General features: G+C 34.0%; 1 long non-coding RNA gene across 1 annotated transcript; it reads right to left on the bottom strand.

Moving 5' to 3' along the window:
- Positions 1–59,172: 59,172 nt before the first annotated feature.
- LOC149769956 (uncharacterized) lies at positions 59,173–68,750 on the bottom strand. The gene is made up of 2 exons (XR_016418997.1): positions 62,736–68,750; positions 59,173–61,773 (listed from the first exon to the last, which is right to left on the bottom strand). It is a non-coding gene; the product is annotated as an uncharacterized LOC149769956 (long non-coding RNA).
- Between the last annotated feature and the right edge of the window lie 3,339 nt (positions 68,751–72,089).

Genomic DNA, 72,089 nt, shown 5'->3' with positions numbered 1-72,089 from the left:
CTGTACACGATTTCTAGACTGTTTGTTGCATATGCCATTTAGGTGTGCAAAATATGAAAGGGATATCACAGTGAAGTAATTTCTTTTAGCCTTTCAACTGTGGACAAGATTAAATGTTGTAACAATTTGACATTTCAAAGTGCTTGTCTTGTACTATACTATAGAGCCTATCTCAGAGTTCTAGGTTAGATTCATGTAAAATATTGTTTTTAAATCATTTTCATTTATGCCCTATAATGGTTCCGTATCATAATTTTAAAAAAAGAAAGGTTATTCACCTTTTAAAAATCACTAAAAAGTGTGTTTCCAGGGATCATGTATTAGTAGAAAAGGTGTCAGGTACTGTATCCAGGTGTCTTGCATCACTATAATGGGTGTTAGATACTTTATCTAGGCATCATACATCACCAGAATGGGTGTCAAATACTGTATCCTGACTAGTCTTGTATCACTACAGAAGGGTGTGTCAGATACTGTATGGAGGTGTCATGCATCATTAGTAAAGGTGTGTTATAGTATCCAGCTGTATTGTGTCACTAGAAATGGGTATATTCGATAAAGTCTCCAGTGGTCAGGTATCACTAGAAAAGGGTGTGTTTCTTACTGTCTCCATATATCAGGTATCACCTGGAATGGCACAGAAGCTGCATTCCAGGTTTGAAGCATCATTAGAAAGGGTGTGTCAGATACTGTATTCAGGTGTCATGCATCAAGGTCAAGGTCATTGATAGACAAATTATTATGTGGAGGAGTAATCATAATCAGCATAAATAATAAATACAAGGTGTGATAGTTTAATTTGATTGAAATTAATTGCATCTGATAAGATGCTCTCCATAATCAAGTACAATTATAATATCAAATATACTTGCGTTTACTTGTATAGAGTTCAGCTGCCAAGTACACAGCTCCAGATCTGATATTGTACCAGCATATTAGGGTTTCTGCACTTTGTTAGCAGTAATCAGTAGAACAAGCAACATACACCCTGGTTTGCTGGTGCATTATTTAATGGCAGACCTGGATCTTTGTTGTTTGCAGTTGGAGTATGTATGACATATGTATGCATTCATAAAAGATGGATGTCTTCTATGACATTCATTATATTTATTGAATTGTTTAAATCTCCCACAAACAAAAGTGCAAAATAATGAACTTCTAAATGAGGAAATTTTAACAAATGCAGTTAAGAAAACAAATGTCTTAAATTTTGTCTGTGGTGTGAAAGCTTATATTTGTTAGTTTTAGTTTAAAAAAATGTTTAATTTCATGTACAATACAACAGTAACCCTCAATGCCCTTGTCTAAAAATGTGTTAATACATACGGTTCAAATTGTAGTGGTCAGTTCCACTTAATTGAAGCTATTTCTGAGTTTGTTCTGGCTTAAGGCTTCTGGATCACAGTATTCTTATAAATAACAAGCTACCAATGAGGGAAACCTTGTATGGAGTGTCATCAAGTGCAAGAAGCCTGATTTGTACATTGTAGTAATTTATACAAGCCAGCCTTCATTCCCACAGCTATTCTGTGCTATATTTTCCAGCAATGAATGCCTTTCACATTTGTCCAAAAACAGCTATTAAAAGCCATTTTAAATCGTCAAGATCAATGTAGAAAAGAATTACCACTATTTTAAAACATATATTGCAAATCTTTTTTTAAAATCTAGTGTCCTTCAAATTCAGCATGATTTTGACATCTATACAGTACATGGTGTTGTGTGCCAAAAGTGGACCTTTAAGTGTGCCACATGTGGACTTTAAGTACTGAGTGGTAGAAGTAGACTTTAAGTACTGAGTGGCACAAGTGGACTTTAAGTACTGAGTGGCACAAGTGGACTTTAAGGACTGAGTGGCACAAGTGGACTTTAAGTACTGAGTGGCACAAGTGGACTTTAAGTGCTGTTTGGCAAAAGTGAACCTTTAAGTGTTTTCATGAAACTACTGAAGTACAGCTTGCCTGGATGCTATCCCATGTTCAATCCAAACATGTACATTTGTGTATTATTGAAGATGAACTTGGAAAAAACACTATGATGGATGTTAATAATATTTATATTTAAGGATTAAATATTTTTTAAGTATTTTTATTGCAATCTTATGATTCTGAAAACAAGTAAAGCAAGTAATCTTATTGGTCAGTCAAATACCAAACTGATAATTTGATTGGTCTGAGCTGCAGGCAAATACTATACTAGTAATCTAATTGGTTAGTCAAATACTGTACTAGTTCTATGATTAGTCTTATACTTTTGTGTTGTTCTGATTAATGTCCTCTCTCCAGGAAATACAGAGTGGAGTGTTAGATTTGCACAATGCCATGTTGATAATGATCCCAATTTATCATGGATGGCAGCATTATTAAGCTAGTGGTTTGCCTTTTGTGAAAAAGAAAACTGTAGCAAATGTTCTGAGTGGATTGATTAAAACTCTTGATTTTTGTTTGATTGTCTTAAGTCGGGTGTATTACATGTTTTGGCATTGTCTGTCCATTAACTTTTGCTTGATTGGCCGCCCATAACTTTGTAATGGTCAGAGAGATTATCATGAAATTTTGCACAAGTATATGTAGATGTCATGAATTTCCTATAATTATTCAACTTTTATTTTGTCTGCAGTTTAAATGTCAAACCTAAGAAGATATTATAAAGAAACTTTAGCCAGTTATAAATAATATACTGACAGTGTTTTGCATACCATAACTAGGCCTCAGCTAAAAGGCTTGTCAAGAGAAAAGTGTATTTTGTGTCCTATTCAAAGTATAACTTCTGAAGGACTGAAGATATTTTAATAAAGGTCTAACCATTTATATGTAATGACTAGACAGTGTGTAACATACTATAGGAGGGCCCCCGAGTAGCCAAGTAGTCTACAACGCTCACCATTATGGATCACTGCCATCTCACCTCTGTCTGCGTGGGTTTGAGTCTCAGGCTTGGCCAATGATGGTACGTGAGAATGTTTACCAGTAGCTTCTTGAGGGTCAGTTCTTTCTTGTGTTGTCGCTGGTTCTTCCTCCTCCATTTATAATGTCTGCCATGTATAGCCTATATTGTACTGAAAAATGGAATTAAACCCTATAACAACAACAACAACATGCTATAGGTATGCCCTCACCTCAAGATCAAGGTTATAATAAAGGAAAATATAAATCAGTGACCTCTATCCATTTTGGGTGTAACTTTTGAACCAGTTAATTTTAATTTCAATTTTTTTAGCCTGTTTTTTATGTGTGTATGTGTGTGTATGTACGCATGTGTGTGTGTCTATATATATATATATATATATATATATATATATATATATATATATATATATATATATATATATATAGACACGCACACACACAACAGTTTCTTACTTATTTGCAATCATATCTCTGTAGGTCAGTGTCACCCGTGGGATAATTAAAATATATGTCCAGTTTCCTTCTTCATTTGTTTTAATCCATACATATATTTTGATTAAACTTTACCTACATCCACACCTCATCATGCAGTAAAAGAACCACTCTTGAAAAAGTCTTTGTCATTGGTGTGGAAAGTTTTAAGGACAGTTGCCAAAGACCATACTTGCTATTTTCTTTTTAATGTGGAAGAGGCATATGTTGTTTGTCAGTTAAGTTTTGCATTTAGGTTAGGGGCAGTGAAGGTTTGCTTGACACTGTTCTAAATACAATGATTTACAGGTAAACCAAAAAAAAAATATTAGAGCAAAATAGATTTAAGCAAAATAGGGCAACATATTTAAATCATATGCATGCCTATAAGTTGGTTGCAACTACAAACTGTATGGACCCAGATCTGCCTATGCATAATGATCGAGCAGATTCGGGTCCATGCAGTTCATTAAGAGTAATGCATTGAACAAACAACATAGAGCTTGATTGCTAGAACATTATGATATAGCTGTTCAGGTCTATGTTTTTAGCTGAACCCAACTTACTAGCAAGTGAAAGTAATAGTTGTTGTAATATATTATAATATATATGTTATAGATGATGTGTGAAATAACCTTCTGACAACTTTTTACATGGTATGTCCACAATGTTTTAATTCTGAAGGTATCTTATTGCTTGCATGTAATTTATTGTATCGTTTATTTTACAGGCTGGTAGAAGAGTTATAGATTTGTATGAAGATATTCGAGATGGGCACAATCTGTTGTCTCTTCTGGAAGTACTGTGACATGAACAATTGGTAAAACAATTTCATTAACATTTTCTATTGTATATTTTCTATGATAAACTAGTGTTCAGTCTGATAAAATGTTGATAAATTAGTGAGTTGCTGTGGAGGATATTATTAGTAAATAGTTTTAAAAATTTGTAGAAGTATTGGGTGGACTTGTCATCAAGCATGGACTTATGGACTTGTCATCAAGCATGGACTATGGACTTGTCATCAAGCATGGACTTATCATCAGGTAAAAAAGTGTTCTCTATATTTAAATTCATAATATTTTCTGGTCATTAAATTCAAAGAATTTGATAAATCCATAATATAAATACATTTTGTATGTCTTATTGATGAGCAATTTTTATACTATAAATACTGTGTCGACACAAAATGTCACATGAATTCATTTTTACTATTTTCATTTATTGTATGAGATGTCCTAATGACCAAATTTAGTGTCCTCACTAGATTCACTTTGATTTCATTCACACTTAATCATAGTGATTTATAGTATTTTAAGTAGTACAAATCATAGTAATATGTCAAATTTTCATATAAAAATTGAGCAGATAATTTTTTACCTTTTTAACATACAATCTGTACAACTGGTAGACCAGAAATATTTACAACAAACCCTACTATTTAATATAAAAGAATATATGTTTAAAATTCTTTCTTCAATTTAATTTTCCTTTATATTTGTTACAGCTATTTGCATACCATCTATATTTACTTAAAAGTTGAGTCTAGATGTAAACAATATTGACCTTGATCTGCCATTGCATAGAGTGTGGACAGATAAGGACATATGTTGTTTGTTCTACTGATTATTCCTAGCATAATGTACAGACCCAGATCTGCTTGCATATTTTGCAATGGTAGATCTGGATTAGTGCAGTTTGCAGTTTTACCAAAATTACGAATGAGTATATATGGTAATATTTTAACAAAATTATATTATCTTCACAAACTATGCTTGATATTTCTGAGTCACTGTTTATTGGCAAATAAAATACTATCTATACTCACTTATAAGATGAATCCAACTACAAACTGCACAGACACAGATCCCATTGCATAATGTGCCAGAAGATCTGGGTCTCGGCAGTTTGTTAGGAGTAGTCAATATAATAAACAATGTAGACTCTGATCTGCAGGTGCATTATACTAGGACAGATCAGTATCTTTATTATTAGCAGTTTGACTGGACTTGTAAGTGAGTGGTAAGGTTATACCTTTAGGTATCATCCCTGCGTATGGTTCATTTGCTACATTATTTATCTGTGTTGTAAGAAAGAACGATACATGAGGCCTTGAATTATGCAGAAAACCTTTTCAAGAAAGTTCCAAACAATACATGAAGTTTCAGTTTCAGTTTAGTTTCCAATTATAGCATTCCAGTCTGGCATGCGTGCATGCAGGGACCACATATACTCTTTATGATATGCAGTTTATATAAATTCAGAATTTGTAGCCATTTCAGACTTGGCATTTCACTCAAATGAATCTGTAAACTTGAATTACAAATTCAAAGCAGCTGTGAAAAATCCCAATTGCAGTTTGTTTGCAGAGTTGAATGATACATAGTGTATAACATGCACAAAGCAGGTGCAGGACAAAAATGAAGGAATTGCAACTTTTTAAAGGGAAACAAAACAGTGATTTACAGTTATTGAGGCAGAAAGTATAACCATCCTTTAATCACACAATTTGATATATTGTTTTAAAAACAAAAAATATTTTGTCATGCTCTTACTGTCTTTGATAGATCAAGGGAAGTAAGACCCAGATACTTACTGTATATTCTTTACTTTAGTTGTCTCCGTTTAATTAACTTGATTGTTTGGGCCATAGGAATAAACATCATCTTCTCTTGCAGCCTCGTGAGAGAGGACGCATACGATTCCACCATATACAGAATGTACAGATAGCCCTTGAGTTTCTCAAAAGGAAAGTGGTAAGACTTTGGCTAATGGTAATCTTTATCATTATTGTTCCAATATTGAAACTTTAGCAATTTTCACATCTCTGGAACAGTTGTAGGGTATTCACTTCTTTCACATGCATAAACAGTTGAAAATATTAAAGACTTACAAAAAATATTGATGAAACCTGTACATATCCCAGAGAGTTAAAACAAATTGTTTGTGTTTATATGAGGTCCCTCTGTGAGCTGCAGATCAAACTTTTTTGAAAGACATTATAAAAATTTTAATTTTTTGTTATATTTGAATTAGAGATATTAAGCCAAATTACATTACAATAAACCAGGTGTAGCTGCATATAAATGTTATAAGAAAATGACCCTATAGTGAAATGGAGTTTATGTTTTGAGTTTCCTCATTAGCCATTGATAAGAAATAACCTTTTTGAAACATGTTTAAGAGGTGAATTTTGATGACATCACCAAATTTGAATATTCCTTGAATATTTGATGATTTGTACATCAATCTTGTACATAAATTACAAAATTAGCTATTCCATGACAATTTGTAAGAAATTTCCAAAGCCCTTGTTAATGTGAATTGAGCAAGTTAGATTATTATCTATGAATTATACCAAGAATTTTTTCATAGTAGGTCATATTATGGCTCACATTGTCAAATTAGAATTTGGATTTTGTCGCTATTTAGCCCTGCTCATTTTTGTTTTGTTGTAACTAGTAGGGCTTTTGTTATATCTGTATTTATGATCATATTGTTTTCCTTGCACCATTCTATAAGTCTGTTAATGGGTTACTTATCGTTTCGGATAAAGTGTTTTAGAAGCAGTTGAGAATGTTAAATATACAACAATTAGTGATAGCTTGGGACAGAATGGTCAAGCTTGGTGATTTTTGGTTTAATTATGTTATATGAAATTCTGTAATAAACAATTGTTCATTTTTTAAAAATAGACTTGTATCTCCAGCAATCATTACAAATACTTTCTGCCAGCTTTAAAGTTCAGCATATTAGTTAATGATGTTAGCCATCTGTGTTTATTTTTTTATGAGTTTTGTTTCCACATGACTGCTCCAATGGCCCAAGTGGTTAGAGCATCTGCCTCTGATGTAGGAGGTCACGGGATTGAACCCACCGAGTCATACCAAAGAGTTATGAAAATGGTACTGGCAGCTGCCTCTTGAGGCTCTCAGAATTAAGAGTTTAGTGTTAGGACTGGTTGGTCTGGTGGATAACGTGATTGGGTGGAAAATGATGCTACAAGTCTGCAGCATGATGCCCCAATGATAGACATCATTATAAAGTGCCACACTGTGGACATCAGCAATATGACTGATTTTTTTTTTAAAGCTGTGTCCAATTCACACACACACACACACTCTCTGACAGTATCTGATTTATGATACAGAAATCCCTTGGTAATCAAGCATGATTAAAGGTTGGTACTTGTTCTATAAAAGACATTCTTTAATCCAATACTACATAATTAACTGTTGATCAGTGATCATTGGTGATTCAGTGGATGGTATAAATTAACAATCTATTAGCAAAGGGGTGATATTGATGTAAACCATGAGATGCAGGAGAGGAAAAATAACTGGCTGACTTTGTTGAGTGCCTCGACACAACCTCCACAGCAAACGGTATGGAGATTAGCACCAAGAAAGAAAACAAAATGATGACAAACAACACCAATGGCATCAGTACAGAAATAAGGGTCAGTGGATGGAAGCTGGAAAGAATCACAAGATTCAAGTACTTGGGATCAATTATCACAGAGGAGGGCTCCAAACCAGAATTTCTTTGCAGGATTGCCCAGACAACTGCAGCAGTAACAAGGTTGAGACCAATATGGAAAGATACCAACATTGCTCTTGGTTCCAAAATAAGGCTGATGCGCTTGGTTGTCAAATTGATCTTTCTGTATGCTTGTGAAACATGGATGCTCACATTAGATCTAAAAGAAGGATTCAAACCATCAAATGGAGGTACTACCGCACGATCTTGGGCATCTCATATATTGACCATGTAACTAATGAAGGAGTCCACAACATGATAAAATAAGCCATCGAACCCTATGAAGACCTCTTGACTACTGTAAAAATGTACAAACTGAAGTGGTATGGTCATGTCTCAAGATGATCTGGACTGGCAAAAAAAAATTTGCAAGGCACATCGCAATGGTGCAGAAGAAGAGTCAGACAGAAAAAGAGGTGGAAGAAAACATTAAAGATTGGATGGGCATGGGATTTGGAGATTCCCAAAGGGCAGTAGAGAACAGGGAAAGATGGAGAGAATTAGTTGTAAAGTCAACTGTGGTGCCCCAATGACCTCTTGGGTTAAGGGATTGATGGTGATGATGATGAGTAAAGGGGTGGATAGAATCCATATCAGCCGAGGTTGCCTTGATCAAAGATTTGTGACACATGTGTTAACAAGAACTTGTCTAAAATATGAACATCTGAAAAACTTGAATTTTATTTAAATACTGGTACATAAGCAGTCCATTGTATTGTTATTATTATTATTATTTTTATTATTATTTTTTTACCGCTCCGGTGGCCTAGTGGTTAGAGCATCCGCCTCGGATGCGGGAGGTCGTGGGTTCGATCCCCGGCCGAGTCATACCAGAGACTTAAAAAATGGTACTAACAGCTGCCTCGCTTGGCATTCAGCATTAAGAGGTTAGTGTTAGGACTGGTCGGCCTGGTGTCAGGATAATGTGACTGGGTGGGACATCATGCTACATGTCTGCGGCATGATGCCCCAGTGCTAGACATCACTATAAACTGCCACACTGCAGACATCGTAGCGATATGACTGAAAAATTGTTAAAGCTACATTAAAAATAAAAAATCACATCACATTATTATTTTTATTGTTATTATTATTATAATGCCCATTTGATACAGATACAGCCATTCACAGTTCCACTTTTTGACAAAACATTGATTTTACTTAATGACCAGTTATTTAGTTAAAACCTTTACTTCAATAGGTCCATAGACTTTTACACTTGATCTTAACATTTAGTGGTGTTTGGATATCTGTGCAGTTATTTTTTATTACAGTTTTCAGTTTAAAAAAAATTACAGTCAGAACTGTTGATTACAAATTGCAGTGGTTCCCAGTATTTTTCTCTGAGTTCTCATGACCCAGCTTCCTCACTTTGATAAGTTGTGCCATCCTAAAAATATCTTGGGGACCCTCCAGAATGTCCTGGCAACCCTAATTTGGGTCATGACCAAGAGGTTGGGAACCACTGACATTGTGTATTATCATATCAGGTCATATTGGATAATAGTTCCTGTTTAATTAAGGCATTAATTTGATACATGTACCTTGAAAGTGATTGGAACAAGTCCTAAAAAACCCATTTCTGTATTGACCAATTTAATGTGCTTATATAACATTTCCAATTTGAATGCCTTCTCTCAAATTCCACTGATTTCTCATCAGAATTGTCTCTACTTTGTTGCTAAGATCACCTTACCACTTTTATTTGCTATGACATTCTGCCAGTTACCTTATTTTGAAGTGAAACAGTCAAACTTTTTTATTCTGAAAAATTGGGAAAATTCTTGTCTTGATAGAGTACAGTCAATAAATAATTTGAGATCTTGACACCTAATGGTATTTGGTGAGATAACATGAAGCTAGCTTGTATGTACAGAATAGAAAATCAATCATGCTTGACAAATTGGATAATTTAAAACTAACTGCATGGAGCATAATCAAACTGCATATGCATTATGTTCAAATTATTCAGTTTTGTGGTTTAAAAGACTTAACCTTCCACTGACTGAAATTTTCTGGTGTTACTTAATTGTAGTACCATCCATAATGATGGTGGGGTGGAATCTTTATTGCAGAAAAATTTGACAATAAATTAGGAAGAGAATCATTGGATGTGGTAGTCATGTGATATGATTCTCTTATCATTTATACCCACCCATTTCAGGTTGGGAACATTTTCATGGTTGGTTGCTCATGTTGCTCATGTCTCAGCTATTGGAAGTAGTAGGTAATTTGTATAATTAAATGCAGGTTGTCAATTACAATGACATAATGACACTTTTCCTTGTCAGAGTTGAACTATCTAACCATTACTATTATGTAGTTATGCAGAGTATAGCCAAACTATATTTAAATTCTTGTCACTTTGCTTACTTTTTCTTGGAGTATATTTTCTTTGTCTTGTCAGCACTTTTTAATTTCTTGTGTAGTCAAAAATTGTATATATATATATATATATATATATATATATATATATATATAAACACACACAGACACATACACACACATACACATACACACACATAACACATATAGTTTGAAAATATCACATATCCATTACAGAGAAAGGCTTATTTGTGACGTGTTAAGGTGAAGGATTAGGATTTTGAATGCAAATTAGGCAATGCATTTATAAATGAAGTATACTTAAGCGAAATGTGAGTCTTTTACTTACTGCACTAGTAGGTCACTTGTAAGTGACATATAGGTGATTTAGGCATTTCACTTATAAGTGGCATATTGGTGAATTAGGCATTTTACCTATAAGTGGCATACAGGTGAATTAGACATTTCACTTATAAGTGACATGTAAGTGAATTAGGCTTTTCACTTATAAGTGACATGTAGGTGAATTAGGCATTTCACTTATAGGTGACATGTAGGTGAATTAGGCATTTCACTTTCTAGTGACATATGCTTTAATTATGAGTGAAATGCAGATCAGTCACTTACTATACTTGTATGTAAGATAGCAACAAATTCCCACTAAATTAACTGAATTTGGCTTTTAAAAAGTTGCCCCCACCTTTGTACAGGAAATTGTGTCCATATATAAAATAGATGTTATCAGTTTGGTATAATGTATATATGTGAATGACTACCTATCAGTGTTGACCAGATAAAAATCTCGTAAATTTCCATTGAAATGACAATTTGTATAATGATTCATAACACATTACCCTGCTGCTTTGAATTTGAAACAACTTGCTCATTATCAAGTTCCTAACTGAAATGAAACATAAGCAATGACCCTGAACATAATTTATCCAAGTAATAAATAAAAACTTTCTTTCATAGATTCTGGTCAGAATCTGTCATCATCAGGTTGGCCCCTACTACCAAATTTACCGCTCCGGTGGCTTAGTGGTTAGAGCGTCCGCCTCGGATGTGGTAGGTCGTGGGTTCGATTCCCGGCGGAGTCATACCAAAGACTTACAGAAATGGTACTGACAGCTCCCTCGCTTGGCGATCAGTATTAAGAGGTTAGTGTTAGGACTGGTCGGCCCAGTGTCAGGATAATGTGACTGGGTGGGACATCATGCTACATGTCTGCAGCATGATGCCCCAGTGCTAGACATCACTATAAACTGCCACCTTGCAGACATCTTAGCGATATGACTGAAAAATTGTTAAAGCTACGTTAAAAATCCAGATCACATCACATCACATCACACTACCAAATTTTGAAAGCAGGCTTTAACTCACCATTGGTGCAGTTGTGTGGTTTTCTTTTTAGCCTCTAATGGCCATTTTACTTAAGCTTGTAAGTGAATTCTGTCCGAAGTATAATTTTCAGCAAATGAACCTTAGGATATTTGTGTATAGCACATGATGCTAGAAAGGTTAAAGAGCAAACAAAACAAAACCACATTGAGAACAAGTCAGCAGACCACAGTGTTTTAAATTATGGAAATGAAGTGTGGCCAAGTCTTAATTATTATGATAGTATTTGCTTCAGAAATCTTTCAGTTTCAGGCTGTATATATTTGCCGTTGAAACATCTGTCAATGTCAAATAATTTTTCAGTGTCTAGCAATAAATTTATTTTATGTGACACAAATGTATGTTTTTTGCCAAATAATATTGTTTTCAATGTAATCATGGAACATAATTTACTGTTGGTTGCTGAGTTATGCCAAAGAAATGGTACTAATAGCTGCCTCACTTGGTGCTCAGCATTATGTGGTTAGTGTTAGGACTGGTCAGCCTGGTATCAGGATAATGTGACTGGGTGGGACATCATGCTACATGTATGTGGCATGATGCCCCAGTGCTAGATGTCACTATAAACTGCCACACTGCAGACATTGTTGCAAAATTACTGAAAATTTATTAAAAATCCAAAACAAAGCTGTGAAGCTGAACCATAGCAGCTGTAGAGCTGAATAAACAGTGTTGCTGGTCGAGTAGCAGGTGATCAGGCATTGCTGACCGAGATTGATGGGCACTGATTGCTTGACTGACCAACTTGGAATACTGACAGCTTGACTGGCCAGTGTGACTGGTAACCGAGTGTGCTGGTGACAGACTGTGTAACTCCATAAAGGAAACCTTTTTGCCGTGTGCTAATTTTGGGGGTTTGTAAAACTCAGTGTGGTTTTGGGACTGTAAAGATAATTTGTATATCTGTCCCTCTTGCTTACATAATTTCACTATTTGAGTGAGTACATTTTACAATATGAGTAAAATATTACATTTTGTTTTACTATTTGAGAAAAATACATCAATCTTTTCATTGTGAAATCATTATGAATCATTCACCCCTTGTCCTTGTACTGTGTAAGGTCATTTATTTGTATTTTCATTATTAAGTCTGTGCGTTTTATGTCAATTGATCTAATATTTAGATCATATACATGCACATATTAATCATAATTAATTGCTCATTTAAGTCGTTCATTATTTAACATTGTATTTGTATCACCATCAAAAGTGTTCTGTTGTAAATCCGAAATCCCACCCAGTTATCTTTTGAAACAACTCACTTAAAAAAGCAAGCAAAAGTGAAATTGAACTTTGTGAATTTCCTGAAAGAAATGACGAAAAGTGTGGGCCTAATTCTTTCGGTTCAGAAAAAGGGCAATCATACAGCAAATAAAGACAATCTAAACCACACAAAAGAGATTTTGTAAGTTGTGCAAAAGAGAATACATATTCAATGCTTAGTAAAAGATGTATACACAAACTCAAACTAAACCACTTTTGTTTTTTTTATGATCTTTTCTTCGTGAGTCATGCTATATATATATATATATATATATATATATATATTATTACTGACCAATAAAGTATTTTAATTTGACCATTTATACATATTTTTATGAATTAAATTACTGGATTAGCTTGCATAATTTACAAATCAAGTGTATTTATGGACAAATACAATTTTTCACTGTCAATCTCCAAAATAATCAATGGTGATTAAAATTTGCAATTAATTTCAATCTAGTGATGGAGATATTAAAGCCATGTTCAGATGTTTGGAATGTTTTATCATTATTAACCGATAACCTTGCAGATATACAGAATTTAACATTAAATCCTATTTGCAAAGAAACACAGTTCGGAGAAAGACTTGCACTCTCTTTAAGTACTTCCAGTTCTGGTGACAAAGCTATCCTAAAGTCAGCATTATGAAGATTTACTCTTTTCAAAAGAATTAAAAGTATAGTTGCCAAGAAAGATAAATAATGGAAAGAGGAAAGAAGATTATATATATATATATATATATATATATATATATATATATATATATATATATATATATATATGCACACAAAATGAAAATGAAGGCAATTCTAGTATTACATTTCTTGATAGACACAAACATCATGTACAAAATGTTGACCAGTCTTTGATGACATCTATTTATAATGACTAAATGTATAGAATTAGTTCTATGATTTGCTGCATTTACTTAAATGCTAAAATTTTGAGTAAATCCCTTGCATGTGTAAATACTGCTGTTGATCATTATTATTATTGTCTAAACATAAATACTTAACGTTACTGAATGAAACTGAAAATTGAAGTGTATAATTTCTCCTTGTATATCATGCCAGTTACTATAATAAATTATATAAATATAAACCAGTCAGAAAAAAATGAAATAATTACTTCAAATAATATGCATCCTATGATAGCATGAGGTTGTGTAGAATGTCCAATGTACATATTATAACAAGGAATATAAAACAATAACTTTAAAGTATATGCATCCCATAATAGACTATAATAGTGTCAGCTTGTGTAGAATGTCCCATGTACATATTATAACAAGGAATATAAAACAATAACTTTAAAGTATATGCATCCCATAATAGACTATAATAGTGTCAGCTTGTGTAGAATGTTCCATGTACATATTATAACGAATATAAAACAATCACTCTATAGTATATGCATCCCATAATAGACTATAATAGTGTGAGGTTGTGTAGAATGTCTCATGTACATATTATAACGAATATAAAACAATTACTCTAACGTATATGCATCCCATAATATACTATAGTAGTGTCACTTTTGTAGAATGTCCCATGTACATACTACTAACAAGGAGCATAATGCCATGAAGCAAATTTTTTTTTATAAAATATCCAGCATTTTAAATAATAGCAAATCCAGAAATAAAATATCATGTATTCATTGGGTTTTTTTTGTATGCGTCTTGATTTTGTGTCTCACAAGCCTTAATCTGTTCATCACACTGTGTCTCACTGTCTGTCTCTCTATCTCTCCCCATCTAATTTTCTAATTTTGTTAGTACAATATCAAAAAGAGCAAAGCAGGCACCAGACGCATTTAGTAGCATTGCAGTTGATGTATGATGTGACACTTTCAAGTATGGCACTCCTGACATAAATATTTTATGTAATTAACTATATGTATGATGTAACACTGTCATAGAAACTGTATATGGCACTCATGACATAAATATTTTATGTAATGAACAAGATGTATGATGTGACACTTTCATGTATGGCACTCATGACAAATATTTTATGTAATGAACTAGATGTATGATGTGACACTTTCATGTATGGCACTCATGACAAATATTTTATGTAATGAACTAGATGTATGATGTGAAACTTTCATGTATGGCACTCATGACAAATATTTTTTGTAATTAACTACATGTATGATGTAACACTTTTATATATGGCACTCATAACACAAATATTTCATGTAATTAACTACATGTATGATGTAACACTTTCATACGAACTGTATATGGCACTCATAACACAAATATTTCATGTAATTAACTACATGTATGATGTAACAGTTTCATACGAAGTGTATATGGCACTCATAACACAAATATTTCATGTAATTAACTACATGTATGATGTAACACTTTCATACGAAGTGTATATGGCACTCATGACACAAATATTTCATGTAATTAACTACATGTATGATGTAACACTTTCATACGAACTGTATATGGCACTCATAACACAAATATTTCATGTAATTAGCTACATGTACTTATAGCTTAAAGTTTATACACAAATTGTTAAAAAACATTCCATCAGTGTTTGCATATGTACTTAGGTATGTATTTACGAATGTGTAGGGTTTACCAGCATGTTAGCACAGGCCTTACCATACTGTACAAATTACAGTTTGAATTTGAAAACTTTTACAAGTATAATGGCATGATATAATGGCTAATCTCATAAAGTTACAGTATGGATGGATGGATGGATATATGAATAGATGGATGTATGGATGGATGGATATATGAATAGATGTATGTATGGATGGATGAATATATGTATGGATGTATACAATTTTAATGCACACACACAAGCACATATATACACATGGAAAATAATTGGAGGAAACAGTAGAGGAGATGTTTTTGATAACAGTTTAAGTAACATTTTCATCTATGCTACAGATCTACAACTTAAATCTCACATCAATGGAGTTTGTGTAATCAATAAAGGCTACTGGATAGTCTCTGACTTTACACATAATCTTTAAAACACACCCACCCACACACACACACACACACACACACACAAGCATACATACACAAAAAGATGATAATAGGAGGAAACTGTGGAGGAGGCACACGCTATGTCTGATATCTAGCAGAAAATCTTTGAAAAACAAGCTACACAATTTTAGGTCAACAAAACAATGCTAGTTACACTCAACAGAATATCCATCATTTTATTTGTAAAAAAAATCCACATATACCAATATTATACATAACACACACTCACACACACAAACACAAACACCCCATACAGTCACTCAGAATGCACAAATAGAATTGGGTCACAATTAGTACTTCCAGTTCAGTACCCACAAATGTAGTTCTAGTCTACTTAGAATTTCCTCTTTCATTTTGGTGGTGACAGAAGAGCTAGATTCATGCATTTTAGGTAGGGATTTAAAGGTGATTGTTTATTCTTGAGAATATGAACTCAGGGTGTGGTTGGCCTTGTATATTTTGGCAACAGTGCACAGTGAGTAATCAGGCCTTGGTTATGATCCAGAAGTGAAATCTGTGTTCTTTGTACATTCTGCTCTGTTTACAGTCCAGCATCTCAAAAAAATGCAGGTCAACCTTTGACAAGAACTTCACCGTGAAGTCATCTTTGAAGGCATTTTAGATTAACATATGATTTGTATTGATAGTCACACAATGGAAAAGTCAGTACTGAGAAACAAATGTCGAGAACATATAATAAAATTAATTGTGTTATATGTCCAAATATATATACAGAAATAAAATTATTTAAAACAACATATGATAATAGATTTATATGGGAATTTTATAATCATATTACCTCTTAAATAAAAATAAATAATATAAAATATTTAATATTTTTATTTGCATATTATGTTAGCAGAGCTATGAATTTTAATAGAATGATTTCCTTTGGAACTGAACCTCTTACTCAAGACTATTAATTTTGAAATTGAACAATTACATGTTTTCTAAAGTAGTTACGTCCCTTGGTTGAACAATAAAGTTTGTATGATGCTGTTAAATTTATTGTTTTCTTCCTTGATCATTCAATATAGTACCAGATATGGACTGTAATATAAAGTTTATGAGAATGAAGTCTGATGTTGACTGTAATGTAGACTTCCCTGACAATGATGTGTGATGTAATGTAGACTTCCCTGACAATGATGTCTGATGTAATGTTGACTTCCCTGACAATGATATGTGATGTAGACTGTAATGTAGACTTCCCTGACAATTATGTCTGATGTAATGTAGACTTCCCTGACAATGATGTCTGATGTAATGTAGACTTCCCTGACAATGATGTGTGATGTAGACTGTAATGTAGACTTCCCTGACAATCATGTCTCAGGTAACGTAGACGTCCCTGACAATGATGTCTGATGCAAAGTAGACTTCACTGACAATGATGTCTGATGTAATGTAGACTTCCCTGACAGTGATGTGTGGTGTAGACCACAATGTAGACTTTCCTGAAAATGTCCGATGTAGACCTAATGTAGACTTTCCCTGATAATGATGTCTGATGTAGACTGTAATGTAGAATTCCATGACAATGATGTCTGATGTAGACTGTAATGTAGACTTCCCTAACAATGATGTGTGATGTAGACTGTAATGTAGACTTCCCTGACAATGATGTCTGATGTAATGTAGACTTCCCTGACAACGATGTCTGATGTAGACTGTAATGTAGAATTCCATGACAATTATGTGTGATGTAGAATGTAATGTAGATTTCCCTGACAAAGATGTCTGATGTAATGTAGACTTCCCTGACAATGATGTGTGATGTAGACTGTAATATAGACTTCCCTGACAATGATGTGTGATGTAGACTGTAATATAGACTTCCCTGACAACGATGTCTGATGTAATATAGACTTCTCTGACAATGATGTGTGATGTAGACTGTAATATAGACTTCCCTGACAATGATGTGTGATGTAGACTGTAATATAGACTTCCCTGACAATGATTTGTGATGTAGACTGTAATATAGACTTCCCTGACAATGATGTGTGATGCTGACTGTAATATAGACTTCCCTGACAATGACGTGTGATGTAGACTGTAATGTAGATAAAAGATTGTTCTACACAGGCATAATGAGTATTCATTCAAACATTACAAGACAGTAGGTTACGGGCCTAAAAGTTCCATTATCCCAATATATATGACAGATTACTGTACATGTAGTAGGACAGGAAAAACGTCCTTGAAGGGGTATCTTTTTACATGTTCTATATTATCTCCTCATGAACAGAATACTGAAATATCCAATATATATTTGGTCAATTCAAAAATATGCTTGTTTCCCATTTTTCATATACAGCAGATGGTAATAACCAGTTAAGAGGAGATAAAAATGTTTCATAATTTCTGATTTTTTTCTTCATATGAGAAATTGAATTATGTGATTCAAGTTCACTTGTTTTTAAAGTGGCTACTCTTGGCCCCCTCCCCCCTTCTCCAGAACATGCAGGCAGTGGGTGCCTCTGGAGAGCAAGCATATCCTTCAGATGGCCTAGATATTCTTTTTGTCTCTAAAACCCATTTCACTGCACCCTGTATGATAAAAGAGAAAACAAAAGTTGTATTGCAGTTAATTAAAAGTTGCCTTATTTATTGTGATTATTCTTCATGTCATTTAAATAAAAGATACATGTACACATGATGAATATAAAACAAACAAGAGTCCCATGTTGGATCTGACATTCAACTGTTTGACAGTTAATAAGTACTATATTTATTCTGATTTTTCTGATTCTTCTTCTTGTTTTTTATTAGCAGACACTTATTCCTTAATATCAAATGAACAAGAGTCCCTAGAATGGTCTGATGCTCTACTGGCAAACAACTAATAAGTGTTCATATTCTTGTTGTCTTCTGAGTGCAGATACCTATTAATATCAAACAATCAAGAGTCCCTGAAAGTGAATTTCTCTCTTACTTATAAATACTTATACATAATTATTAATACTTAGCTAGTGAAAGAATTAATGCATTCTCCATTTGAATCTATGGTACTGGTTGACTGGCACATACTAGCTATGACCAGAGGGTAAAATAGAAAAAATAAATTTAAAGCTGAGCACATTTTGTTTTGTTTTTTATTGTTTTTTGTGAATAAATTACTTTTCTTTTATATCAAAAGCAAAATTGATTATATTAAATAATCTGTCAGATATATGAAAATCAGATTTTGTGCTGTATTTAACAAAAACATTTATGAATTTTAAATTTTAAAACTCTGGTTTCCAAGCAGTTAACAACCAATGTTAATTTAAAAACTTTATAAAGGAAATATCTTAAATAATGTCCATCAAAATTTATTAACTGTATGTGATAGACAGAATCTGACACAAAAAAAAAGTTGGATCATTCATTTACATACAGAGACCTAACATAATTTTCATAACTGATTTAAAATTTAATAATCAAATCAAAATATGACATAAAAGTACACTGATAATGATTTAAATACATTATAACTTTCTAGATCAGCTCTATATACAATGAAAAACTACATTTAAAACTAAAAAATTGAAAATAACATTTGAAAAATACAAAGTAGTGTAACATTAATACTATACACCTGCCCAATGTGTACTAATTTTCTATATTGATCACTGAAATTTCCATCCAGATATATGACCACTCCAGTAGTCTAGTGGCAATATAGACTGTCCATCTCGGATGTGGAAGGTCGCAGGTTCTAACCCTAGCTGACCTATACCAAAGACTTATAAAAAATTTACTAATAGATACCTTGCTAGGCACTCAGCATTAACAGGTTAGTGTTAGGACTGGTTGGCCTGGTGTCAGGATAATGTGACTTGGTGAGACATCATGTTACATATCTGCGGCATGATACCCCAGGGCTACACATCCCTAAAACTGCCAAACTGCAGACATCGTAGCGATATGACTAAGAATTGTTAAAGCTACATTAAAAATCCAAATCACACATTAAATTTTTTTATCCAATTATGTTTGTCACATACAGTTAATACATTTTGATACACATTATTTTGGACATTTCCTTTATATAGTTTTTAAATTAACATTGATTGTTAATTACTTGGAAACCAAAGTTTTTAAAATTTAAATGTATAAATATTTTTGTCAAATACAGCACAAAATCTGATTTTCATCTATCTTACAGATTATTTAATATTATCAAATTTTCATATGATATTAAAGAAAAGTAATTTATCCACCAAAAAACACAGTAAAAGCAAACAAAAAATGTGCTCAGCTTTAAATATAATTTATTTATTCTCACCCTATGTGCAAGCCCTTTCCAAAGCTTGAGATATAAAACTATTGTTATTCTACAGAAACAATATTTATTGCAGTCAGTGAACCTTAAACCTTTAGGCCCAAAACCTGAAAGGCTTTTTCTTTATCCCTAATGCAAGACATTTATAAAGATTGATTGAAATAATGTTAATATGCGGAAATCAGTTCTCTTCCTTCAGAGAAGTGACATTGATCTTTACCTTTTGACTCCAAAATCAATGGGTTTGTTCCTTACACCAAACAAAAGTGAGTCATAACATTTGACAAGCAATAATGGATTTTTTTAGGCTTTTAATGATGCTTTAGCATTATATTGGCCTAATGCCTGTCTGACAGTCACTCTGAGGCTGCCAAGCTGGGATGGAATGGTCAGATATCGAACTCACTACTCCTGGATTATAAGCCTGATATCCATACAAGTGAGATACCATGGCAACAACTCAACTTATTATGCAGGAAACAAGTTTCATCTACAGTTAAGGACTTTGGCCTTTGACCTTTTCATCCTCAATTTAATAATGCTTTTCCTTACCTCAAGTAAAAGCCATCCAGAAAGAGTGATAACTGTAGATTTAGGACAACTGAAACTATTAAGTAGATATCAAATTGGTGACAGATGCATATAAGGACACTATATGCTCTGCCTTTTGGCAGGTATGTAAAGATCAGAGAGATTCCAGATCAAAGTTTTGTGCCCATTCCTCTACCATATATTGTAGCTAATCATTAACTACAGGTACAATAGTTGGTTTACACATACTCATTCTGAGTGTCTACCAGATAATCTGAAAACAAAGCAAGCACTAGTTTGACTCGAGAGAGTAGCCACAATGTCAGTAGTAGAAAAAGAAACAGTCCCGGCATACACCAGTGTTATATAGACCACAAATACCTCCATATTCTCAAACAGTCCCCACACACAAATGTTACATGCATCACAAATTCTTCTCTATTCTCAAACAGTCCCCATACACCAATGTTATATACACCACAAATACTCCCCTATACTCAAACAGTCCCCATGCAATATTATATATGCACACAAATAACTCCCTATACACAAATGGTACACCAATGTTATATAGGCAAACAAATACCTCCTTATACTCAAATAGTCCACAAACACCAATGTTATGTACACACAAATACCTCTCTATACTCATGATGAATGAACAAATTTACATACACAATCACAGATGCATGTACATACACATGTATTCAAAACAACAGATGAGAATAGGTTTAAATGGAATTTTAACACTTTACTCATATAAAAGATCTATTATAAAACCTCATATTTTAATTTCCATATTAAAATAGCAGAGCTATCAATGTTCAAGAGTCCAGTTGTTTGTGGTTTTCAAGCAAAGTGCAGGAACCCTATACATTTTGTTGTTCAATCACAACTAAAATTCCAAATGATGTTGATAAGTACTTGAAGTTGTCTCCCTTGATTTGTCAATATTAGCACTCATGCTAAATATACAACACAGCAGGCAGCATGGTCACATTTCTTCATTGGATATGACAGATCATTTTAAAATGGAAAACGTGTTATAGAAAAATATCTCATTCCTCATTCTATATGGTCTTCCCATGAACTGAAGAAATAAACATGCAATATATATTTGGTCCTTTCAGTATTATGCTAGTGTTCCATTTTTTATACATAACAGATGATCCTAGTCAGGTAACTGGAGAGAAAAATGTTTCACATTTGCAGCAATATTCACGAAAAATAAACTCTTTTAATCCTGGTTATCTTACCTTTAAAGTGGCTGTTTCCACTGCATCTTTCAATGCTTCTTGAAAACAACCTCAAAAATATGCATGGCTCAGTGACTGTAGTACCTCCTAGACAGCAAACCTCATCTACAGCTGTCTTGTTTTGTTTCTTCTCTAAAAGCATTTATGTCACACCCTGTAAGAAAAAGACAAAAATGTTTTATTGTGGCTAACAATTAATAAGTGTTATATGTATTGTGATTATTCTTCTTCTTCTTGTCTTTAAATTTGCAGATGCCTATACCTTGATATCAAACAAACAAGAGTCCCTGGAAGGAATTGACACTCTACTGGTTAACAATTAATAAGTGCCATGATTAATAAGTGCCATGTTTAATGTGATTCTTTCCCTTTAATTAGCAGATTCATGTCCCTTTACATGAAAGAAAACATCATCCTCATTAAGAATGCCTGCTTTTGTAAAATCAACACCAAAATGGCCATATTGGATGTAAAACTTGCACAATACCAAAAGGGCCATATTGGATGTAAAACTGGCACAATACCATAATGGCCATATTGGATGTAAAACTGGCACAACACCATAATGGCCATATTGGATGTAAAAATGGCACAACACCATAATGGCCATATTGGATGTAAAAATGGCACAACGCCATAATGGCCATATTGGATGTAAAACTGGCAGAATGCCAAAATGGCCATATTGGATGTAAAACTGGCATAATACCAAAATGGCCATATTGGATGTAAAACTGGCACAATACCATAATGGCCATATTGGATGTAAAACTGGCACAATACCATAATGGCCATATTGGATGTAAAACTGGCACAATACCATAATGGCCATATTGGATGTAAAACTGGCACAATACCATAATGGCCATATTGGATGTAAAACTGGCACAATACCATAGTGGCCATATTGGATGTAAAACTGGCACAATACCATAATGGCCATATTGGATGTAAAACTGGCACAACGCCAAAATGGCCATATTGGATGTAAAACTGGCACAACTCCATAATGGCCATATTGGATGTGAAACTGGCACAATACCATAATGGGCATATTGGATGCAAAACTGGCACAACACCATAATGGCCATATTGGATGTAAAACTGGCACAACGCCATAATGGCCATATTGGATGTAAAACTGGCACAACTCCATAATGGCCATATTGGATGTGAAACTGGCACAACACCATAATGGCCATATTGGATGTAAAACTGGCACAACGCCATAATGGCCATATTGGATGTAACACTGGCACAATACCATAATGGCCATATTGGATGTAAAACTGGCACAATACCATAATGGCCATATTGGATGTAAAACTGGCACAATACCATAATGGCCATATTGGATGTAAAACTGGCACAATACCATAATGGCCATATTGGATGTAAAACTTGCACAATACCATAGTGGCCATATTGGATGTAAAACTGGCACAATACCATAATGGCCATATTGGATGTAAAACTGGCACAACGCCAAAATGGCCATATTGGATGTAAAACTGGCACAACTCCATAATGGCCATATTGGATGTGAAACTGGCACAATACCATAATGGGCATATTGGATGTAAAACTGGCACAACACCATAATGGCCATATTGGATGTAAAACTGGCACAATGCCATAATGGCCATATTGGATGTAAAACTGGCACAACTCCATAATGGCCATATTGGATGTGAAACTGGCACAATACCATAATGGCCATATTGGATGTAAAACTGGCACAATGCCATAATGGCCATATTGGATGTAAAACTGGCACAATACCATAATGGGCATATTGGATGTAAAACTGGCACAATACCATAATGGCCATACTGGATGTAAAACTGGCACAACACCATAATGGCCATATTGGATGTAAAAATGGCACAATGCCATAATGGCCATATTGGATGTGAAACTGGCACGACACCATGATGGCCATATTGGATGTAAAACTGGCAGAATACCATAATGGCCATATTGGATGTAAAACTCTCACAACACCATAATGGCCATATTGGATGTAAAACTGGCACAACACCATAATGGTCATATTGGATGTGAAACTGGCACAATACCATAATGGCCATATTGGATGTAAAACTGGCACAACACCATAATGGCCATATTGGATGTGAAATTGGCACAATACCATAATGGCCATATTGGATGTAAAACTGGCACAACACCATAATGGCCATATTGGATGTAAAACTGGCACAATACCATAATGGCCATATTGGATGTAAAACTCTCACAACACCATAATGGGCATATTGGATGTGAAACTGGCACAACTCCATAATGGCCATATTGGATGTGAAACTGGCACAATACCATAATGGGCATATTGGATGTAAAACTGGCACAACACCATAATGGCCATATTGGATGTAAAACTGGCACAATACCATAATGGCCATATTGGATGTAAAACTCTCACAACACCATAATGGGCATATTGGATGTAAAACTGGCACAATACCATGGTGGCCATATTGGATGTAAAACTGGCACGACACCATAATGGCCATATTGGATGTAAAACTGGCACAATACCATAATGGCCATATTGGATGTAAAACTCTCACAACACCATAATGGCCATATTGGATGTAAAACTGGCACAACACCATAATGGCCATATTGGATGTGAAACTGGCACAATACCATAATGGCCATATTGGATGTAAAACTGGCACAACGCCATAATGGCCATATTGGATGTAAAACTGGCACAACACCAAAATGGCCATATTGGATGTAAAACTGGCACAACAGCATAATGGCCATATTGGATGTAAAACTGGCACAACACCAAAATGGCCATATTGGATGTAAAACTGGCACTATACCATAATGGCCATATTGGATGTAAAACTGGCAAAATGCCATAATGGCCATATTGGATGTAAAACTGGCACAATACCATAATGGCCATATTGGATGTAAAACTGGCACAACACCATAATGGCCATATTGGATGTAAAACTGGCACAATTTTATGATCAATCAACCTGATATCATAAAATCCTGTTAGTGAACTTTTTTAATGTTTTCTTTTCAGTCTTCAGAAAAATATCAATGCAAGATCTGATAAAAGTCACTGCATTTTCTAGATCATTTTTTACTGTATTTCTTTTTTTTATGGCAGATAATTCTTTCTGTATTTGTGTAAATAGTGTTTTATTATATCCATTTTCCAGAACTGCTATGAAGTTGTAAATACATTATATTCATTTTTCTCAATAACCTTACCATCTATTAACATCTCTTTTATCTCTCTCTCTCTCTCTCTCTCTTGCTCTCTCTCTCCTACTCTGTCTCTGGAAACTAATACACATCTTGCTAAGTTATGCTGATGATGGACTTTATCATTGTCATTAAAATAAAATTATTTCATTGAATAACATAAATGATCATGAAAACATATAATCAAAATGATTTTAAAAAATTATTATCAATAACGGAATATATCAAAACCAATGTTCATGACTTGCAATCTAATAAATTGTCTTTGTATTGGTTAATGACAGTCCAAAGCATCCATCCATCAAAATCAGGTTCATGCAATCATGGTTTGGTTTGATTTTGTGTTTCATGACACCACCAGTGAGATATTTAGGGCTGATGCAACTGAAATAAAGTGCCTTGCCTATATGCATATTATGGTATCCAACACAGGCTGATCTTATGGGAGGATCTGTACTTGTACCTTTTTCATAACATATCCAGCACTCCACCTACTGAGCCATATCTATTTCTGCCTCCATTAACTGCCTTTCATGACATTCAACAGTGTGTTTTGGGCCTATTCTGCCTCCATTAACTGCCTTTCATGACATTCAACAGTGTGTTTTGGGCCTATTCTGCCTCCATTAACTGCCTTTCATGACATTCAAGAGTGTGTTTTGGGCCTATTCTTCCACCAGTCATTGCCCTCATGACATGCAAGAGGGCGCTTTGGGCTTATTCTGCCTCCATTAGCTGCCTCTCATGATATGCAAGAGGGTGGTCTGGGCCTATTCTGCCTCCATTTATTGCCCTTATGACATGCAAGAGTGTAGTTTGGGCCTATTCTGCCTCTAGTCCTTGCCACTCATCACATCCAAGAGGGAGTTTCAACCTAGTCTGCATCATTGATCATCCAATTGTCACAGGTTATTACAGGCAAGTAATCCACTGTAGTCAGTTTCTTTTGTGATTCATGGATGACATCCTGGATTATAACCTACTAATAGGTCTATTAAGATGGTGTCATTTTTAATAATCTAGCAACTCACCCTGTCGGTCTTATTCAGGTCAGTAGAAATAAATGAATTGAGTACTAACTGCATTATGTGCAACAACTGCCTGAATTTGATCAATATAGTCTCAGTCTCTCACTATAAAGTGTCTCACTATAACAGTCTCTCACTATAAAGTGTCACAGTATAACAGTCTCTCACTTTAAAGTGTCTCACTATAACAGTCTCTCACATTAAAGTGTCTCAATATAACAGTCTCTCACTATAAAGTGTCTCACTATAACAGTCTCTCACTAAAAATGTCACAGTATAACAGTCTCTCACCTCTCACTATGAATTATTAGTGCAACAGTTTCTCACCGTATATCTTTCACTACATCAGTCTCTCACTATTAAGTATCTCAGTATATGTCTCTCTCACTACAAAGTGGCTCAGTAAAACAGTCTCTCACTATAGTCTCTTTATAACAGTATCTCATTATAAAGTGTCTCAGTATAAGTCTCTCACTATAATGTTCCTCTCAGTATAAGAGTTAGACTGTCAGTATAAAGTGTGTCAGAAAAAGTCTCTCACTATAAATTGTCTCAGCATAACAGTATCTCACTTTAGAATGCAACATTATAAGTGTCTCTCACTTTAAAGTGTCTCAGCATAAAAGTCTCCCTCTATAAATTGTTACCAATATACTAAGGTCTTAAACAATATAACAGAGACAAGTGAAACCAACAATTTAAGTAAAATTAACAAACAATTTATTTCTCTAAGTTACAAAGTTAAAGTTCAAGAGGAACAATTAAATCCCAAATAATCCTAAATCTTCCTATCCCAAGTCCAAAATATAGAATTTATGAATGAATTACAATAGCCACGAATGTACTGATGTACCAGGAGTATTTAAGTCTTGAACTAAAAGTCTTGAATGCCCTGATGTACCACAATGACAATTCAGAATGTCTTTGAATGAGTTATTCCTAACTGCAAAGGAGTGTTTTCATCCAACACATCAAAAAGTACTCTGTAATTTGAATGAGTAATTTCAATAAATAATCCTTTCTGAATTATATTTGAATGCAACAGTAATTGATTCCACAGACTGAACTTTAGATAGGACTGAAGACATTGATTACAAATATCTCATTTTATATATCTTAGACAGAAAGACACAGTGATCACATGCAAGAGGGCTCTCAAAACTCACTTATTTCGACTGCAAGAACAAACTTAAAGATCTAATAATGTTTCCTGCCTGAAATATCCTCAGCATGTTTTTATTTTTTAATGTTTTTTTTCTAATTTCATGGTGTTTGTTTTTGTAACAATATTATTATGTTTTTTATCTTATAGGTGTTGTCTAATGTTATAAAGTACTTAGAGCTTCTAAAGATTATGCACTATACAAAGTCCTCATTATTATTATTATTATTATTATTATGTGGCAATAGCATTTTCTAAAACTAATGGAAAATTCCAAATTATTGCCAATAAGTTTACTTCCAGAACATATCATGTTCATAAATAAAATTAGACATTGAACTCAAGTTTTAGTAAATATCCTAAAAAAACAAGACAAAAGCCAGGTAGGCCTAACCTCTACCCTCAATCACAGACAAAGGTCAAGCACACAATATAAATATACATAATAAAAGTGTCTTACTTAAATAGTCTCTCATGATAAGGTATCTCAGTATAATAATCTCTAATTATAACATTCTCTCACTATAAAGTGTCTATGTATAACACAGCCTATCATTATAAATTGTCTCAGTATAACACAGTCTATCATTATAAATTGTCTCAGTATAACACAGTCTATCATTATAAATTGTCTCAGTATAACACAGTCTATCATTATAAATTGTCTCAGTATAACACAGTCTATCATTATAAATTGTCTCAGTATAATACAGTCTATCATTATAAATTGTCTCAGTATAATACAGTCTATCATTATAAATTGTCTCAGTATAATGCAGTCTATCATTATAAATTGTCTCAGTATAACAGTGAACTAGTAGAGTGGACTCCAAGAGTGAAAGCTTCATCTTTACCCCAAATGCAAGCCATCCACAAGGACTGGTTTATGTATATGATGTATAAATAATGTTAATGCAAAATCCAGCTTTGTTCTCAGAGTGGCATTAACTTTTGAACTTGAAATCACTTGAAAATATTTTCAAGTCATCAAATATATACAAACAAATCAATGAAATTAAATTTGGCTGCTTCATGTAGTTTTTGATTATCGATGCAAATTTTTTATCTAAAGTGGGTAGCTTCCCCTTGTCTAAAAAAAAGAAGGAAGGGTGGTAGTAGAAAAAAAGGAAAGGGGATGAAACAGCCATCATACAATATTTACCTAACACTTAAGGATACATGGTAATAATTGTATGGAAAAATGGGAACCAGTCTGGAAATGGGTGAAGATAAAAGAGTATATATGGGTTTGGCTGGTCAGGAATGGTTGATAATGAGAGATCAATTTTAGTAAAAAGTATTTTTGAGTGCTCATGCGCTAATTGTAACTGGAAAAATATAAAGACATTGTTATATTGATGGAATTTCATTCCTTTGACAGTCTTGAGTTTGAAACTCTCATTACTGAAAGGAACACCTGACTCTTTGGTGCAGAATTGAAAGCACATGTTTCAAACACATGCAAGTCTAGAAAATGCCTCAGCTCATATCCTTTTCTTTACACAGAGCTGTCATCTAGGAAACATCTATACTGATAAATATAGGTTTCATCATGGACACTCAGAAATTCAAAGTTATTGAGTTTTTAATATCATGGTGTTTACATAGGTTTAACATGGGAACTGAAGTTTGGAAACTGAATTAATACTGTGAGTCCTTCAATATTCATCTCTTTTTCTTCCTAAATAATACAAATTGTATAATGCGCATATGTTTTGATATATATGTGCAACTTAAAACTAATTTAAATTAATTTGAACTAATTTGCAGGAGCTCTCATGCAACACTGCTTTCGAAGTCTGCTAATTCATATAAATCTTGCATCAATCCTGCATTCACATTCCCTGGCAACATTTCTGATGATGCATTGAGGTCAAAAAGAATGTAGTGGTACATGGATATGAAATGGCATTTTTTCCTGATTCTACAGTCCAAGTATGACAACTATATATCCCATGGATATGAAATGGCATTTTCCTGATTCTACAGTCCAAGTATGACAACTATATATCCCATGGATATGAAATGGCATATTTTCCTAATTCTACAGTCCAAGTATGACAACTATATATCCCATGGATATGAAATGGCATATTTTCCTGATTCTACAGTCCAAGTATGACAACTATATATCCCATGGATATGGCATGGCAGACTTTCCTAATTATACAGTCCAAATATGACAGCTATATATCCCATGGATATAACATGGCAGACTTTCCTGATTCTACAGTCCAAGTATGACAACTATATATCCCATGGATATGGCATGGCAGACTTTCCTAATTATACAGTCCAAATATGACAGCTATCTATTCCTCCATGGTTTGCTACATGTTATCTTATAGAAAAATGAAAACATTAACCATGATGATGGCACCATTTGCATAAGTACCAAACTAAAGCAGGCGAGACAAAGATGAAAGAATCTTAATGTTTTGTTTTATTCTGAATATTCAACAGTGGGAGAATCACTGTGAAAAACTGTGACAAAATACTAATGTCCATTACAAAGTATGCCCTGAAGTACCTCACTGTGTATACACAAATATATGTCCTGAAGGACTTCACTGAATGCACACAAAGTATGCCTTGAAGTACCCCACTGTATTATACACAATGTATGCCCTGAAGTACCTCACTGTGTATGCACAAAGCATGCTTTGAAGTACTCATGATATGCACAAAAATTATGCCCTGAAGTTCCCCAATGTATATGCATAATGTGTGCCCTGAAGTACTTCACTGAATACACTCAAAGGATGCCTTGAAGTACACCACTGTATATACACAATGTATGCACTGAAGTACCTCACTGTGTATGCACAAAGCATGCCATGACGTACCCATGTTATCCACACAAAGTATGCCCTGAATTACCCCACTGTATTTGCATAATGTGTGCCCTGAAGTACTTCACTGAATATACTCAAAGTATGCCTTGAACTACCCCCATGTATATACACAAAGTATGCCCTGAAGTACCTCACTGTGTATATACAAATTATGCCATGAAGTACCTCACTGTATATACACAAAGTATGCCCTGAATTAGCCCACTGTATATGCATAATGTATGCCCTGAATTACTTCACTGAATATACTCAAAGTATGCCTTGAAGTACCCAACGGCATATACACAATGCATGCCCTGAAGTACCTCATTGTATATACACAATGTATGCCATAAGTTACCAACGATATGCACACAAAGTATACTCTGAAGTACCCCACTGTATATGTACAATGTATGCCCTTTAGTACCTTACTGTGTATACACAAAGTATATCATGAAGTACCGATGGTATACACACAAATTATGCCCTGAAGTACTCCACTGTATATGCATAATTTATGACCTGAAGTACCTGAAGTGTATACACAAAGCATACCATGAAGTACCCATGGTATACATACAATGTATGTCCTGAAGTACCTGTGTATACACAAAGCATGCCATGAAGTACCCATGGTATATACACAAAGTATGATGTGAAGTACCCCAATGTATACACACAAAGTGGATGGACAACACCACACTCATCCTGGTTAAGAGTGATGCTGAGTGTAGCTCAGTGATAAAAACATGTGCTGCTGAAATATGATCTGTGCTGCAATAACAATGCCTAAACTTAAGCTAGCAACTAACTGTTAATAAAATTCACATATACCACAGTGAAAGAAATTCACATATCTCACTGTTAAAGAAATTCACATATCTCACTGTTAAAGAAATTCACATATCTTACTATTAAAGAAATTAATGTCTGCATCACTGTTAAGGAAACCCACATGTATCACTGTTAAAGAAATTCACCAGTGTCATTGTTTTTCACATGCATCTCTGTTAACAAAACTCATATATATTACTGTTAAAGAAATTTACATATATTACTGTTAAAGAAATTCACATATCTCACATTTCAAGAAATTCATGTCTGTCACTGTTAAAGAAATTCACATATCTCACTGTTAAAGAAATTGACACGTTTCACTATTAAAAAACTAACAATTATTTCACTGTTATAGAACACTGTAAATCAAATTCTCATAAATAACTGGTAAAGAAATTCATAGTTCCCAATGCTGAAAGCTGGCTTCATGTGTAACACCACAGGCTTATACAAAACAAGGATTTTGTCCAATACAGTCTCTCTTCCACTTGTTAATCAAAGGTCTAAAAATCTCTAAAACTGAGCTGTCAAAAATGGCTCAGCTACCAATGGCATCATCTTCTTCACTCAATCTCAGTGGGGAAAAAACAATGACAGCAATAATTAGAGACCAACATTCAACAAATGAGTGGCCAAGTTGTCTAAAGTGCTCACCATTATGGATCATTGATATCTTACCTCTGTCTGTGGGTTTGAGTCTCAGGCTCAGTTAAATATGGGCACATGAGAAAGCTTGCCAATAACTTCCCATGGGTCGATGGTTCTTCTTGTGGTTATCCCAGGATCTTCCACCACCAGTTAAGCTGGCCACTTATCCATAGCCTATCTTGTTCTAAAAAATGGCATTAAACCCCATAACAAACTAAGCTTATTTTGGGTTCTTCTTTACTTCAGTTACAAACCATTCACAAATTTTTATAACTATACATGGCAGACAACTCAAGTCATTGTGTTAAGGCCATTTTCCTTCTTGAGTCAGTGCATTTTGATTCTTCCTGACACTAAGTGCAAAGGCCTGGTAATTTTAATACAACTCTTAGATCTTAAACTAAGTAACAAAAAAAGCAAAAACAACACATTTAGGAAACTTTTAAAAAAATTGATTTCCCTACAATACAATGTGAAACTTTAAAAGGATCTTACTGTATTGTAAATTAAATCATAAATAATCCTAAATGTTCTACTACATCTTCAAAAGTGTAGATTATTCTAAATGAATCCCAGTTGTGTTCGAAATGATTTCTCATCTTGAAAGTGAAGATAAAAAACCCTGAAATAGTGTTGATTTTCTAATAGTCTTGATGAATCACAATGATATAGTCCAAAACATCTCTAAATGAACTCATAATAATCATAAAATAGTGATTGAGTCTGAAAGAATTATTGAATACTTTGTAATTCCAGTGAATCCTTAAAATAAATAAATTCTCTCATATTAAAACTGAAATCAAAGAAAACTTTTTACCTACAAATAATAATAATCTTAATAAATAATCTTCCTTATGCCAAGTACAAGCCATTCTCAAAGCTTAATGACTGGACATGGTAGAAAACTCATGCTATTGTGTTGAACCCATTTCAGTGTTTGAGCCAGTGGCCTTGACCATTGACCTCTTGACCACAAAATCTATAGACTTCTTCCTTTCAAACCACCCACAAAGTCTAGTAACCATAGATGGAACATTCAAGTTATATTTCAGAAACCATTTTCATTGTTCAGTGACAGTGACCTTGATGGTTGATCCCAAAATGAACAGAAATCTTCTTTAGGCCATATGCAATCTACTCTCAAAATTTAATAACTGCAGATTGCAGAGAAATTGGGTCTTTGTGCAGAAACTACCTGCTTTGTGTGTCCTATTGCTATGGACCAGGTATGCATGTCCTAGTGTCATAGACTAGATGTGTGTGTCCTACTGCTATGTACTAGATATGTGTGTCCTTCTAATATGGACTAGATGTGTGTGTTCTACTGCTATGGACCAGGTATGTGTTTCCTACTGATATGGACTAGGTATGTGTGATCTACTGATATGGACCAGGTATATGTGTCCTACTGCTATGGACTAGGTATGTGTGTTCTACTACTATGAACCAGGTAGGTGTGTCCTACTGCTATGGACCAGGTATTTCTTTCCTACTGATATCGACCAGATATGTGTGTCCTCCTATTCTGGACAGGCTATGTGTGGCCAACTGCTATGAACCAGGTATGTATGTTCTACTGCTATGGACCAGATATGGGTTTACTACTGCTATGGATTCAGTATATGTGTCCTACTGCTATGGACCAGGTATTTCTTTCCTACTGATATCGACCAGGTATGTGTGTCCTCCTGTTCTGGATGAGCTATGTATGGCCTACTGCTATGGACCAGCTATGTGTGGCCTACTGCTATAGACCAGCTATGTGTGTCTTACTGATATGAACTAGATATGTTTCCTACTGCTATAGACCATGCATGTGTGGCCTACTGCTATGGACCAGGTATGTGTGTCCTACTGCTGTGGACTATATATGTGTGTCCTACTGCTCTGGACCGATATGTGTGTCCTACTGCTATGTATTAGACATGTGTATCCTACTGCTATATACTAGATATGTGTGTCCTACTGTTATAGGCCAGGTATGTGTGTCCTACTGCTATGGACTACATATATGTATCATACTGATATGCACTAGACATGTGTGTCCTACTGCTATGGACTAGATATTTAATAACTGCAGGTTGTGGATAAATTTGGTCTTTGTGCAGAAACTATCTGCTTTGTGTGTCATATTGCTATGGACCAGATATGTGTGTCCTACTGTTATGGACTATATATATGTGTCCTACTGCTATGGACTAGATATATGTGTCCTACTGCTATGGACCAGGTATGTGTGTCCTACTGCTATGAACCAGGTATATGTGTCTTACTTCTTTGGACCAGCTATGTGTGTCCTACTGCTATAGACTAGGCATTTGTTTCCTACTGCTATGGACCAGGTATGTTTGTCCTACTGCTATGGACCAGGTATGTCCTCCTGTGCTGGACTAACTATGTGTGTCCTACTGCTATGGATTAGAAATGTGTGTCCTACTGCTTTGGACCAGGTATGTGTGTTCTATATGTGAGCAGCACAATATCACATCATCGTTACAGTTTATTCTGTATGTGGGATGCCACTTCCCCAATGCTGACTTAATGTTCCAAAGCTTATTTGTGGAGTTTTGTAGACATATTGTCAGAAAGCAGTAAAGTGGTATACCGCTTTCTGCTATTGCAGTAGGGACATAAAAATGTAAACAGCAAAAACTGAAAAAGATCTTCAGGAAGATGAACCCTTCCAAATAAAACTAAACATGTGGTCCTAAATCTAACAGAGAAGATAAGGATATTCAGATTCCTTGAAGAGTATATAAATAAAGAGAAAGGTATAAAATATAGTCTTACAGCATATCGATCAAAGATTATTATAGAGATTGCAGTCTATAAAACTGTCTAAAATTTTCTCTGATTTTTTTTCTTCTTCAGATTTAAAACCTTTATAACTGAAACACTTATGTTCCCACAGAGTCCAAGTTGATACACTTACAAAAATGTCTTCAACTGTTAGTGGACAATATAATGATATGCACTGTGGTGGAGTTTCACCCTTCGGGAGGCAGGAATGGGTCAGGCATATGTTTCCAATACAATGTAAGTGGCACCATACCTTCTCATCTGTACAATTTGTTCCATATGAAGGATGCCACCTTCGCCAATGTTGATTTAATGTTCTAAAGATTATCTGTACAGTTTTCATTCCACATATTTGCCAAGTAGACATGTAATATGAATTAATGTAATATTTGAAGCCTCTGTAGAAAATCTATATTAAGATGCTGATGACTGCACAGAAGCCTTGGCTGCTACACCATCCTTCTATACATTCACCAATGTGATCAGGCCACCATCTTGTTTCTGCAATATTTGGGATATTATTAGTATGCCACATTTAATACCATTTTGTCCAATATAATATCAGGTTGTAAAATGTTTTACCAGGTAGTCAAATTTAATATCAGTTTGTCAGACTTAATGCCATGATGTAAGTGTTATGTATAACTGTTGTTGGTATATTTAATTTGAATTGTGGAATTGATCTTAATTCATAACTAAGGGTTGGAGTTGGGCCTACCTGAATAATGTCTTTTTTATAAACAACATATTATATCACTATTTTTTATCTATGATTTTATATCATATATTAAAATCATTATTATTTGGAGGTAACATGTTTATGTGGCCTTTTGACCATGGAAACTTCTAGAAGGGATCTCATTTATGAAATTGATGGGAAAAATGATCACCTCATCATGGTTCTGTTATTATGTCCTAGGTTTTTATATTAAGGTTGATTATATTAGAATTACTCATTCTATTTTAACATCAGTCTTTAAAGGAATCAATTTTATTGTATTTCATTTAATAATTAAGAGGAATTATTTTTTTAAATTATTCATTAGAATTAAAAAGTGCTTATTAATTTGCAAATAAAACAATATTTTAGAATTGTTGTGAATTGTTCAAAAACATTTTGTACCATATTATTGTGATACAACAAGACTGTTGACACCTTAGCACACTTGAAACTATGGAAAAGTGGTTCAAATAGTGTCCACAGTGTACCACATGTAAAGGCCATCTATCTTTACATCAATAAAACTTTTTATTCAAATTAGGTTTAGCAACAATTACATTCTGTGAAAGCAATTTGAAGATATAATCATAATTGCTTTCAGACAGAATTAAATGTAGATTAAAGATTTGAATATAGCTTTAATTATTTTTTGTAAGCTGAAGACTTTTTCCAGTGCTGTGTAGAGTTGAATGGCTTCATCTTGTTAACTGTCCCTTTAATGGGAATTATGGTAACAATAACAGGATAGTGGAACGTATGCTAATAATAGAAGTATACTGGGATATATGGTAATAATATCAATATAATGGGATGTATGGAATTAATAGCAGGATACTGGTAAGTATGGTAACAATAGCAGGATACTGGTATGTATGGTAATAATATCAATATACTGGTGTGTATGGTATTAATAGCAGGATACTGGTATCTATGGTAATAATAGCAGGATACTGGTATGTATGGTAATAATATCAATATACTGGGATGTATGGAATTAATAGCAGGATACTGGAATGCATGAATATAATATCAATATACTGGGATGTATGGAATTAATAGCAGGATACTGGGATGTATGAATATAATATCAATAAACTGGGATGTATGGAATTGATAGCAAGATACTGGTATGTATGATATTAATAGCAGGATACTGGTATGTATGGTATTAATATCAGGATACTGGTATGTATGGTAATAATAGCAGGATCCTGGTATGTATGGTAATAATAACAGGATACTGGTATGTATGGTAATACTAGCAGGATAGTGGGATGTATGGTAATACTATCAGGATACTGGGATGTATGGAATTAATAGCCAGTATTAATGGTGGTGGAAGAACCCGGGAAATCCCCGGAAAGAACCACCAACCCTCGAGAAGCTACTGGCAAGCTTTCTCACATAACCACATTGGCTGAATCCGAGACTCGAACCCATGCAGACAGAGGTGAGATGGCAGTGATCAGTAACGGAGAGCGCTTTAGACCACTCAGCCACTCGGGGCCCCAAAAATAATTGCAACAATGAACTTAAATACATTAAAAATTTGTGGACCAGGTCCATCTACACGTGAAAAGTTACATTTAGAAATAAAACATTTAAGAAAAAAAGAGACATTTGGAAACTACAAAGAGTATCATAAATGAGACATTATACACAAGTCTATATTTAATAATTGTCTAAGTTCATAACTGAAATGTATATGAAGAAACTATTTTCCTTTGTTCAGTCTGAGTGACCTTTACCTTTCTACCACAAATTCAAGAAGATTTTATTCCTCCTCCCCCAAATGCAAACCATCTGCAACGTTTGGGCCAGGTCTGTAATGTGAAACTAAGATTGTGAGAAAAAATTATTCTTGTTGCAGTCAGTGACCTTGACTTTTGACCTTTACACAATTCCAAATGATTTGCCTCCTACCTTACACAAAATGCAAGCAATACACAATGTTTGGCGGAGGTATGTCAAGCAGAACTAAAGTTTTCCTCTTCTTTCAGTCAGTGACATTAACCTTTGACATTCATTTTTACTCCAAATTCAAATGGGTTCTTCCACACACCAAAGGCAATCCATGTATAAAGGCTGGCAAACATAGGAAAACTGGTGTTATTGTGCAGAAAAATATAATGTATTCAGTGGTCTTGATCTTCAAGCTTTTGAACACAAAATACACACATTGCCCTCTTGTCTACATCATGGATGACCACTGCAGTGGCCTAAGTGGTTAGAGCACTTACCTTGGATGAAGGAAGATGTGTTTTGATCCTCAGATGAGTCATGCCAAAGACATATAAAAATGGTACTTAAGAGTTGCCTTACTAGCCATTTAGAGGTCAGTATTATTACTGGTTGGCCTAGTGTCAGGATAGTGTATCTGGGTGGGACATGATGCTAAATGTCTGTGACATGATAACTCCATGCAAGACATCACTATAAAATGCCAAACTTCTTGCAAGTAAAGAAAAAAGAAAAAGTTAAAAAGAAAAATACAAAGTTATAAAAACAGATGGCCAAAACCTGTTATATAAACTCCATATTCATAAAAGGATTTTAATGAAACCTTTGATCATAACTACCCTTTTGGAAAAGTGACTGATATGTCTTTATATACTATTCCTTTAGTGTGGGCTTAAGAAGGAAACAAATGTGCTCACAAAACATGGATGTTCCATCATAATGTCTGAAAAGTAACCTAGATACAAAACCCAACCAAAGTGTAATATCTGGATAGCTGGACAAGAGTAACACTGCGTGATCCTATTAATGTCATGGTGGAGAATAAAAATCCGCAAACAGTAAATTATCATCCAGGAAACTGACAGCTATTTACGTTATGAGCCATACACTGTTACATACCAGCATTGTCAAGACAGCCATTTTAATGATTAAATCTCATGACAGTTCCATCTTGATACAGATGTCTAATTAGGGCTCAGCAGCTGCAAAACCTGACAAAAAAAAACAACAATAACATTTATATTTTATAATGCATTAAGTCATTGATATCATGGACTCAACTGTAAATATTCATACATGTATACACCTACAAATCATTTTCTGTCAGCACTGTTGCACTTACAGAACTTGCAATCATATGCACATAGCTAAATAAGCCAACACAGGACAATAAATGTCTCCACAAGACATGGATACTCCCAACAATCTGATACCAATTAAAGGTGAAAAATTCTAAGTTAGCATGGAACATATCTCAGTGTAATGCAGCTGGAAAAAGAATCAAAATCAAACATGAAGTAAACATGTTTTAAGGCAAACTCTATGAAAATTTTCACTGCTCAGTATGTGGTTGATACTAATTTCATAAATATTAAAAATTTTACACAGAGAAAAACTTAGGCCTCGTGGAAATATCTTGAATGTAGGGCAAATAAAGAAAGAATACAAGCATAATACAAAATGAATGCAAATAAAATGAATAATAAGGAAAAATACGATGAGCATATTTGTTAGATAAGAGGCCCAAGTGAACCTCATATCATTCACCTGGCTTAAATAACTTAACAGTTGACTTTTGTAGTATGTTAATTTTCCATTTTTACTACAGTCTGATACCAATTGTTTTCTAAAAAGAGACATATATTTAATTAGTAGCCTAAAGAGTCATGTGACTTTTGGTAAATGAAGGAAGTGTTCAGGAGAAAAGCATGTTGGAATTCATCTTCTACTGAATTTTTTTAATGAATGGCTTGCAAGGGGAAGAACTGTAAATAAGCCTGTAATTTTTGCAATAGACAAGGGTTTCTTCCCTTTCTTTCCTTAGTGACAGAAACATTTCATTTAATATAGGATGCAAATTATTATGAAGAAGAAACTGAGTTCTAGATACAGTGTATGTTGAATTCACTTAATTGACACGTTGCTCATTGGATATCCTGATGATGCAAACCTATTTACTAAGTTTGATACAAATCTAATTATAAATAATCACCAAATTGCTTACAACCTCAGCCAATCACGTCCATTATCACCTCATCAATATGTGCTAATCCTGCACAAGACTGTACTCATCTTAGATCCTGACTATTTCAATCATTTTACTGACTTTGCTATAAATCATACCACAAATACCATATCTAGACTTAAAACAAGTTGACACAATGTGATGCAAAATCAATTCATTAATGTGTGTTTTGGTAAGTAATAAACTCAAGTGAGATCTTGATCAAATAAGTCTCTAGTACATGTCTGATCAAAACTGGATCATGAATATAGCTGCCAGGTTATGTTACAATAACAACCAATTATCACCTCATCATTAACATGCATTGATCTTTATCAGACCAGGCAAGATCATTTACAGTCTGATGAAAGTCAGATCAGAATAATAACCTGTTTAGTGGTAACATACTCAGCCAGTCAGATGCAAGATTACCTCATTATTATGTGTATATCTTGCCTGTTATTAAACTTGTTTGTGATCTGAATTATACATAACCCTGAATTCCATGTTTAATTAAGGCTGGATAAAACAATGTGTCATCCTAAATAGCAGCATGAGGCCCATGTGGGCCTGATATTATTCACATGGCTTACATCACTTAACAGCTGACTATATCTCACTAACCTGGAATTATTGTAGTTGTAAGCATATATATTCCAAACTGACAGACACATGAGCATAAAATAATCTCATTTCCAGCTAAGATAAACTAGCAAGCATACATAATCAGATGCAAGATCGTTTCAGCAATATGTTGGATTTTGCTTCTCAGTGAAGTCATTCAACATATGCATGTTGTAAGCATAAACATTCCAAACTGGATCAAGACTGGATCAGAAATATGTTTTCCAGAATCTCAGTCAATCAGATACATGATTACCACATTAAAAGGCATGTATCATGACATTAACAGGAATGTATCTCTCTTAAGTCAGGACTTAAGCTTTATCAAAATTAGACCAGAAACACGGCCTCTGTAACAGTGGTAAAAAAAACTCAGGCAATTAATGCGGCAACAGGCTAAGCCATCACAGTGATAACAGGCTCAGCCATCAAAGTCATAACAGGTTCAGCCATCACAGTGATAACAGGCTCAGCCATCACAGTGATAACAGGCTCAGCCAATCAAAGTGATAACAGGCTCAGCCATCATGGTGATAACAGGTCCAGCCAATCAAAGTGATAACAGGCTCAGCCATCACAGTGATAACAACCAATGAGATGGAAGACAACACTAGTAAGATGAATATATCTCATGCATATTAAAACTTGTCAATGATAATCAGGATAAAATCTTAAATCCCAAATTGGATCAAACACATGGCTTGTAGAGGAGTAGCAAGCAACACACACATGGTAATGACATAAGCTCACTCAGCCTTACAGCCAGGCAATCTAAAAGGTTCTGGGTAAAGTAACTTGACAACATGTGCATCTTCAGGTGACGACCATATTATTTACCAAGTTACATGGCATGCCAAACAAAAACTGTAGTCCTAGTTGCACTAACTAGATTGAGTGTTAGATGGAAGTATGGACACAGGGATTCCTATACACATCTCCACTATTCAGACAGGTCTAGATCTAGTCAAATACTTCACCAACAGTGAATAAACAGAAATGACTCATACAAGTCAGAACGACTACTCAACTCAAGCTGACCTTTTGGGTTCATTTCTTGGTCGACCCCAGGGGAACCATCTGATTTAAAATTTTGTCAGATCCAGAATAGGTTCATCATGAATACAATTATCGAATCATATATCAAAGAGTTGTGTTTCTTTCATTTTACAGTTACAGTCAGTATTAAGAATTTTGTAAATACATTCTCCAAAATGGCAATATATTCTCACAATCAGATACAAAACCAACTCACTAATATTCATTGATCTTGCTTGGCCAACTTCATAGGGTTTCCCTGCATTCTTCCTCCACTAAATATATTTTCTATCCTGTAATTTCCTACTGCCTCATCTGACAGTAGCTTTCCAGCTTCCCAATGGTACTTCCCACAGTTTTCCTGGATTCTTTTTCCACTTAATGTACTGACTCCATAGATAGCCTATAATGTGCAGAAAAAGTGGAGTTAAACCAATAAAACCAAAATGACCATTAACATTTAGGCCATTAAATCCACCAAGAATGTGATTCTTATGGGTGAGATAACTGAGCAAGGTATTACAAACAGACAGGCAGACAGACAGACAAGGATAACAAAATATAAGTAAGTGATAAGTGTACAATGACAGCAAATGATACTTTAAATAAAGATAAAATAGATCTCACAATTTGCAATGCCTTCTTCATTAAAGAAACTGTTAATCATATAGATTTTGTATTCCTTTTGAAACTCATGTTGATGCATATATCTGTAAGCACAACTGTGTCTGATAAAATGAGTTAAACGTAAACCATAACTTAAGTGTTGATACCATCCGAGTGCTAAAATTGATACCATCCGAGTGCTAAAATTGATATGCAATCCAGATTCAGGGATCATGATTTATCACACTACTGGTATATAAACATTTGCTTGCAACAATTTTTTCATAGAAATTTGGTTGAAGTTTATTGATTGTAAGATACTAATTGGGATGAGACTAGGTCTCGGTAGCTGGGTCACTAATTTCACTTATAGAATATTTAATGTCTTCTCCACTGAAGCCTCTCAGCAATAATTGCATGGATAAATACTTCCACAGATATTGAATGATCATACATGCAGTCATAACACACTGCACACAAAGAGTTGTTTTGTCAAATTCTTGAGTAACTGGTATCATCAAAAAAATCATATTTATCTATAAAAGATAAGAAAAAATTCATTTTACTTTCATTAATAAGTGCTTTCATAACTACTTATTGCCACTTTACAGCACTTGGCCCCATTGTGTGTCTTTACAATCCATAATGAATTCACAGTAATTATAGGATAATTATTAAGTTGTTAAGTCTATGAATATTTGTAAATCCAATGAATAATTGAAATAATTCAATCCTCTTCAATAATACTCGAAGACAACTAAATGACTGACTCTGATACACCTTTACAAGGTCAAAAGGAAACAAAAAATTGTTTACCCACATTTAAGTACAATCCACTAATATGAAGCTATGTAAGGTTTACATAAATTATAACCTACAACCATGGATGAAAAATGAAAAACATAATGAAAATATGCACAACAGTAATTACTTACATTATCATCATTCTGTGTATTTATTGATATCATTAACAATGTGTCATGCCTTTCCACTCAAGTACAACAAAGTGGCATCATTACATGAATTATGTTATAAATATGATAAATTAATTAACTCAACTGTTATTAAATTCACCCTAATCAACGTTGCTCTTTATTACTCAACCAGCTACAATTCATAATTTCCGCGTGTACAGCAATATACACTGTGTATTTCGATGTATCTTTAGTTTTTGTGTGCATTTCGGTATTTCTTGTAACCGCTTAAAAAGCCAATAATTTGTACGGTCAAAAATTGTTAATTAAATTTCTGAAGCATTTTAAATCTGTGATCATTATGAACAGTTTTCCACCATTCCGATAATGCCATTTTATGTTCCAGTAATTATCTTTCGTTTTGGTTTGTACCTGTAAAAAATGACACCTTCTAAGTGTCCCTTATTGATTATGTAGTTCTTAACAATATTTACTAGGACCGCTCGATCCATTTTACCGATACATTCCCTTTGCTTTTAAAAGTGCGTGTTCACCATAGTAAAATTACTTTTATGGATATGTTAATCTTAAGTGATGGTTTGTTCGATCATTAGACAGTTTTATAAAACAATTTCAACACCAACTTGTTTCTTGCATATTTGTTCATGATATGTAGGAGTCCTCTCACTCAAATTTACTTAAATAATCAAACGTGCTTCAAATAAGTTTTAGTCATTATGCCGCTTTTTGCATTCCGAAGTGTCTTCTTACCATATTGATGATTAAGACTAGACTCTTTTCCAATGGTCACAAAATACCCCATTCATGAAATTAATATCAGGATATATGCTCTTTGAACATAAACATTTTAAGGGAAACACCAAAGATGCCACCATGAAACAAGATAATAAACCCCCAGTACCATCTCATGAACGTGACCCAAGGGCCTTAACCCCAGGTACATTATATATATATATATATATATATATATATATATATATATATATATGTAACGTCTTATCCTCCTAGGAAAGCATGCACAAAGTGTGGGCAAAACATAATATCGATATAAGTGGATGATGGGGCGCTCTACCGATATTATGAACTTTTGAGAGAGTGGCTGGTGTAAGGTGGAGTTGTTTACATTTGCAGCATGTACAATGGAGAGAATATTGGTATACTAATGTGTTACTTTCATGTGCCGCGGTTGAAATTTCGTTGGATATTGTACTTGTAATCTAAGCACACGGTTATTAATGACCGCTACGTTTTGCTAAAACGAAAGCAGCCTGAATTAGTCTAAAGTATTATATCTTAAGCAGCTATTAAAATAGAGAAATAATTTTTACTAAACTAGACAATTCCAGTTCTGAAAGTGCAATTAATGAATCACCAATAGTACACAATGTAAAAAAAAAAATAAGTTATCGGCTTTTATTTTTCCATTTTATCTCTGAAGTCCAAGAAGTGAAAATGACCAAGTGGAGATAGCAGTTATTTGAAAGATGCACATCTCAAGTAAGGCCAAGTTCTATACTCTATAACCCATATTACGTGCATCGATCATACACCAAACAACAAAGGAAATTAAAAGTACTTTGAAGAATATCTATGATATACAAGGTCCTTTTTATAAATAGCCAGTATAACCAGCGAGGAAAACTGGGGACATTTTTCTTCTTTAAAATAATCGTATCATATGAAAAGTACGAAACTGCAGAGTGCTACCGATATGGTTTTATTTGACATTTGACCTTTTCAGGTAATTCAGGTGATCTATCAAAAAAATCATACCCCAAGTCAGGTGAATTTCAGGCCAGAAGCCTAGGATGGAAAGTATATATGGACAAACAAAATGGATAGGCAGAGAATATCACAGTATCATTGATGTTTTTTTTTCTTCAAGAAACATGGGAATGAAACGAGAAATATGCATACCAGTGTAAGTATTGCTATCTTCAATTTACGATGACCCAACCACTGCATCATTTACATTAGCCATCATAAGTCTATCTTTGGTCTCATATCCCTTGTTGAAATAGACATAATTGGTTATAGTGCGTGTACTGTATTAACGTTAGTCCGCTAGCCAGGAGCTAGTAAATTTGCTGTCAAACTATTAGATTTCATAACATTTTATTAGTCTAATGGGATGTAAAGTTGCGATTTTCACCAGTCATTGTTTATGTATAATATCATATGTAATTTTCCAAAATCTGAACGTCCGTGTTGTTTTGTTTTTTTTGAGTTAATTGATCTTATTGTTATTATTCTTGTTTTGTTCTTACTTTTGAAATTTTACGATCTAATTTATAAGAGCTTAATATGATGCAAAAATACAAAGATGATTTAAAAACAGCGTCATCCGAAATAATCCTTCTATCTCGTTTTGCTTGACTCCATGGTATCCCATTTTTACATGGTTTAGGATGGCATGAAGAATATTCAACATAATGATGACTATTCGTGTTTTTAACATGAACCATGGTAGCAATGTCATTATTTTCATTTTTCACGACATCTACATCCAAAATGATACTTTAGTTTTAGGCACATTGAATGTAAATTTTATTGTTGGATGTAATGTGTTTAAACTGTCTATAAAATAATAAAGGTCTTCTAATGAATAACTCCAAATCATAAAGACATCGTCTCAAAATCTTAACGATACATCTGGTTTTAAGAGGCATTTATTTAGAAAATAATTTTCTAATTTTCTCATAAATAAAGATGCATAAGCAGGTGCCATAGGACTACCCATTGATGTTCCCATTTTTTGTAAATAGTTTATATTACCAAATTGAAAAAAGTTTTTACGATCACAAGTTTTATCAAATCACAAACATGTATTTTTGATAGCTTATATATATATATATATATATATATATATATATATATATATATATATATATATATATATATATATATATATATATATTCATTTTCTTTAAGATAATATTTACATGCTTCGATACAATCATTGTGTGGTATATTCGTGTAGAATGAAACCACATGAAGTGTAACAAGGAATGAATTATCAGTTAGTTTCGGTAAAGATTTCAATTCAATTTGGTAATGAAATCAAAAGTATCTTTGACATATGAAGGTAATGATTTCATCAGTGGTTGTAAAATGTGATCAATAAATTGTGATATATTATTTGTAACTGAGTTATATGTAGAAATAATGGGTCTACCTGGATATCCTAAAGGTAGTGACTTATCAACCTTTATATGTATTTTTGGTAACATATAAAACTGAGGTGTTCGTATTCTATTTGGGAAGATATCTAGTTCATCATATATGGAAAAAATGTGTATAAAGATCTGATTCATACATTTGCTTTGTTTTCTTTAATTTATTCAGGATGATTATAGGAAAGTTGTGTCTAATATTCTTCATCATTTAATTGTCTTTCTACTTCTTTAATATAATCCTCCTTAATCATTATTACTATGGTGCTAGACTTATCAGATTTTTTAATAATAATACCATCGTCTTGTGATAAGGTGCGTAAAGAATTTAGTTCTTCTTTAGATATGTTTGTAAACTGTTTTCTTTTAGGAATGATATTTAAAATGTATTGTTTAGTTGCTTCAATATAAAAATCGAGATAAATATCTCGTCCACTAAAAGGTGTAAATGTTGATACTTTTTTGTTGAAAAAGGGCTTATTTTGTAGATAAAATTTACTTTCATATTGTGAATATGTACATGATTGTGAGAAAAACTGTTTTAATTTTATCGATCTTGTGTATTTGTAAATGCTTCTGCTAAATTATTATTATCATGCACTTTTGGTTCTCGGACAATATGATAACCTCTTACCTAGAAGAATGTGATCACTATTACTTAGAATTCGCTTAGAAAGGTTTAACACAGATTCTTTTCCTATTTCGAATTCCTTTTTACGTTTCTTTTCTTTCTTCCATCTGTTCTTGTTTTGTATTCTAATAAATCTCCTATTCTTTCTGCTGTTTGTGTTGTTTGCAACAGATCCTTGAGGGTTTCAATTAGTCTTTGTATTGTTGCTTTTACGATTATGTTAGATTCCTGTGTAGGTTTCTTCGCCCCATTTTTTACTGTATCTGCATAGGTCGCTTTTTGTGCGTCTGGACTGCTAAGGTTTTTGTTTGATCATTTTTGCAATTGTTTTGAATGGGTCTTTTATTTTTGTCTGTCAGATTTGGTTGATAGGTAATTATTGCTGTTGGCGATGCTTGTTCCATTTCCTTTTTATTTATCGGTTGTTGTTTATTATGTGTGTGTTTCTTAGTTACTGCACGCTTATTTTGTACATTGATTAAGTTAATTTCCTCTGCTGATTTAATTGATTTTTGATGATCTCTTTTTGATTTTTCTCTAGTAATTTTTGATGATGATGTTTCTCGTTGTCCAGGAAAATTGTTTTTCTCTCTCTGTAAATTCTGTAACGTTTAAATAGGACTCGATAATAGTTCATCTTTTTTAGATCCCGTTTTTTTAAAAACGTTCTTCATAAAAAATGCCAGTATTGCCTTTTATCAAAGTGTTTAGTTCATCTCTATGTTCTTCTAGTTATTTTCCTTTCTTGATCACTCTCCTCTGGTGTTCTTCTGTTAGTCTATCACATATTTCCAACGATACCTTTTCCAATAGGGAGTCAATAGATTCTTGAAACTTATATGATGCTGTATCATTCCCAATATGAACGTTTAGTTTTAAACGCAATCCCTTTGGTACAAGATTGTCTTCCAGACAATTGTCAAGAAAGTGTGAGTGTAATCCATTTTTCAGCTGTTTCTCCGCTAATTTTTCCATTGTCGTTTTAAAAAAGTCGTTCTATTATAATTCGTGGATCATATGTTGATGTGTTGTCAAGGTTTTCTTGATCAATGATAAAATAAAAAACACCTATCTATCTATCTATCTATCTATCTATCTATCTATATATATATATATATATATATATATATATATATATATATATATATATATATATATATATATATATATATATATATATATATTTATTTATTTATTTATTTATACAGTCGTCCAAGGAATTAAATCACTAAAAATCTCTCCATAATCCATATACATACTAAGTCCAAAGAATTAAGAATCCATTAAGCTTTCACCATATTATAATACACATTCTACGTGCTGCGTTGTTTATTATATCTGGGCTTATTATATATATATATATATATATATATATATATATATATATATAGAGAGAGAGAGAGAGAGAGAGAGAGAGAGAGAGAGAGAGAGAGAGAGAGAGAGAGAGAGAGAAAGAGTGAGGGAGAGAGAGAGGAAGGGTTTCATGCTGAAGTCGAAGGAGATTTGAAGGCTAAGCAGTTTCTTCCGTGAGCGCTTTGTATTGGTCTCTCATTTGCTTCATGTACTACTGCGCGGTGAGGATATCTGGTCTTTCGCTTATCATGTATTCGTTGATGAGCTTACGACTTTTGCAGGATCAATTTCCGACATGGCGATGAGATCTCTTGGAACGCTATCGATGAGCTCATGCAAAGCTGAATTCGAGCTTGAATGGAGTAATGTAGACCCTGACATCAACTGATCGATTTATTTCGTTCAACGTGCAACCTCATGACGAAGGACAAAATCTTTTCCTGAATCAGCACTAACTTGCTGCATAATTCTGCATTTTGTTTATACTAAGTCAATGTTTTGTTCCATCATCACACCGATGACGATGCTATATAATAGTCTGGTATTATGTTTTTCTAATTATTCGTTCCTTCTTACTCAAGACAAGATTTTGGTCTATCATTGCTCCAATGAAGATGCTATATGATATTCCTCGATTTGTTTCTCTAATTACTTGTTAATTCTTACGCAAAGCATGATTTTGGTCTAACCTTGCACCAGTGGAGATTCTATATAATAGCCCTGTATTCCATTTTTTTTTATTGCTTGCTCATTTTGCAGCATAAGTGTTTTTCATATATAGTATATAGCATGAGGCCTACATGTGGTACGAAAAACTGTGTCGCTGCCTCAGAATAGTACGGAGAAGTGCAACAGGTCTTGCACGAGAGAATACTGCGCTAAGCATTACTACGAAAACACCAGAACGACTCTTAAACCACAAAATCATTCAGAGATTTTGAACGAGTTTTTGGTCTCGCGTCAGTAAGACTTGTCGATGCGACACTGTGATTTGATTAACGTCAGTTCAGTGTGCACGGGCACATTATTTCGCAATACCGTGGCGATGGATTCGTAGAGCTCTTCCAAATGGTGCAAGACCACGTCGGTCACAAAGGCTTCTTCGTCAGGCATTCTCTTTAGGTTTCTGATATTATATTGTTTTAGAATCGACTCAGTATCGTACACTAATTTCCTACCATGTCCACGATGAGGTTATCCATGGTTCTCATTTCGCTGATCAACAACTCCATGTCGAATGGAGCCACACGCAGAAACGATCTGAGAATATTCGGCATTTTCTGATAGGCAAACATGGCTTGTTTAGTACAAGTTTTGTTGGCGTCCAAACGCGGCTCGAGACGTTTCATCAACGTCTGCAATGTCCGTCCCACTCCGTACATAATCAACAACAGCGGTATGCCGAAAGCGCCCATGGAAATGACACCCGTCGCCGTCACCATCATTCGAAAGATGCCCTTTTAACGTCGATACGCGTGCTTGTAGACATAGATTTGATGTTGATAATAGCGATATTACGCTTCTAGTTCACGACGTTGCTCCGCCAGCAAATTTTCATCGATGTGATTAAAGGCGAGAATCATTCTGTGTCCACTAAACTCTGCATCATCAGCACAAGTTATAGCAAGTGTTCAGTTAGGAAGATTAGATGTACATTCACTCTTTCATCATCGATTGCATCTACTTTTTCACCCTCAGCCACAACAGATATATGTGTAAGCCTTGAGTGAGTTTGGTGAATTGATTTAATTTTACGAGATCCGAAAGCGTCTCAGAAGTCATTGCTATTTTCATATGGTCAATATGTCGTTGTGATAATATGACATGTAATACCTCATCCGTTTTGTTTTGACAATATCGATAGAGATAATAGTACGCCAGAACGACTTGTTCTATGTTGAGATGGACTTGCTCAAAGTCTTTGATCGCTGGAAAGATGAAATCTCTGTTTCTGTGAACACACGCAGTCCATTATTTACCTCGATATTTTTCTCGATAGTTTATTTTACGTAAACGTTCCTGAGAAACCTTTGGAACTGGGATGAAATGTTATCGTGGAAGAGCACAAACTTGTGATGTTCGTTGTCTTTACCTAGCACCAATCTTCGTCGTTTGACATATCATGCTTTTACGATGATGTCCACGAGGCTTGTATGTAATTCCTTCATGATATTGTGAACGAGTTTTATCCAGTCGTGCCGACTCTTGATCGTTACAAAATGTATTGACTGCCCAGTATCGTTCGATGGCCTCTCTGAGTTGCCCCTTACGTATGTCTCCCACCGACATATGAGACAACTTGATCTCGTCACCTTTCATGAACTCTTTCTAGTGATACTTTACATACTTTTCTCACCTCGTTTAACTTCGCAGACACTCCCGTTGTCTGCGTTAGCACATGCTGGTCGTTGTTAGCATAAGACACATCCTGTATATTAGTGTAGTCAAACATTAACTGGTGCAACTCAATAGTGATACGCACGATTTCCGCCATGGCTATATGAGATTATTAGACAAGATCGTCCAAACTAAAAATCTGAAAATAGCTTAAACCGGGATTAGAGGTTCAGCTGTCAACCCCCAACATTTAAACACGATATATTTAGTCGTGGTGATTGAGAAAAATACTTTCTTCATCGATGAACCTACGTTGGTGTTTCCAGCTTATAACACATCCGTGGTCGAATCCTGCTTAGTGCCTTCCAATCTCCACAAGATAATTATCTGTGTACCCAAACGTTTTCCACGCATCTTAAAATACCATATAGAGACTGGCATGGGAAGCTGCACCTGCATTCAAAAATTGGAAGTCAATCTAGAGCTCGCCCACTCGTTGTCATAATCGAATGGTGTCAAAAAATGAACAGATATCATCCAAGCACGATACGAGTCTGAACATTCTGACAACACCGAGACAGAAAATCCAGATCGATTTCCAACTGTAGCCGCCAGCGTTGGAATGTGACCATGGTTATCTTTGACGCGACGAGAATCCACATACAGTTTGTCGATGAAGTCAATGGTGTTGACAGGGGTAGATTGCGTGAAAATTGTATTATAGACCATGTTGAGATCACTCGTCGTGGATCGTACCGTCTTGGCCAACGAGTAGTCGGTCACTTCCTTGTAACTGACTGAGCTGTCCTGAGAAGGCGTTCGCGTCGTAGGAAAACTCGTCACCATAAATCCTCATATGGCAACATTTCTCGTCGTGGTGTCCTCCAAAACCAGTTAAGCTGGCCTCACGAAAGCGTCTTGGATTGTTGGAAGTGGTGCCACATGTCGCAGAGGTCATGGACAGGTGGCTTGTCACCTGCCTTGTGAATGACAACGTGCTCGTCACTGCGACGTTGACGTGGATTGTCCCTCCCGTTTTATCGTATTTGGTCAACAACGCCACATCTATATCGGAGACTCTATCATATTGTTAAGATCCAGTTGTCGTCGCAGGAAGTCCATACAAACGCAAGCCGTTCATGTAGATGTTGCCAGTGATCGTTTCCGCCAGATAGTGATAATTTAGTCTGTGCGTGTAGGTTAACGTGAGACCAGCGCGTGGAATTTGCTTCAGGGAGATGATAACTCACGTCGTCGAGATTGGTTATACTGGGCCCGCTCATGTTGAAAGGATCCGTCACGGAATCCCCAGCGCGGTTGACCTTTTTGGCTCGTTCGACAGTATAGTCTCCCGACGATGAATTGCATCCAGAGCCGATCAACGTTCTGAAGCTAGTGTACGAAATTCTGATTCAGGTAATTAAGTTTGTATAAACCCTTAACATCATTAACTTTGACACAAAGAAAAAAGGTCAGCGGATCATCATCATTTTATAATGCCGGACTGCCATTATATAATCGCGTGACTTACGGGTCGTGGCAAGACCAACCTGTTCATGAACATGTTTCTGAACAACATGCTCAAGTACTATCGAATCATTCTGTATGCGCTCAATCCTCATTAGGACAAATATCACCCGCTCCCCGCTTTTAGGGATGCAGTCGGCAACAATGTCGCAGGAGATTTGGCGGCAATTGCCCCCACGATTGCTGCCGGAGACATCGTCACGATCATGGATCAGGACAAGATTCAGATGGTGGAAGGTCTGGATGATGACATAGAATCGATAGCGAGAACATGAGTAAAATATGCGTGTACTTTTTGTTGTCGTGGAATAAACGATGAAACATTATGTATCGCAGTCGTACTCTGACGCTCCTAAATACATACGACGACATATATGATGTGTTGTATTGTATTCGGGGTTGGATAACCGAGACTTGGACGCGATCGCGGGAGACCATTGCGCGGGTATCACCTCCTGACAATTCAAAGACTGCTATGCCGAAGCGACGTCGTCGTCCAACCATGATTTCATGACGCTTCATCCCGATTCTGAAACGATTCCACAACGGTATCGCATGGGCTTTCATGAATTTTACCTGCCTGATCAGTATATATGGCAAGTGAAAACATCGATCATGCCGTTCCACAAAAGTGAAGATGTCCTCAAAAAGTTTATTCAACAACGGGCAGCCATACGTCAACACGTGTTCGATGACAAGGTAGGTCAACAGTCCTTTCAGTGTGATGTAGCTGGAGAATTGTTTAATCCTTTCATCGCTAAAATCGTACAAGCCAAGACGACGTACGATGATAGGAAGTATAAGATGCTTGAAACAGTCATGATGTCACAGCTTCAGTAACAACAGTTGGTGGAGGAGTTAGCACCGACAGTAGCAACTCCAACACTCATGACGTCACGGCGTCAGTAATAACTGTTGGTGGAGGAGTTAGCACCGCCATTAGCAACTTCAGTGAAACCGAACGAAATAATGCTGCTACAAAACATCCTCAACAAAAAATTTAAACTAAGGTAAAACCTCCAAAACAACCTGCATCAACAGATTAAACAATAGCAGAAACTAACGAAGTAACAGGAGCATTTACGCTGACAAAGATACAAGAATAGGAAGGCACCAGACGTAAAGAAGCATGCCAGAAAAAGATAAAAGAGAAACAATAAAGACTTGAAGAAAAAAAAAACAAGAAGAAAGATTTGAAAAAGAAAGGTTTGAAAAGGAAACATAAGAAGCAAGGCTGCAAAAGGACAGGTTTGACAAGGAAAAAGTAGAACTTGAACAATCGGAAGAGTTCGTTGACACAAAGTATCAATACAAAAAAATCATTAATGAGTCTCTTGCTACTAAAATCAGTAATAATTATTTAGAACCTGATTCGGGCTTATAATGGATAATTGTTTCTGAGCAAAAAAGGTAGAGGTCATTCAAGAATATTTAAGCATAAAAGACGTACCTTTTGATGAATATTATTTCGACATTACAGATGCACGTGAAGTAAAGTAAACCATAAGTATGGTTTACTGGTGAATCTTACCACATAAAAGAATAAAGAAAAAGGGATTAGGATGAGTGAAATAATAAGGAGACTCAAAAGGGTTAACAAGGGTTTTAAAGTTGAAGCTGAGAAAAGAGAGAAAAGTACAGTGAGTGCTTAGAAAAAGAGAACAAAACAGGCAATCGCAGCAGTCATAAGTAGTTGGCGGTATTAAAACGTGGCTTTCTAAATCGATGGAGGGTAAGAAGATCGGAAGTGGCATCAGCTACTTTCATGCTCCTGTCGAAATCGTCTTTAAACGTAAGTTGCTGATCGATTCTAAACAAGCTCGTAATGTCGGTGTGGAGAGCGAAAGTGGTGGACATACTATTTCATCTTCTGGATTAACAGCTAGTGACGTCGATTCAGAATAACATTTTGTACTAGGACTTTATATGGAGAATGACTCTCTCGAGTACTAATCTGTTGTTTGACTCAAAAACGGTCACGTCCACAGACCAGGATATGTTCCGAGTTGAAAACGTCAACTCCAACCGAGGTACAAAAATCGCTTCTCAAGTAGTTGGCTTTCCTGAACAGTTCAACTAGTGAATTCCCACCGCCTCTCTGGCTAGCTTAACAACTCCTCCGAAAATAATCTCATCATACTGTTCCATCAAGCTCTATCCAGACATAGTTTTACATTTTTAAACATGCTCGACTAGACCAATCTTCTCAAAAATACATTTACACACATAGTCAGATTTGATAAATTTTGCACGATCCATCTACTGCACTCGATTCACTTTGTTCAACCAATAATAAAACTCGTTTTACTGGGGCTCTGTCAAATGAAAACGCTTCAGATTACTTCGGATGTAACACCGATGATTGTACCACTGCACTGGACGTTGATGACGATGACTACGATTCACCAAGTCCTCCTCCTCTTCACTCTCTTCGCAATAAATCATCTCAGGCACATAAATCAGATCCTTATTCGCATACGCTACCAGCTCTTTCGCATGCTTCAAACAAGCCTTTGACTCCTCCTCACTTAATTAAAAGTTTGGTTCATGGCTTTCGTTGCTCAGACCCAACTTGTCTATGCGTCAAGGATAACACGGATGAGACATATTTACTATACTCCAAACACGTCTCTAATATGAAAAAACAAAGTAAAGAAGAACCCCCATCCATCACCACAGCGATCAACGGCAACTGCGCCAGAACCGGGTATTGATCCCAACCAAAAAGAGAACAAGCACTCCCTTTGATTTGTAACCGAAACCCCATTTACAGGGACAAATGAGCCACAACCCCTATGAAAAAAACATAGGTGATCCAGAACCCCTATGCAAAAAAAAAACAAAAAAAAAAACATAGGTGAGCCAAGAATATACTGTACAGAGACAAGTGAGCCAAAATATCCTTTCCTATAGACAACTGAACCAGAATTTCCATATATCTACTAATTATGTAAGCAGATTTGTAGTATATCCACGTGCATTTCATTAATTCTCAGGAATAACGACTAAGGAATAAGCAACGGATTTGTCCGTTGGGAATATCAACCAGTTTTACAAGTAAGTTTCCAATGTCGTTGTCTTCACTGACCCTTATATTTGATATATAAATATCATTTGATTTGCAAAAGTCAATAGGTTTGAACCAATACTTATTCATTTTATCATTCCTGGTTATTTCGATGTGTACGTTGATACCTTAGGTGGAATGCAAATGAAACCTATTTAAATATCGTAATTAATATCAATATTTAGCTTTTATGACGAACGCGTGATTAAAGAACGTTGAACCACGTTTGGGTTGCCATATTGTTCTGCTGTAACAAAATAAGCCTTCATATTTTCAGTTTACGTTGTGCAGGAATATACTATACTTGATCACTGTTGGTTGTTTGTTAGAAATTTTTTATCAAATGAAAAAAAAGTATTTACTTGCTCTGATTTGCTCACATGGTTTTGGTCGTTATGTAGTGACCGCAACATAATATTTTGGATGATACTAAGTTTCCGTACCTGGGTCACTCATTTATAATGTTCACTTGGGAAGCATATAACCATAATCTTCTTTCATGAAGTATATGAACAATAATGGCTCTGATAAACTCGCCTATATGATGAACGATAACGCTTGTAGTTTTAGCGTACTGAACACAAAGAGTTGTCTTTCTTCAGTCTTGAGCTGCTGTCGTCATGATATCAATTAATGTTATCCATAAAAAAAACATATTTTAATTTCTTTAAGACTAGCTTCGATGACCCCTTGGCGCCTCCTAATGCTTCTTAGCACCTGTTAGAGCTTTTATTAGTTCTTAGCGGTATTGGACCCAGGTAAAATGCATGCACAAACAGGAATAAACGCGTCTATATATATTGGTACGGCACGTAAATTATGTATTCGAGTCCCTTCCCCAACATTCTCTAGATTAGTTTGTATGTTTATGCCAGCATTATAATGAACATATACCAACATGCTACAAAAAATGGGAAAAGGGTGGAGGATCATAGGCTTGCTAATTCGTTTTCTTGAATGGAGAGTTATTACCCTTAAAAATGATGCACACACACACACACATACACCCACACACCCACACAAACTGATATAGCTATGAAAGTCTCACAATTTTATTAAATGTACGATTATGAAGTTTTACAATAGTTTGTACATGTGCTGGTTTCCATTGATTATGTAGCCTTGAGATGATCCCTCGTCGAACGCACGTTGACGCTTTGGTCGAATACAATCGGTATTCTTTTTATCCATTGTGCTGATCTCCGTACTCGTCACTATGCTGTGATTAACTGTTTGTTTACGGAACTATTATAATTTATGTTACCGTGTTTGTTTAATATCTTTTCGTCTATTGCAGCCTCTCGGAACGTGCTTCCCTATGTTTACAATATCAACAGTATCCCCGGCATTATATGTTACTGAGCGCGAGGTGGTGGCATCCCCGTTTCTAACATCATAATCGGAGAGAATATGTTGTCCCTGATGTGTGTTTGCCTGCATGTTGGATTTTTAATGTAGCTTGAATACAATTTTCAATCACATCGCTACGATGTCTGCAGTGTGAGAGTTTATAGTGATGTCTAGCACTGGGACTTTGTGCCGCAGACATGTAGCATTATGTCCCACCCAGTCACATTATTCTGATAATAGCCAGTCAGTCCTAGCACTAACCTTTTTAATGCTGAGCGCCAAGCGTGGTAACTGTTAGTGTATCATTTTATAAGTCTTTGGTATGACTAGGCCGGGGTTCAAACCCGCGAGTTTCCAGATTCGAGGCAGACGTTCTAACCACTATCCCACCATAGCGGTCTTTCCCTGTTAAGTATGTCTTTTTAAACATCTGCGGATACAGTGGTAAATAGGCCCAGTATTTCAGAGGGACACCATTTACATCCTCGATCGTGTGTCTCTTTTCTAAATATAAATTTGAACGTAAACTATAATATTCCGAATTGCCGGTGTTACTGTTTGTGAAGTTTTAAAACCATGTTTTCACAGTGCACCGCAATGCAATGTGTACTTAAAAACAACTACTGTATTATTTTCTTTAAATAATCAATGTTTTAAGAATATATGAAACTGTTACTTTATTAGAAGACCCAGATTAAGATTTATCCATATTAGGGGTTTGTCCAGATGATGAAACATAAATATTTCGGATTTGACCATATTTTGACTAAAACATGTTTCTGATTTGCTCATATTTTCATTTGCAGTGTTTCTTTCTTCTTCAAATTTTATTGAAATTGTACATAAGTAGGCAGTACAGGTCTCAACCTAATGAATTACAGGCTTATGATATAAACAATAATATCATTTTACTATATTTAATTTGGACAATAATACCTGTGATAAAACTCTGTTGTACTTACCTCCAGAATAATTTGAGGCGCATTGCGAAAACTGTTTTATGAAGCTTGTAAATTTATACTATAAAAATAAAATCGGTATTGTTGTATGAGAATGAAGGTGTGATAATGTAAGTATGAGAAGGAGGAGAGAATATTAAAAAGTAATACATGATGTATTCTTTATTAATTTTCAACATCGCAGTTAGCACGCATGTCTTGTTTCTTCTCTGTGAAATAATTTGTCTTTGTACAATCTGTATTACACACACACACACATATATTAAATCACATACTCATATTTACAAAAACAACAACTTACTTTTTGCCTCCAAATGCGAAGAAAATACCCAAGCTTTTAAAAACACTATTCCAAGATAAGACGTACATATATATTGATATAACACTAAAAATCGAGAAGATGATTCTTGATATGGAAACAAAGTTTATGTTCACAAAAGTCATTTTTATTATGAAAAGGAAGTTAAGCACCACCATAAAAAATAGTGTTGTTTATTTTCTGGTATATAAGCAACTTAAACAATACATTCTCATAGTTCTAACAGATGGTATCGTTCTTATTGAACATACTTATATGGATTAAAATGCATGTGTGATTATGTTTCACCTTGTTGTGCAGGTGACAAATGCAGCTAACTTTTTGGTTGTCATTTTTTTATTTTTTTATTTTCTTCATTTTATTATTAAATAAGGGAATAATATGAAATTTTGTAAGCGCACAAATGTGGCGCCGATTGCCTATAAAACTTACCTTTGCTTTCAAGCCAACATTGCAAATGAAGCAATGCTTCAAATCCTACTGATAGTGATAAACAGTGTTTAATACCTTTACGTATTGGTTTGTCTTTACTGGAATTTCAGGCTATTGCATAGACTTTTCCAGGAGTTACGAGGTTTAGATAGATCTGATGCCATTTCTTAAATGAGTGCTTCCATTACCGACACTGGGGTTACCGATCAGGATGATGTATGGGGTTGCTATTGTTGCAATTTCAACTTATTGTTTTGTTAAAAATATTCAAAACGATTATAATTATCCACAACCACTCCTATACAAATATGACTCATGCTATGTAAATTGTTACAATAGTTTCACTTGTCGAGGAGGATCATAGTGCTAACTTCGATTTTACCCCGCTCCATCCATATGCCCCATGATTCTTTCGGACACCGATAACGAATACAATTCGCATTAACAGGAACTCGATATAATCAGATAAAACACTGCGATATTTTTATTTTGATGGCACTTGTCTGCAGTTCTCCATCGACTTTACAATATTTTAAAAATACCGTGACATGCCTTTAAAATAATATTTAAGGTTACATGAAATGAATTTGAAAGACACTACAAGTCAAAATACATTTTTCATTATGATAATGTATCCACTTGCGTACAAAGCTGGTTCGAATATCCGTATAATCTGGTACATATGGTCAGGCTGTATAAGGCAGTATAGTAAAGTACTGTACAGAGTTCAAAGGATAAAAAGAAGTGGAATAATATCATGGTAAAAATAACACCTAAAGAATTACTGTGAGTGTAGCATATTATTCATCATCTGTTGTGAAATATTTTAAAGTTTTATATAATTTAACATCGTCTTTTGTATGGACTTCTTGCCTTATATTGAAGCATAATGTTTAGTCTAGTATCGTCGAGACGAATTATTTTTACGTCATGAAAGTTAAACGTCTGCTTTATATAATACCTTCATAATGGATGCGTTATTTTTTCACATGATCAAGCGACACACCATTTAAAGTTGATATAATGGTGTTTTAGCTGAATGTTGCTCCGCTGATTTCGATATAGCGAAAAGATATATAAACTGTGTGTGAAAACACGACTGATTTTTATCAACATGGTTGGATATAAAGCGAAATGACTTCAAATGAATGACCGTAATTTTATTGCAGTGCATGATTTGCAATAAAGACATGGATACTAGACAGGTACGTGTACATAGGTAGATAGTATGATTTGTTTGATGACCAGGTATATTATATAATATTTTTAATCTACATATTCCATTATCTGTCTATTCTCATATCCGTCATGGTCTCTGTCTCGCATCCTGACGGATAATCGACGTTCTACTGTATTATACTTCTCAAGATTCCACTTTTCACACTAAAATTGCGACAGTTGTTTGGTTTCATAAACAATAGTAACGATTTACGTTTTAACCAGCACTGGCTTAAGGTGTAAGAGTTGAAGAAAAAAGATTCGCTTTGAACCATTATCTGCACAGGGAAGTCAAGAACTACAAGATATATAACAACAGCGATATAACAAAATATATGTGGGTTATGCTAACGAAAAGTAACAAATAGTATATTTTACTCTTTTTATTTTGTGTTCTCCATGGTTGTTGATGTCCATTCTTACAATCTGGCATAATATAATGCTATTTATTGGTAATTGCAAGCTTAACATAAGAAGAATATTATAGTAAAATAGTTGTACAGACGTACTTAAAATACAGTCTGTTAGAGGAATTATGCGCATTGAAACATGTTAAATAATTTAAATTTATAATTTGTAGAACTGAATGCATAATTACATCATATAATGTCAGGACAGAAACACCAGAAGTCTCTTTACTTGATTATAGTATGTGCCATTATAGACTAGGCTGCATGTATGACATTTGAAAATATTGGCACGGGAGAATCTAGGAAATCGCAAGCATAGTGAAATTATCAAATGCTATATAGGGTTAAAATACCCATCTCATCAGGTGGAAATATGATTAAGTAAAGTTCATTCTTGAGATGGACTGTGTGCGACCCTTTCTGCAGACTGTAGTCTTATTTCGTGTAGGCACACTATTACCCATGCAAAGTCTCATACTATGTTCTATAGAGAAATTCATATACGTAGGTTCGGTGTCTTAAATTGGGCAATATTTAAATCATAGCCAATATCAACCAGCGAGTGAGAATATATCACGAATACTTTACAAGATCATAGTCTAGCAGTAAGAGGACAACACTATACATTTAATTTTAACAAGGATATTTTTCCCATCTTGAACTCGTTCTAACACCATGAGTTGTTGTCCTTCCATATACATATATATATATATATATATATATATATATATATATATATATATATATATATATATATATCATACGTGCATGTATGCATCGATCTGAGTGTAGTATTATACATTTTCTTTGACATGATAAGTACATTTGTCCCTTTATCACATTTCATTCGTTTCCTTTAAACCTATCAGAAGAATATATATGAATATATATAAACAAAACACTTGGTTTGTCTCTCAGTTTAAAAACTCGGTCACATTGTGCTTTTAGTCTTAATTACAGATCACATATAATGCATCATTACATTAAGAATCGTTATAAAAGTAAAAATATGCTACCAGTTCCAATATCTTCTGGCAACTCACCCCTGAATCAATGTATTGTTCAGGTGTTTTGTTTATGACTTCTTATACTGTAAATGCCACAAAGAAACATAGCATACTTTCAATACATTAAAACTGCAGCGTTGGAAAAATGGTCAGCATATAAATCATATAATACACAACAAAACGATACTCCAAAAGAAAAGAAGCAACACAAAGTAAAGAACGTGTGCTACAAAAACACATATCATCAGTCTCAACTCGCTGAAGAACTTGTGCTCGAAAGTAATGTTTTCTAGATTACTGGAAAAACATTGCAATAATCTAAAATCGTACAATGCATTATTTCCGATTAATTGTGGATACAGTATGGAATACAGTCAGAACTGACACAGTTGTCCAGTTGCAAAGAGTGGGTTATTAACCTGGTATATTTCAGTATTGAGCAGAGAATTTATAATATATATACATTTTCTACTTTTAGAATATTCTTGCCTTATTTCACGCATATAATAATTTCATATAAACCTTCCAATTATAACGTTTCAAATAATGACAATTTCAAATTAAGTTTATATCAGTTTTCTAAAGTATTTTCACTTTATCTTTTGCATTTTAAGCCACTACTTTTTATTGCTTGTTAAAATAAATCTAATTATTCTAAATCTGCCAAACGGTCCTTTAAATCAAGTTTAATCAAAGACAGCTTAATCATTCATATATAACAATTAAACAAACTCTAAAACGTCTATTCCAGACTAAAACAATATTACATAATGTTATACTCATGTATACACAATGATGCATATATGGATGGAGCCAGTGTGATAAATGTTGCATTGAAAAAGTTTAGTAACTGATCCAGTATAAGAAACAAATGATAGCTTTCCAGATAAACGGCCTTCTAAAATATGATATAGAATGCCAATCATGCACAACTTTAGCGTCATGAAAATAACTGCCTACAATGAATGCAGATAGTTATATCAAGCTAGTTTCTCTCACGCGATCTCTTACTGGTCGAACGTTGCACTATGCGGCAGTAAAATCTACCATAATTAGTTAACACGTTTGTTGTGTGGTGCTTGAGACAATTACATATATTTTACGTTGACCAGAACGTTCGCTGTATCTTATCTAATGGGTTATTGTCTAAAACATATATTTGACTGGCTCCACTGAAATGATTTTAAAAGTATATATGCGATGACGAAATTTGATAAAATAAAAATTAAAATTAAAATCTTTTAAATTAAAATTAAAATTATTTTATAAAATTATATTTTAAGTATAAATATTGTCAAATTCAAAATTACAAGGTTGCTATCCTATAATTTTCATTTCAATAAAAATACATATTTTCAACACAATCAAACCCCTAATTAATAACACAACAAAAACATCTTGAAGAAAAATTCATGATGAACAAGTTTAACTTCTCAAATTAACGGTTCATGACTCATTGCTTTCTTTATATAGCAAGAATAGTTTTGTTTGCAAATAATCCAGTCTCCGTTGTCATACTCTGTTCACTCGCATGCACTGATCCTCCCGTCAACTTGAAAATAAAGAGGTTAAATAATTCAGATTAAGCCAAGCATTCCTGTTTAAAGTGTTAATAAACTTGTATCTATATAAATAATATAAACCTTTTGGAAAAGTACTACCTTGGATTGTATTAGCTTATATAACCGTTGCAATGATACTTCGTACTTTTGAAAGGTATATGATGATATAGGCCAGGGTCAAAATACCTCATAGCTTATTGCAGTCTAGTAGAACAGGTTTAGCTTATTGCATTATAGTAGAACAGGTTTATCACATGCCATGGTGACATTTGGGAAGCTAGTGGACTTGCATTAAATTTTACGTTGTCTACTCTAGGAATATTTATGAGTGGGCTGTTTAATAATGCTGTATTTGCTACGCAGACGAATTTATTGGCATTTCAGCTTCCTCACAATCGTGCATAATAACAACGCTTTGAAAATCAACACACCTTGCCTATATGCTAAGTCAGATATATGACAATAGATTAATTCATTTCTCTGATAATTTTTTATATTTTTTATTCCGTCCAATGACCCAGCTAGTTTATTTGTTTTGATGAACATTTTACAATCTATGCTTGCAATTAGGGAAGAAAGCTATATATATTCATTTATTTCGCCAGAGATTTCGAGGCATTTATGTAATACATTTCATTACAGTTAACACGGGTAATGACTGCAAGGACCTAACGTATTTTTACTTTAACAACAATAAAATGCTTTGTTTAGAGATGGAATAAATGTATGTAAGCAGTAATGCATTTGCTGGCTATTTAAATTCATATGATATGAATATCTATATGTTATCGACATCGCAAAAACTAGTGTTATACAAAAAGTAGACTAATTTGATCACTCTTAAATAAATGCATATATATTGCATCTACATATATAATCTTATTACATTATTATGTCAGCCCTTTAATGTATAATATCTATGTATGTTCAGTCCTACAAACAACTGTAGTACCATTAGGTTTTCACCCTTTCATTTGCTAGCACCACACTGGCATTTAAGACCTGGAAAGACGTGATATGCAGGAGACCATCCTTGACACTTCGAACACTGAAACAGAAATGGGGAAAGTGCTGGAATACAACTATAAAACAGTTTGCAAAATAAAATTCAACTGGGCTCCATATTGTAGTATTCCCTACTGCCATTCATATTTATAGGTTACTGCATTTGTATGGGAAAATATGAACGAGTTTTTCGGTTGGAAATATTGCACGACCTTGGGAGTGAAGTATATCCATCTGAAAAAACGAATGCATATCTTTCTATACAAATGCAGTAACCTTTTTAGTATATGTTCATTTTGTTATTGCACCTAAGGCCTAATTATACAAGCAAAAATATACTACAAGAAGCAAAGTAACTTAATGTATGCCGTATTCCAAACTATATACACAAGAGCAGATTCATCATTACACAACAACAACAATGTTAAAGCGCACATAACTCCGCCCAGATAAACCTAAACTTAGTCGCGCGCTAGGTATAACTTTCGAATGTTAATTTCGTTTTGGTCTAATTAAAATTGAATTTTGGAGTCATATTGTGAATGAACGCGCATGGCAACAACTTTTCCTTTTATCTGAATTGAATATATTTCGGTATTTATGTCGATCGTACGAAACTTCCTGATTATGGACTGGATTTATATATGCCAATTATACATATATTACATCGGATTTCAATAGTATGTTGACATCTGCAAGTGTATTTCTCTTTGAAATCATAATGTGGGAAAATATGTTTTTCAACTTCAATTATCTAAAAGACGCTATGGAATATAATGCTTATTTCATTTTGAGTGCAGTAAGGAAGACATAATTGCACTTGGAATATATTTGAGTTTACAGTAAAATTTCCAAATGTGTAACCCAGCTTGAGAACACATGTTATTCGGATTTGCAGAAATAAGAAATTACACTTTGAGGAAATGCAGGATGTAAAACTGTAATTATATGATTTGCTATTCTTATTATCAGTTAAAGAAAACAGTTTAAACCTTGTCACTTGCATGTTATTTGTAAGAACCCTGTCTGGCGTCTATAGCTAGCCAGAATCCAAACATTGTTTCAAAACAAATTTAACGCGGAATGTGGCAAAGCAGCTGGTATTTGGCAGTCCACGAAACATCTGCTTTAGTTCAATCAAAAACAAATTTAATCAACCAAAACATAAAGCGCCTATTATGCGGGTGTACATTTGTTTACAAAGTAGTTCCTAGTACACTATTGGGCAAACGTGAGTGCAACATGTAGTGCACTTGAGTGCAGTATCGTAAAACACTGACCGATTATGACAATGTAAAGTTAAAGTGAAAAACATGAGCATATAAAAAATCGTATTTCCCTAAGCAGGCTCGATTCACATTATAAACCGTATGCATCTAACCATATAACTAGCTATTAATCTGACTTAAAAATCTGTTCCAAAAACTAATCTCTAGAACTGAAATACTCTCAATTTCGTAAAGCGATTGCCTCATTAAAGTTATTAAGGCCAAGTTGTAACTTGATAGCAAATAGGGTTTATACAAAGATAATTCAAACCATAAGAAAAATTAAAAGTTTTGCTAATATTATTCATCGTCAACGGCGTCAAATGGAAGTATCATGTCGCCATCATAGAAAAGTATATTTATATGATGTTTTAGAAGCGAATATCGAACCTATGCATTTAAATGACTGTACATAAGTTAGTTCTATTTCACCTTATGAAATGAGCAAGTTTAGATAGCAGCAAGTGGTGAGAAAAACATGCACTAAAATGAGGTAAGCATACGGACAATCGATACCAAGGACATCTTTACATATTTAATTAATTCCAGAATAAACATGTATCAATAACTTCATTGTGCTGACAAATCCGATTAATCTAAGAAAAATACATTTAGGTGACATAATTGGGATACAATATTGTATCTACTCTTTGGCTGTAAACTAAATAACAAAAAAGAAGCGAAACTAACATGTGCAGTAAAATAAACAAATAATTTATATATCAAAGCAAACGAAAAATAAAAAAAAAATGTTTAATTTATAATATTATAAATTAAATTCCAAAACATCGCAAATCATTAGCTCAAAAAACATATTGACTACTCCGAATGAATTCCAATATTTAATATACCGATGTCCCAATAGCTTTGAATGTACGGACGTACTATTAGTATTTAGGCATCACAATGGCATACTCCAGAATTATGTTGAATGAATTCACAAATAATCCCATAATAATGTTTCAGTCATAAAAATATCCACGAGCAGTTTGCAATTACATTAATTAACATAAGTATCTGACTGCTTTTTAATTGTTTCTGAATATAACTAAAAACTCTGATCATATATTCCTAACGAATTATATTAAAATTGGAATATAGACTTTCTTTTACAAAACCTATATATACTAATTTCACATTACCAATTATGTGGGTCATTTAAAATTCCATCAAATTCATAAACAAGTCAGATGTTGAAGTTAAATTTGAATAAACATCCATATTGCCAATTATCATCGTCACAAAATCAGGAAAGCAAAATATGATAATAGTCAGGTAGGTCAAATTTATATCATCAATCAAGGACAATGGTCATGCAAATAATGTTAATTAAATATTCATCATAATTATGTTTGTAACTATGACAATAACTCAGAAATATTTCAGTCATACTTTCAGTTAATGTCTCCAATGTATTGTCATTTTATCATGTTTAAAAATCAAAACAAAATGATGTTTAATACTGATGTTAAAATGCAGGTATGTATTATTAACGAAATTAGAAAACAAATTAAAGCTCAATGAGTATGTTAAACAATAATTAAAGTTAATATAATTGCAATCTCTTGCTAATTTCAATTCAACAAAACCATAGGAATGACCATATCCATATAATATCGCTGGCAGCATTACTCACCTTGTTTAACGAATGATACGCTTATGACGAACACTTCATATAAACAGTCGGCCGTAACTCGTTATGAAATTATATCTTGCCATACACTATGATACAAAATAATATTTTGTTCTCAAAACTAAGTTTTGGCATTGTTGCTGTATACTTGCAATCCATTCCAATCAGATAAAAATATGCAAATTCCTGAGATGCTAAACTCGAACGCCCTCAGGAAGATGTTAAAATGATGGTATGCATTATTAAAGCACAGTAATGCTCGGGTGTTGCGTATAGGACTGACCCGAATGAGCATTTATTTAATATTCTAGCTACAAATGATTAGAACTGGGAAGGGATTGTAAGCAAATATTTTTTGCACCAGGTGAGTCATAAATGTATCATATATTCAATGCCTTGCAATATGTTTCAATGGAGGAAATCCAATGTGCAATTTTGAAGCATGCATTCACTGAAGAATACACTGGATCGAAACAGTAGCGGCATCAAAGGATGGTGAGAAGTGGAGACTCACTGAATTATCAACGAATCCTTTCTAACATGGTTGGGGCCAGTTTAGAATTTAGAATTTTCAGACACATTTATTACCCCCCCCCCCAAACCCCAACATTTAAACATGTCAAGCTCATTCAATATGTCAAACATTAATATAACACAGTAATATTTTTTAATGAGTAGATTTTGATTCAATAAACCATATCAATCCATATAGTATCACTAGCAGCATTGCTCACCCTGTTTAATGAATGATACAATTAAGATGAATGACAGTTCTTATAAACAGCCGGTTGTAACTCCTTATCAAATTATATCTTGTCATATACTAGGATGCAAAGTAACATCTTGTTGTCACAAAATATTCATTGGCATAGTAAATGAATACCTGACATCATGGCGAGCAGATATAAAATATACAAATTCCCGAGTGGCTAACCTCGAACGCACTCAGGACGAACGTACATATAGATGGTTTTACTAACATCCGTTCTAAAAAGTGAACTCAGTACAAATACAGAAATAAGCATTCCATGTGCACACAGCTGTAAAATTAGGCTTATATGGGAACCAAGTAAAATAATGTTCAGAAGTTAGAACCGCCAAATCTTAAACATTGTTACATTAATATCAAATGCGGAATAAGAACTTTGTCCCAAATTAATCTCTTTCTCTTTCTTCTCTCTAAATTTGAATTTGAATTTCTCGTTCTCGTTCCGTTTTTGAACGTCTCTCTTTCTGTTGATTCTTCTTTCTTAAATTGAATATCCTTCTCTTCTTTCTTCATTTGAAAATGTCTTTCTATTTCTCCTTTTTACATTTTAATTTTCATCATTCATTTCTGCAGCCGAAGTTTTATAATGCTATTTCCATCTGGTTTTTTAATGTAAGTTATTTTAATGTCTTTTCAGAACCGAAGCCAAGTGACTAATTAAATCCAAAGCACTTTATCAAACATATACTTTTCCGCCAATACCGTATCAAATTATGTTTCATTTCCGCTTTACCAAAGCTGCATAATAAATAGTATAGCATCTGACGGGCTTCAGCAAATCGGCATTTTTTAAAGAGTCGAATCCTTCGTTGATCGGTTCATAAAGAAAGTTTACCACTTCAGACGACATTGTGAAAACTTATAGATTTCACTAAACGTTTTCCCAACGTATGAAATTGAAATACCTTCGGCTAAGAAAATTTCGAAAAGAAGTGAAATTAATTTTCAAGAATATACAGAAATGCCACGAAACTTTTTATAGTAATTCCTACCCGGGATAAGCTCCCACTTTCTGCTACGCCAATGTGGTCCTAAACTATGTGACATAAAGAAGCAAAACCCAACAAGCTTTGCATAACTTTGCATAACTTAATAAATAATTTACATCCCGAAGTTATAAAATGAAAATTACAGACAATCTTACATTACTATGAATTAAATCATAAACAATCAAAGACATCGATATCACAAGTCAGAACAAAAACAGTGTTCCGACTAAATTAAAAGGCCTAAAATATGTTAATGTACGAATATTCTTAAATATTCTGATTCACCATCGGTATTAATGTATCGAATTATAATTGTCCAGACTTCCACGTTCACATTAATCTGCAAAGTAATATTTTAGTCCAACATCAATCAGCACTTTGTAATCCTAATGAAAAATCCACGAAATGATTAATCTCAAATTGTAAATATTCAAAACATCAAATACATCTGCAGACTGATATTAAAATAGCAACAATACAAGTAAACAGAAAAAAAAGGAATGCAACTTATCTCTCTTTATTTACGTCTTCACGGCTCTACTTCAACTCTAAGTTGCAATACGTCGTGCTTGAATTATGTCACAACACATCTCACTTGATATACGTCGCAACAAAATGCAACTGACTTAATCATCCAATGTAACTTTGAAAAAGGTTCATGATATACAACACGTGAATAAATAAATCGTCTATTTATAGTTCATTGCAATTCACAGTTATAGACCAAAAGTTAAAGAAATACTATAGGTATACAAAACAATGCAATATTCATTTTGAATGGGCAACCCAACAAAATCATTTGAGGCTAATTATATGCTACATTTATATTAGGGACCAACAATTCAATGTTCTCAAAAAGGGTACTACATATTTTTGTTTAGCTTCTGTCTATGGATTGTAGAAAATATATTTTACGTCATTTATATCCAAATTACACCATAATATGCATAGGTGATTGCAAGTTTAGTTTGACTCCACAACTTGTTATCCTTGTAAAAATGTTCCGGTTTAAAATTGTTGAATAGTTCGTTTGTATTTTGTGTTTGAGAAGCTCTGTCCGATGATTACAAGGGAGTTATTAAGTGATGTTCCCTCGTACTTTTATTGAAAAGGTATGTATATAGGCTTTCTTACCTTTTTATTAATCTTGGTTGGCATTCCAGAATCGAAACAATGTTTTAATAGTGTATGTGCCATAAGCGTATAAAGCGGATGATTTGCCAGTCTGGCCACCCATCGTTGACTCGCCAACATATAAACTTATCTTCACAGATTACAAAGCAAACGAGGCATACATGCATTTTTATCGAATTAAGCAGAACCTGAATAAGAAGGTTTCATAAAGGATGAACAAGATATTCTTGAAAATTGCACAAGGCCTAACATAAGAGATCTTGCGTGAAGAAATCACTCACGAATGATAAGGGAATATTCATAATGGCACAGGCAGCTACAAAAAGTACAACAATATATATATATATATATATATATATATATATATATATATATATATATATATATATATATATATATTGCATTTATTCTATAAGCACTTCCTACCTTTGTGTGTAATAGTGTATGTTTCGTAGGTTTGGTTTATGTTTGTATTTCCGCAACATAAGCACAGGTTCTTCGTAAAATAACTTATATATAGCTTCACAATTTTAGCTCGTTCATTATTGACAAATTTGATATTCAATTATATTAATGCTGTAGATTTTAAGCACGACAAAATTGTTTCTGCGGTGAAAGAGAAACTAATGTCATAACTGAATTATGTTGAAGTACTCAATCGACGGTGATTATAATTAAGCCCGGATAATGGGCAGATGGAATTATGCATATAAATATTATCGTTATATATTGCATATAGGCTTATACAAAACAATCAAAGAAAGTTTGAGGGCAATCCCACCAGTTCCTTTAATGTTGAATGATTTCAAAGTTACGGTGGGAGACATAAACGTAAAGATACTGATTAAAATGCAAAAATCCTTCTCGTTACAAGAAGTAACACTTGACTACTGTGTCCTTTAACCGACAACTTACAATTATATCAATGGTTGTTTATAATGAGAATTGGAAGATACAATGTATGTTTCCCGTCCAGTTGATTATCCTATTATTTAAGCTAATTACCATCACATTTGTTCAAATGTGCAAATGTCGGTTCTGCGTGATATCTAGCTTTCACGAATGATATTATACTTCAATATTTTCTTATATATAAACATTTGTCATATGCAGTGAGAACAATACCGTATTAACATGTCACAGCTTGGGTTTTAAAAACAAAATTCTGTTTCAGGCAAAATAATAATTTTAAAATATAGAGCACTTGTGCACTTTTGATTGTAGTTCACTATGTCCATTCCTGTAATTGTTCAAAAAGAACTAATGTTTTACAAAGAATGAAGGTAGTTTAATCCATAAGATCAACGTGATCTTAATAGTAAATACATGAATCCACGAATTTTCATCTTCAGGTGATTATTGACGCAAAAAATACAGTTATGAATGACATGTATGTATGTATGTATGCATGTATACATGTTATGTATGTATACATGCATGCATGTATACATGTATGTGTGCGTGAGTGCGCGCGAGTGCGTGCGTGCGTGTATGTAGGCATGCATGTATTTAAGTATGTATGTATATATATATGTATGTATGTATGATTGTATATATGTATGTATGCATGCATGGATGTATAGATGTATGTATGGATGGATGTATTTGTGTTTGTATGTATATACGTGTGTGTGCGTGCGTGCGTGCTTGTGTGTGTGTAGGCGTGCATGTATGTATGTATGTATGTATTTATGCATGTATTTTTTATTTTGTATTGCTTGCTGGTTTTTTGTTTCTTAGTGACTAAATGTTATGTATTTTTGGACTTGATCTTGTCCCAAATAAAGTTTGTGTTGTACCTGATTATGCTGACTGAATCTGTTTTGATTTTGGTGATCATATTATACATATATAGTATTTGTCCTATGAGTATTGATTAAGTATTTAGATTATTAGTGTAAGCATACTTATCTTAGTCTGAGTCTTGGAATTATCCAGTAGAATAGTATAGTATACCTAATGTTTACCACATTCTTTATTATAATTTTAGAAACAAATGCTATCTTGTAGGCAACCCAGAACTATTTATAATGGAAAATGTCACCAAAAAAAATATTATTGTTAGAAAATATTAACTGTGGCGTCCGTCAGGTAAAAGGGATATAACTATTGTTTATTTGAAATATTATTCATTCTAATTCATTATTCATTCTAATTCATTATTCATTCTAATTGTAACATATTGAAGTTGAATCATTTGTATTATTTTGTTTAGTATTGATTAGGATGTAATGATTTATTCAAAGTAGTATTCGCGGAAAATAGAAAGTGTTCTTCAATAATATTCTTAAGCTGAAACATTATTTTGAAATTATAGTAAATTCAGACAAGAAGTATTGGATAATATTATTATGATTAATCGGACTGTTTGTACATCATCACATTTCAGGCCACTACTGCCTTAGTACATGCAAGACACATAAGCAACTTCTATGGTAGATTTAATTTCTGAAATCACTGGAATTTAATAAAAACTGTTGTTTATTAGGACTACTGATATGATTTTGTTTGGACTATTTCGGATTTAATTGGCAATACAATGTAATTTTTAAATTTTCAATTTGTACACTAGGGAAATATATAATTTGTTATATTTTACAAAAACTTATTGGCTTTCGATCTTTTATATTACCTAGATTAAGACCTTTGAGCCGTAATAATGTATGTATACATGTAAGAAAGTATGTATGTATGTATGTATGTATGTAGCTAGGTAGGTTGGTCGAGGGTAGATAGGTAGGTATCGATCGATGTGTGCATGCATGTTTGTATTCGTGCAAGTATGTACATGTGCATACATGTATGTCGGTATGGATAAATTAGTAGAGAAATCGTTGGAATGAAGGTTATATTTATCAACACATCTTCCATATATCATGTTTCTTTTAAAACGACCTTTGAATCGTACTGATTAGTTTGGTCCCATTATTGGGGACATACTATATTATAATGAAACTAAAAATAAGAACCTAGGTACCGTAACTTGAATATGAATTGCCCAAAAGTAATATAATACTCCCAGTGGACATAATTTCCATTCTGAGAGACTTTATCTTTTATTTACTGATTGTACCATGAATACGACACTTTGTATAAGTACGGCGTATCTCTGGGTAAAGCGTCTTCCAAATACATCAGTTAATTCCAGAGATTAAAAGTCACACCCGCAGATAGGTTACTATAAAAACAGTTCACATGGATACATATGTAATTATTCTCTTTGAACTACGTGCTTCATTGGGACTTGATTATTAAAACTAGGACATTTTCTTGTCTTGGCGTAATAATGATATTATTCATTTCTTTTAAATAACATTTTGGATATATTCTGAGTATATTGACTAATTACTTACTGTTGTACGTGGATTATGATTCTCTCACAAATTATAATTTATGCAAAGAATATTATCACTTAAAAAGTTATGATACCATATAAATTATTGTTTTTTTTTTTATACTGCACCACTGATATCAGTCTCGGATTGAAACTATTGTTCTGGCACTGATT

Source organism: Sinohyriopsis cumingii, unplaced genomic scaffold, assembly GCF_028554795.1.
Source record: "Sinohyriopsis cumingii isolate HCF-2022 unplaced genomic scaffold, ASM2855479v2 utg002932l, whole genome shotgun sequence".
NCBI lineage: Eukaryota > Metazoa > Mollusca > Bivalvia > Unionida > Unionidae > Sinohyriopsis > Sinohyriopsis cumingii.
The sequence above is the reverse complement of the archived record's forward strand: the minus strand, read 5'-3'. Positions and strand labels throughout refer to the sequence as shown.